We start from the raw sequence: 69,858 nt of genomic DNA on the forward strand, positions 1-69,858 counted from the left end.
TGGACCATAAAAAGGCTGAGTGCAGAAGAATTGATGCTTTTGAATGGTGCTGCTAGAGAAGACTCTTGAGACTCCCTTGGACAGCAAGGAGATCAAACCAGCCAATCCTAAAGGAAATCAACCCTGAATATTCACTGGAAGGACTAATGCTGAGCTGAAGCTCCAATACATCGGCCACCTGATGGAAAGAGCTGACTCACTGGAAAAGACCCTGATGCTGGGAAAGATGGAAGTCAAAAGGAGGAGGCAGCAGAGGATGCGCTGGTTGGACGGCATCACTGACTCAATGGACACAAATCTCAGCAAACCCTGGGAGACAGTGAAGGACGGGGAGCCTGGCATGCTGCTGCCCATGGGGTCACAGAGTCAGACACGACTTAGCAACCCAACAACAGCTTTTGTAAATGCTGGGCAATGAACACATTGTCATGATCAGGGGGAAAGAGTGCTCTCATGTTTAAATCACCTAGTGAGCCCTTCCCCTTCCAGGCAGAGCTGCCTCCCCCTGGCTACTGTGGCCACTGAATCTCCATTCCTGTTGCCCCATCAGCAAGGTGACCTCAAGGTACACTGACAGGGCTCCTCCCCAGAGAGGAGAGGAGAGCGTCCAATCAGCGGTGGCTGCGCACCAGGGTCTGGGCAGCCCAGAAGCATCAGGGACCCTGCAGGGAGCTGTGGCGGCCACGTGGCTCAGCCAGACTGGTGGAGCCCACCTCCTCCCTGACTCTGAGAGGCCACTGCAGGTGTTACACCCTGAGGACCCAGTTATTCAATGCATGTCGGTGGCGGGGCCAGAGCCAGACCTACCTCTCCTTCCCTGAAGCAGCAACAAGCACCCCAGTTCATAAGCACTTCCATAAGTAAAATGTTATACTATTTTGAAGAAAATAAAAAAACATTCAGATGAAGGGAAAGGCATATCTGGGTGTTGGTTGAGGAAGGATTAATACTGAAAATGTGATTCTTTCAAAAAAGGAAGTGTAAAGACAAATAATTCCCAAGAGCACTGAAGGCTGGGGCAGCTTGGGACAAAATAAGCAGATGGTGGAGGAATGCAGCCATTTCAGAAAGCAAACATCATGCTTCCGGTGACTCCATCCGAAAGAGAACTATTAATGGGTCAAGAATTTTAGTCTTACATTTCAAAACTTAGAAATGTCTAAAACATGAAAGTTCCCTGGTCTCTAGTGATAAGGATTTTGCACTTTGAGTGCTGCGGCCTGGGTCCAGTCGCTAGCTGAGGAATTGAGATCCCACATGCCAGCTTGGCTGAAGACATTCTGGACCTGAGAGTGAAAGGACTGTGAGGTGAATGCTGACATCTGGACTGCAGGAGCCCCAGGGAGATCACTGCAAATGAAGAGGAAGGATGTGCACTTCCTGGAGTTTAGAAAAAAGAAGAAAAGAAAATGCAAGATTTCGGTTTGAAAGGGGATTTAGGCACTAGGGTGAGGAAGTAAGTAAAACACTCCCCTCCCCTAACGAAAGACTTCCCAGGTGGCTCAGTGGTAGAGAGTCTGTCTGACAAAGCAGGAGATGCAGGAGGCACGAGTTCAATGCCTGGGTCAGGAAGATCCGCGGGCCGAGGAAATGGCAAACCACTCCAGTGTTCTTGCCTGGAGAATCCCATGGACAGAAGAGCCTGGTGGGCTACAGTCCACGGGGTCGCAAAACACCAGACACGACTTAGCAACTGAGCACAGCACAGCACTCCTACCCAAAGACAAGAGGAAATGTTTAAATCTTCCCCAAAAGGATGATGGACCCAGGAATGAGAACAATCGGATTCTTCCTCAGCTGCTCTGGATAGAAGACTACCCTGGACCAGGGCTTTTGAAATATCGAGGAAACGAGAAGCCAGGAATCTAGGGCTGTGAACCCAGCCTCAAAGCTCACAAACACAAAGCCCTGTTTAAACACACTCTTAGGCCCCTGAGCCCTTGGAGTGTCTGCACCCCGAGACCTGCCCCTAAGTGGGGGTGCCAAGTGTCTGAGATGCCAGCAGACATGTGTTCACGAACGTGGTCCCATGCCTCAGGGAAGCTGCTCACCCAGAATGAGAGAATAGAAATCTACCCGTGTCAGCACAGGGTGGGTGAGGGCTGCTCCACAAGGATCCATAATCGGATGCATGGAAAGAGGACTCACCTATCAGAGGCTGTCAGGCTGGATGAAAGTCTAGAGAGCTTCTACTTACAAGAGATGCACCTACCATGTAGACACAAAGGGCTGAAAGTAAAAGTCTTTAAAATGACCTACCATGAAGAGTCTAACAAGAGACAGTGTTGCTGTACCCATCAGACAAAAGAGACTAAGAGAAATTGGATGGTTAGGGTGGAGCGGGTCACTGTCTGATGACAGAGGCTCAGTTTACCAAGAAGGTCCAGTAAGTCTCCTACATACGAACCTTCCAAATGAGCGCTTTCAAAAATGCTAACGTGTGTTCACGTGTCCATTCACGGAAGTTGATTCACATGTCTGGCGTGCATTGTCATAAGCAAGCATCCTCTGCGAGCAGCTCTACTGTCCTATATAGAGCACAGTATCTTTATTTCAGGCGAAGACCTGAACACAGAACTGTACGTAACATTTGCAGCAGCCCTTCAAAGCACAGTCCAGTGTCACCAAGTCATCAATCTAGTGTCCAGACATCACTGATTTGTTTTTCAAGAGGATAGATTGAATTGAATTCGGTGAGAAACTGGAACCTACGCCCATGGGTCATGAATGAAGTTGCAGCTTGCCCTCCGTCTCCCATTGCTGATCACCCTTCATCGCTACCATCTCCCACCTCCTCTCCCTCCTTTTCCAGTTAGTAACTCTTCTTGCCTGTTCACTTGATGCCAGACCCTGTGTGCCAGTACTGTACTCCTGCACTTTTCAGCAGACTGTACTGTGAGATTTAAATGTTTCACTTTTTGTGTTTGTTGGTTTGTTATGTATTATTTGTGTCAAAAGTACTATAAACCGATTGGTCTTCAAGGGTGGCGCTACTGGTAAAGAACCCGGCTCCCAGTGCAGCCGATATAAGAGATGTGGGCTCAGTCCCTGGGTGGCGAAGATCCCTCGGAGGAGGGCATGGCAACCCACTCCAGTATTCTTGCCTGGAGAATCCCATGGACAGAGGAGCCTGGCAGGCTACAGTCCATAGTGTTGCCCAGAGTCAGACACAACTGAAGCAACTTAGCTCGCATGCACTACAAACCGATTGCAGTATAGTAGTACTACAAAGCCTTTGTGTTGGTTGGGTACCGAGGCTAGCTTTGTTGGACTCACAAAGTGGACTTGTGAATGTGCTCTCAAGACACATGCGTAGGGTTCATATGTAGGGGACTCTCTGTATAACACTTTAAATATTTTTGCATCTCATAGAATAGCTTCCAAATATATGATAAAAGATTGCTAGAACTACAGGGAGAAATGGATGATCCTCCGTCTTCTGAGCAATTCCAACCCACCTCTCCCAACCATTGACAAATCAGCTCAAGCTGAAAACATTTGGCAAGTACATAAAAGATCACATTACCCCACCGACCACCTTGATGGGAGGGACCCCAGAAGATACAGGGATGTCTCAAGGACCTGAGGCATTTACAAAAGTTGTGTGTGTGTGTGTGTGTGTGTGTGTGTGTGTGTGTGTGGCAACTGAGACACAAAATGGCAAAATGTCCCAGGGAGGGAGCCCAGAGAATGAGGACAGAAGTTAGAAAGAAGTCACAAGTTGCTAACAAAAAGATAAGCATGCCACCACGTCTGGAATATGAAGAATGTGCTGAATGATTGTTTCTAGTTAGACAGGGAATCAGAACTAAAATCGACAAATTCCTAGAACCAAGAGAAAACGAAACTCTACCCTTTACATGACGTAGCAGTTGCTATGATCTGAGGGTGAAATTTTCAGGAGAAGTAAAGGGACGATGCTGAGGAGCCCAGTGCCCTTCAAAGACAGGGTCCCAAGTTGCACAGGAAAAGAGGCACACCTTCGACAAGCCTGAGTGTTTGTACAGACACAAGAGCTGTCTAGCAAGCTCTAAGAGGAAGTGTCCACAAATGTTACCTTTGGGAAGTAAACAGGAGTCCCAGTGAGATACAGCAAGCTCATTTATCTTATCTTCTTAGGACATTTGAGTGGTTTCAGTTCAGTTCAGTCGCTCAGTCATATCCGACTCTTTGCGACTCCATGAACCACAGCACACCAGGCCTTCCTGTCCATCACCAACTCCCTGAGTCCACCCTAATCCATGTCTATCAAGTCGGTGATGCCATTCAACCATCTCATCCTCTGTTGTCCCCTTCTCCTCCTGCCCTCAATCTTTCCCAGCATCAGGGTCTTTTCAAATGAGTCAGCTCCTCGCATCAGGTGGCCAAAGTATTGGAGTTTCAGCTTCCACATCAGTCCTTCCAATGAACACCCAGGACTGATCTCCTTCAGAATGGACTGGTTGGATCTCCTTGCAGTCCAAGGGACTCTCAAGAGTTTTCTCCAACACCACAGTTCAAAAGCATCAATTCTTCTGTGCTCAGCTTTTATAGTCAGTCCAACTCTCACATCCATACTGGCCGCTGGAAAAACCATTGCCTTGACTAGACGGACCTTTGTTGGCAAGGTAATGTCTCTGCTTTTGAATGTGCTGTCTAAGTTGGTCATAACTTTCCTTCCAAGGAGTGAGTGTTTTTCAATTTCCTTGCCGCAATCACCATCTGCAGTGCTTCACTTTCAACACAAACAGTTTCATTTTCAAATGCTTCATCAGGATACCCATTTTCATCAAGGTCCCAGGAGATCTCATTCTGTAGGTACAAGACTCTAAGTGTTCAGCCGATGCTCAAGGTCCGTCAGTGTGTGGGACTCTCCTCTCCTCCTGGTGCAACAGCCCCTTCCCAGGAGCCCCCAGGAGCTGAGAGACCCTAGGCAAGGCTGGATGTGAGGGGAAGCAAGGACTGATTTGGAAGGTGGCCTTGGGACTAGACCCTCCTTCCAGCACAGAGGGGAATGGTGGGCAAGCATCAAACACGCCGTGTGGCAATTTGGTCCCCAGGCTGGATCATATGTGAGGCCCTTCTCTGCTGTCTTGATGGCCCTTGGGATGGGGCCAGGGACCCAGGCCTCCGTGCCTCTTGTGGGGAGGATGAATTTCACACTGACTTTCATGCACCTTCCTGTGAGGACAACTGACTCGGAGGTTTATTTATCCACCAGGCAAAGGTTACTCCTTTGGCACAGCCAGGACTTTGCCCTGTTCAACCCACTACAGACACCAAGTTGTTGGTCAACGTTCAGGCCCTGAGTCCAGCTGGAGAATGGCCCTTCTTGCCCTTGATCTCCTTGAAGATCTAGAGGCTCCCCTTGTGGGACAGCTGGAATGTTCTGTCCTGTCCAGTCTGGGCCCTTCCTCTGCCGCCCTCAAAATTCATGGATCCCCCAGAACTAGGTTCTGCATTTTCCTTTCCTTACATGAAAGCCGGGCATCACCCACACCAGCAACTCTCTGCCCACCTGACGAGTACTTGCCCAGCCTGAGTCCACAGCCCCTCCCCTGGTGGCCAGAGACACCTCTTTGCCCCTTACTCTGCTCTACACCCTGAGGCAGGTCACTTTGAGTTCTGGTGGAAGGGGACAGTCCACACGGCACTCACTTGGCACTGCGGGCCTCTGGGCTTCCTTACCTCACCTCCAAACTACCGATAACTGTGGGGTCTCCCTGCTCCATACACCTTCGAGGCTTCTGCACCCTCATGGAAGGACCTTCAGATTCACTGCTCCCACCGCTCTCCTTCCTTCCAGGGGGCTTTTTTGAAAGTGCAGGTCTAATGAGGGATGTCTTACACTGAACAGAAACAAACTCTTTCTCCTGCCCCCAACCCCCGCCACAGAGTCCCTGCAGGGTCTCTCTCTCCAAGCCTCTCTCCTGGGGGTGAGGAGGCAGAGCCAGGCCCAGCCCTGCACGGGCCCCTTTGTCTCTAGTCACTCTTGGCTCCTGACCGCTGCCCCAGGTGTGAGCTCCCAGCACACACGATGCCCTCAGCTGAGGCTGCACACCTGCCCCTCTGCCACAAGGAAGACAGAACTGGGAGGCTGCACGCAGGAGGCTAGGCAGCTGGAGTGAGGACAGCTCCTCTCTTCTGGTCTGTAGGAAATCTGGGCGCTGCTGGTGAGAGCCCGGAAGCTAGCGAGGCTGGATGTGGACCAAGGACTCTGGGTTCAAGTCAACACAGCTGCTTGCCTCAAGCAATTTGAAAACAACAGAGGCTGGAGTCAAAGAATGATTCAAACACCGCTGTCCTTCCCCACCCTTCTGACTCTCACACATTCCCCTTCTTCCCCACTTTCAGAGTCTCAAAAAGAGACTTCTGTCTTAGTGATTTTTATAAGCACCAAAAGCATTTGTACATGAGAAATGTACACACCCCTGCAAGGAAACTGCCGGCTTCCAGCACCTCTCTGAAGTCAGCACCTATTGGACTCCACCCTCTGGGAATGAAGGGTATGCCTTGGGGACACCTGTTTTGGCCACAGAGTGTCCACTCACCCAGCCGTCTAGGACCTTCCATGGGGAGGGAGCCGGGAAGAGGGCTCCTTCTGCTCAAGGGCTAGTGAAGGACAATTTATAGTTCAAACTCTTTACCACTTGCTCCTATTCACTCTCGCTCCATATCCCTGCCTGTGTTCCCAGCATGACTTCTTTCTGGGTGGACCCAACTTGCATTTCTGAAAGTTGGAATCAGGCTCTGAGGATTCTCAATGGGCAGGCTCTGCCCAGTGTCTGTGTGTGGGGGTTTTGTACACAGCAGAGGACTGGCAGGTCCCAGATCCACACAGAGGGGTGAACACAGCCAGCTCCCCAAAGGAGGATCTGTCCAGACTGAGCTTGAAAGTGGAGAACTCCAGGAACTGGTTCTCCTGGAAAACTGCCACCTACCATTTTCTTTAGAATAATCATCTAATGCCGTGCGTCTAATACAAATATAATAAGGAATTGACTGTCAAAAAAAAAAATCTTTTCCCCTGAACTCAGGGCAGTTCCTGAAACTTGAGTCACTTCCCATAACATGAGGTTTCCTTCCTGAATGTGGACCTGGGTGTCAGACCTCACGTGCATGGATTCTGAAACCTCCTTTCAGCTGCCTGCTCCTTGCCTGGCTCCACCCTGGAATGATCACTGGGGTTTAGTCAGGCCACACAGACCAGACCAGCCACAGACAGGCTGAAGCTGAGGACCGGCTTGGCAGGTGGAGTTCAGGAGCCTCGGGCGTGGAGGAGCTGGGGTACGGGGCGCAGGTGAGAGCTTGAGGGATGGTGGCCGGGGCTCCTGGTGTTGGACCACTCTGTGCACTCAAATAGAGGCTGGGTTGATGGAGATGGGGCGCTAAGCTCTCAGGCTCTGCGCTCTGCGCCTCCGCTGAGGGAGAGAAAAAGACAAAGACTTCGCAGTCCTGGTGGGGAACTGAGGGGCAGGCTAGGCTCTGCCCCTCTCTGGAGGGTCGGAGAGTGGGCATCTAGAGCTCCGAGAGGTCCACCCATCCACACAGAGCCTCTGCTGTCCCGGACCATATCTGAGGCGAAACACTTTCACATCCAAGCCAACACTGCGGCTCTCATACTTGACCCACTGCTCACTTTCGTGCACATACACACTTGCGTGCACTCACAAGGGTCACACATGCACACTCAGCTCATTCACTCACAAACACTGACTAAAACAGAGCGAAACCTCCGAGGCTTCCCCTAAGGTCACGGGAGAGGGGCAGTCCACCGCCTCTTTCTACGCTCTCCTTTCATTTTTGGTTAAGCTGCAGCAGCAATCTAAATTCAATTCACCACCAACTACTGGTGAATGATCTGCAATTTGAAAGCCGCTTTCCACTCCCAGTGCGTGGGGAACCAGAGCCTCTGGAAGGCTCTCATCCCCTGAGACTAAAATAGTGAAGGTGGTGGGGAGGTACAGGCTACACCCCTCCCCCGGCCACCTAGGGTGCAATCAGCTGGTGCAAGGAGGGGGAGGGTTCTCAGAGGAAGCACCTTGTGAAAGAGAGTGAGAAGTAGCCCAGCTGATAGGCTGGCAGGTACTGATGGCCCAAGAGAGCCGCAATGGTTTACAGACTCAGCTCTAAAGCCTGCAGGAACTTCTTACTGCCAGTAGGGATCCCTCCTGGCCATGGCAGCAGGGACAGGACACAGCAAAGGCTCCCCGGACTGGGGCATCTCTTCCCTCTGAGCCGGGGTGGGGGCTCTGTTTCAGCTCTATTCTGAAGGTGGTTGGTCGCCTCCCTCCACACTCTTGGTGAAAGGCCTGCCTGGACAGCAGGGTGCTCACCTTCCCATGTAGATATCCAGGTACATACAAGTTACCACTGAGCCTTTGTGTGGGAAACCTGGTCCAGCTTCTCCTAGCTGCTGCAGGAATGGGGATCCCTGCTGACCGAGAATCCCTGAGCCCCTGGTCAGCTGATGAGCCTCGAGCCACATACCTGCTGCCTCAGTTTCCCCAAGGTCCTGTGGCAGGACAAAGTGCTGGCAACGGCATGCACTTTCCAAGGTGTTCCACTGACTCCCAAATGCGATCAGGTCCCCAGCGACAGCACAAATCCCAGCTGTGTGCCCCAGCTTAATATATGTAGAGACCAGCAGCTGTGACAGTGATCTGAGAGAAGGATGAATTGTGGCCTCGCTTTTCCCAACTCCAGAAGCCTCAGGGCCCCTCCAGGTCTTGCCCCATGCATGCAGGCTTCCTATAGCACCCCGACCCTCTCCTTCTCACCGCTCTCTTCCCCTGTTGTGCCCTGGCCTCTCTCTCTCCCATTTTCCTGTCCTTTGCAGCATCAGAGATAATAGGAGAGACTCAGGTAGAGAGCTGTTGTCCAGCTTCAGCAGCCTTGGACAACATGACAGAAAATGGCCAGGGGTCCCCTGTGCACAGGCCACACTCCCCCAGGAGGACTCAAGTGGTGGTAGAGAGTCTGTGACACTTCCTGCTTTCATAGTCTTCTGGTCATTTCAGTATCTGCGAGAACATTCCTATAAGTAGCACATCTAGTGACTACAAATGGGCATTTAAGGTGAAGCTAAAACAGATACTAATGTTTAACAATTGAGTCAATATGAAACAATTTTTAGGACATAGGGGTATGTGAAAAGTGAAAGTGTTAGTCGCTCCGTCGTGCCTGACTCTTTGTGACCCCATGGACTGTAACCCACTAGGCTCTTGCATCCATGGGATTCTCCAGGCAAGAATACTGAAGTGGGTTGCCATGCCCTCCACCAGGGGATCTTCCAGACCCAGGGATCAAACCCAGGTCTCCCGCACTGCAGGCAGATTCTTTACCATCTGAGCCACCAGAGAAGCCCAAGAATACAGGTAGCCTATCCCTTCCCCAGGGGATCTTCCCAACCCAGGAATTGAACGGGGGTCTCCTGCATTGCAGGCGACTTCTTTACCAGCTGAGCTACCAGGGAAGAACTAATTTTTAGGACATAGGGATATGTAGTGTTGTGAAAAGCACAGAGGTTGGGGCGGGGAGGCTGGCAGGGTGGGGAGGCTGGTGAGACAGGCTCTCTGGGGTGTTTCCCTGGCAGGTAGACAAAATATGAGAGATTGAGAGCAGAGGGTGGTTTGGTGGGCCTGACGTAGGCTCAAGGGACCCCACACACCTTTCTCAGGGGCCAAGCCCTCACTGCTGGAAGACACCAGCTGCCCTCCCACCTGGCCTCTGGACTTGAAATTGTTTCGTACTTTTGCTTTCCTTTTACTTGTCAACACACGCACTCCCTCCCAGAGTCCTGTCGGGCAGGTCAGCGTGTGGTCTCCATGTCACCTGGTCCAGGTGTAGACTAAGGTTGACCTTTGATTCATTCACGTCTGCCGGACACCTGCCCAGAGCTCATTGGAGGGGACTGACTGCACCCTTTGTGTGGCATCGGCCTTGCAGGGAATTCTGAGCAGGTCAGTCGGGATTGAGCACCTATTGTAGGCAGAGCATGTGGGGGCGCTAGGGACCCTCCCCCCAGCACTGTGTGTGCATGTGTGTGTGTGTCTGTGTGTCTCTGTGTGTGTGTCTGTGTGTGTGTGTGTCTGTGTCTGTGTCTGTGTGTGTGTTTCTGTGTACTGTGTGCAGTGACAGGGTGTTCTCCTAGGGAGTGGGAGTAGGATTCTGGAAGCTTCTGCAAAGGGGGTGGCTTCGCCAGGCTAGCTTGTCCTGGCTCCCCATGGAGTGAGACCCTGCGTAGTTCAGGATTGTGAATGAACCCACTCATTCATTTATTTTTAATCAACATCCTGGTGGCTCAGAGAATCTGCCTCCAAGGTGGGAGACTCAGGTTCCATCTCTGGGTCAGGAAAATCCCCTGGAGAAGGGAAGGGCAACCTACTGCAGTATTCTTGTCTGGAAAATCCCATGGACAGAGGACCCTGGCAGACTACAGTCATTGGGGTCACAAACAGTCCAACAGGACTGAGTGACTTTCATTTTCACTTTTCACTCAACATCCCAGAAAGTGTACTAGGAACTTGAAACACGACTCGTAAATTTATGGAAAGGATGAAAGCTGGACCTCGGTCAGGAAAAGGTGATGAGGAAAGGTTTTGAGGGGGCGAGCTTCCTTCTGGATACTATAGACCCCTGGCTGTCTCCCTCCCAGAGAGAGCACACCTGCCCTTCCCACTGTCTCCTGGTTGCACTGGGCATTCGGTGATGATGCCAGGTCTCCAGCAGGAGGCTCCCCCTCTCACCCAGTGAGGGATCACTGCTCTCAGAGCACAGGCTGAGGTGGCATTCCTCCTTTGGTTCCCTGGGGGGTGAGCCGTCCATGTGACCCTGAGGACACCTGCCTGCTCCAGCCTTGGGGCCAGTGAGCAGGCCTCCCGGGAAACATATTCTTCGGTGTGGGGAGACTTGGTCTGCCTCCCATTGGATAGGACACTCAGGCCCATGTTCGAAGGGGAACAGGGAGGCAAAGGCTGTTCCGAGGTCAGTGGAAGCAGCAGAGTGGCTGGGGTCCGAGGGGAGACCTTGAGGAGACTGGAAACGCTGGGGGTCCTGCCCAAGGCTTCCTCCAGGACGGGTCAGTGGCCAGAGATGAGCACACAAGATCAATCTCCTGCCTGCTCAGGCAGGCTCAGGGTAGGACATCCCTGGGCAAGGGTCTCCCTCCAGGCAGCCCCAAAGGTTCTGGCTAGGAGGCCAGGAGTCACTGTCCACAACCAGCAAGGATGCCTTTGGGCCGTATGGGTCGCTGGGCACCATTCTGTGTATGAGAACCCTCCAATTTAAGAAAAGTTATTTTGTGAAAAATACTCAGGAAAAGAATTGAGCAGATTTTATCTGAGGTGCGAGGAAAAGCCTCAGCACAGGAAGTTACAACACCTCTTTCTAGAACCTTTAGTGATGAGCTATTTATTCCCTCTCCCGGTAACTGATGAAAGGCAGGTACTGGATTCTCACCACATGTGAAATCTCAGCCTCTCGTGTATTATGCTGATAAGGTTAGGGCAGGATCAGGGCAGCTGTCTCTCTTCACTCAATCACCAAACTCTCGGTTAAAAAAAAAAAGAAAGTCATTGATTAAAACTATGTTAATATTCTTATGAAAAACTAATTTCCAAGGAGAGATAAACAGCCCTAGAGAGAGCCTGCCTTCCAGGGGTGAAAACGCATGATGGACAGCATAGTGGCTTGTGCCCCACGGCTGGCAGGGCCTGGAGAGCCCCACGTGGGGCCAGTGCCTTGGCCAGGGTGACAGGGTGCTTCACTCTTCCGTGCCTCAGGCACCACTGGTCCTCCTGGAAAGGAAGCAAGATTAGACCTGTGACATGCCACTTGCAAACACACCTTGAGGAATATTCAAGATCTGAACGTAAAAATAGACAAAATTTGACCGTGATGGGTATTCCACCATCTGGGAAGCCTTTTCAAACGGATACTCTAAACAAACAAACAAAAACTACTTCAAAACAAAACCCTGAAGCCTTCAAGGAAAAGAAAGACGGGACGACATAAACACATGGAGTCTTTATTTCAGAGACGATCTGGAGAGACATGATGATGGAAAGCTACTCACCCTGGAAGGCAGTTTGTTTCTTTAAGGGGTGAAAGTCTTAGAAAGCTGTAAGGAGAAGACAGACACTCCCAGGAGGAGGAGCAAAGGCTTTGCAAAGGCAGTGACCATGTGGAAATCCGAAGGGCCAGAAACAGGAGGAGCTGGTCAGCCCTCCACAGCAGCAGGTGTCACCAGGAAGAGGCGGAGCTAGAAGCCAAGGGGACCGGGCTGCTCACAAGCTAAGACAAAGGGACTCCTTGCAGCCACGGAAGTCAGGCTTCAGGATCCAGGGAGGCAGACCTCACCAGCAGCATACTCACTACACAGTGAGAGCCAGACAGAGAAGTGGACAGAACATGACCCAGAATGCTCCCTCCAGTGTCTGTGGTTTGTGCCTGATATTTCCAGTGAGGGGAAAGCTGAGGTCTGGGGAAAGAGGGGGCCAGTGTGAGTGTCCTGGGGCAGCCGTGACCAAGGACCCCAAACAAGGGATCAAAAGAAGCAAGTTTGCCCTCCTCCAGGTTGGAGGCCGGAAGTCCACATCAAGGCGTCAGCAGGACCGCAGGGAAATACCTTCTTTGTCGCTTCCAGCTTCTGGTGGCCCTGGTGGCCCCTCACTTGTGGCCACATCCCTCCAGTCTGTGCCTCAGTCAGCTCTGGGCTGCTCCCTTGTCTGTTTCTGACAAATTTCTCTCTTCTTACAAGAAACCAGGCACCTTACACAGGGGCCCACACGGCTCTAACACGACCTCCTCTTTATTTGTGGCTGCAAAGGCTCTATTTCCAAGGAAGGTCACCTTCACATGTTCCGGGTGGACGTGTATTTTGGGGCCACCTTTCACCCTTCCCTGATGGATCAGTGGGAAAGAAAGTGCCTGCCGATGCAGGAGAGGCGAGTTTGATCCCTGAGTCGGGAAGATCCCCTAGAGAAGGCAATGGCAACCCACTCCAACATTCCTGCAAGAGAAATCCCATGGACAGAAGAGCCTGGTGGGCTGCAGTACATGGGGTTGCAAAGAATCAGACACGGTTTAGCGACTAAAGAACAACATTCACCCCAGTACATACAGTACAGAGGGCGAGAAGAGAGAGACAGGAGTGGGCTGTCTAAGCTGATTCCACGTATGTAAAATCACATCCGTGTGTGTGGACAGAACACGTGTCTCTCCAGTGACTTCTTTCTTCCTCAACTACAAATGCTGTACTCATTGAGAAAAGAAGGCTGTCCTTCTGACGGTAAGTTAGAATAGAAGCAAGTATAGAAAATCAAGGGAAGCAGGAGACAGCACCATCACAGGGATCTGGGGGCTGAGACTGTCCCTCACCATTTCATTCTCCTTGTTTGACCCAGAGTCTCCTGGAGTCAGGACTGGGGCTGGTCACCAATGGCCCCAGCTCCTGGAAGCGATTCCATCCACACTTTCCTTTGCTCCTGGCCCTTCTGTCCAGTCCCCCAAAAGTGGAAAAAAGAAAAGAGAGACACGGAATTCAAAACCAAAGGGTACCAACTCCATGGCATTCTGGAAAAGGCAAAACTCTGGACACAGTAAAAAGATCAATGGTTGTCAGGAGTTGGGGGGAAGGATGGATGAATGGGTGGAACACAGAGGATTTTTCAGGCAGTGAAGCTACTTTTTGTTGTTGTTCAGTTGCTAAGTCACATCCGATTCTTTGTAACTCCATGGATTGTAACCCGCCAGGCTCCTGTGTCCTCCACTATCTCCTGAGTTTGCTCAAACTCATGTCCATTGAGCTGGTGATACTATCTAACCATCTCATCCTCTGTGTAGTACCTAGTGGTTGCTACATGTCATTATGAAAAGCGAAAGTGTTAGTCGCTCAGTCATGTCTGAGTCTGTCCATGGAATGTTCCAGGAAAGACTCCTGGAGGTGGTTGCCATTTCCGGCTCCAGAGGATCTCCCTGACCCAGGGATTGAATATCCATCTCTTGTGTCTCCTGCATTGGCAGGCAGATTCTTTACCACTGTGCCATCTGGGAAGCCCAAATGCTTGAGATGCCAAAGCTTGAGATGAGCATTTGTTTCAGAGGAAGTGAAAGTTCAGCTTTCCGGACTGTAACTCACAAGTTCCACAGGAAGACTTTTTTGTTGATAAAAGCCAATCTGGAGAGTGGACCAAGTGTCCCAAATGCCAATCCTCAGAATGCAAGAGCGGAAGAGGGGCAGGGGGCATCCAAGGTGGTCTCAGGCTGGTGTCAGGTTCAAGCGGCCACACGAGATTCTGTGTGTCACGACCCGTGTATACAGGACACATGGGTCAAGGCGTTTTGCGTATTTTCTATAAAATTCAAGATAACCCCAGCAATATAATTGGACTTGTCTCCCAGGGACCCATTTCCTGTCTCATCTGTGTTTCTCATCTGTCTGACAGTGGTCCCAATGCACACATTATAAAGGTGTCGAGAAAGGTCATGACACAGTTGGGTCAGGGAGGAGCTTGGGGACCCTCGCCCATCCTGGCCAGGGTGCAGCCCCTCTCACTGGCTTCCAAAGGAGCCTAAGGGAACTCTGACTCATCAGCTTTCCTTCCTCCAGGGAATGTCCCCAAAAGCAGTAAGGAGGACAAGGGACCCCTTAAAACTCATCCACGTCCTGCTGGCCATGCTGACGTCAGCATCCCCTCTCCTCGCTCCCAGGATGCTCTGGGTCCTCTGGCTCGTGGTCGCCTTCAGGAGTGCTCAGAGTGGAAGTAAGTCTCATGGTCCCAACTCTGCCAGGTGGGGCCCCAGCAGGGGCAAGCCGGCTGTGGGAGGAGAGACCAAGATCAGGCCAGGAGGAGCCCAGGTTCCAGGTAGTGCCAGTGACCCCAGGAAGGGCAGTCAGTGGATGTCCTGAGGTCCAGCCATGACCCACACACGTGACTTTCCCCCACACAGCCTGGGACAACCCCAACTGCACCCAGGGTGTGGTTTCTGTGTTGAGGGGCCAGCCAGCCACGATGAGCTGCAGCATCTCCAGTGCCTTCTCCCACATCGACATCTCCCTGAAAGCGAACCCCGCTGCACCCTGGAAGCTCATCTTCAATGTAAAGGCCCCAGGAAACTTCTGCCAGGATGGATGGCAGCTCTGGATTTGGGAGGGTGAGGCGTACCTAGTAACTGAAGAAGCCCTGGACACCCAGGCAGGGCAGTACAAGTGGAGTCTGAAGGGGCGCCAGAGACACATCAAAACCACTACCCTGAACGTCTCAGGTGAGCAGGGTGGGGTTGAGGGTTGATTCCAGGAGCTTCTCTGTTTGGCTGAGGGGGGTGGGAAGCAACTCGGGAGGAGTGACTCCTGCCCATCTGAGGTGCCCAGAGCCACAGGAATGAGGCCTGAAGAGGACTTCCACCCTGCCCCACCCATGATGCAGAGGTGCCCTCTCTGAGCTTCTCAGGGCAGTCCCAGCAAGTGTGCTGCTCACTGTCCCGGTCTGCTCAGGGAGCTGGCGCCTTCCCTCCCTAAACACGGCCTGTCCCCCCACCCCGACCCCTTGATTTGCTGCAAGCTCCCCAAGTCACCATTGCTCCCTCCCCCCGCTTCGCCTGTCATACGCAGTCAGAGTCACCCGGAGCGCTGAGGACAGGAAACAAGGGTCCAGCTTTGCCCTGGACCACAAACAGTGGGAAGGGCTGAGAAGGCACCCCTCAGCCTAGCTGAGCCCTTGGTGGGGAACCCAGTGAGGCCTTCATGAACTCCTGTATCCAGGGCTCATCTGATACCCAGGGTGGAGGGGCTGTGTCAGGGCAGGCCCTGGGCAGGCCCCCACCAACCTGCCCTCTGTCTCTTTGGCAGACCCGCAAGACCTGCTCCTCACACCTTCCGCAGGTAGGTGTTCCTGTCTTCATCCCGAGCTACAGGAGGGGAGCCCCCAGAAAGCCCCCTCGGGTCTTCCCTTCACAGACACCCTCACCCTCTGTGCCGGGAGCCCTGCCCAGCCCATGCACCCATCCCCCTGCCACTCTCCCACCCATGGGCTTCCCAACCACAGGCAATGTCTCCTCGAGGGTGCCCCCAAAGGACGAAGGTCCCGCCCACTCCCCACAGGCCTGGAGAAATCGACACCCTGTTTCGATGTTAAACCTGAACACAAGAGGCAGATCCTGGTAATATTCCCCATCCTTGCCCTGGTCGTCCTCCTCAGCCTGCTGATCTGCACACTGGCTTGGTCCCAAAGGTGTGGCTCCCTGAACTTCAAGCTACATAAGGTATTGGCCACTGAGCCTCGTCTGTGGGCTTGGGTGGGGTGGGGTCATCTCAGACGCGGCATAGACTCGCTGCTCCATGGTCTCATACCCGCCGAGACTAGTGAGAGAGTGGGGAGCATTTGAGGTCCCCGAGAGCCAGAACCCCTGCCCCACCGGACTCCAGCCAGCAAATGCAGTCCCAGTTCCAGAACACAGATGCCCCACCGCAGACAGGCCACGGAGTCCACACCATCCCTAGGACCCCCTGGGGGATGGCATGGGCGCTTCCTGTTCCTTCCAGGAGACCTAAGATGTGCGGGTGGGGGATGTTCCTACAGGAAGCGCTTACAGGCAAAGGCGTCTGCGCGTGGCTTTCATCCCTCCCATCCTACCCCCTTCTCCAGGTAAGGAGGCTCTGAGCCTGGGCTGGGGAGCTGTGTGCACTGGACTCTTTAGAGGGGATGTGCGGGGAAGAGCAGGCTGAGGACCAGGAAGCTTGGCAACTTCCTGGCCTCTTCCTGATGCACATGCCAGGGAGGGCTCCTTAGCAGGTTCTGGGGCCCAAAGTGCAAAAATCTCACATTCCATAGCACTTGACCTAACAGGACCCGCCCCCTCCACCACCCCACCCAGGCCTGGGCTCCTCCCCAGGGCAGGAGAGCCATGATGCGGTCACCTGGGAGACGCCCCAGTCTGGGGTGTCCTCAACTGATCATGGACACTCTCTTGTCTTAGAACATGAGGAAGAACCAGTTTGAGGGACCTTCCACGAAGCATTGTGGGACCAAAATGAGGATATCAGTGGCCTGAGATGATGCATGAGGCCTCCTCCACCACCCTCAAAGCGTAGAGCAGCCCCTCTGGATGGGAAGCCGGAGAGGTGGCTGCTGGTGGAATCTGTGTCCAACCTCCCTGGTCTTCCCCAGCCCTGGGGCTCCCCTCTCCGCCACCTGCCCCACGTGTACAACCCCACTGAGTGTATTCTTTGTTGCTGTTTTTTTGGAGGTGGGGTGGGACGTCTTTTTTTCTTCCTTTCCTCTTTTGTTCTCTTATGATTTGATGACTTTAGTGCTGCACTTGAATTCCTTTTTCTTCTGTGTGTATATCTATGATAACAGACTTTTGGTTTGTTGTGACCGTGAGACTCTGATACAGCAGTCTACACTTACGTGCATGATTGTGTTAAGTTGCTGATCTCTCCTTTCCAGTGCATTTCAAATATCCTACGTGTGTACTCTCCTCCTCTCGTGATTACTGCTTTTGCTGTCTTGTCTGTGTGTGTGGATGGTTTCCTTCTTTTACTGTATATTTGCCTTTACGTGTGAGCCCCCTTATTTCATCCTTTGCCTGTTTCTCGTTGTGGCCTTTTCTTTTCAGTGTAGAGAAGTTCCTTTAAAGATAGAGCTGGTTGGAGGTTCATTGAATATGTTCGTAAAAGGTACATATAATGTGATAAAAAGAAGGATTTTCTAGAAGCGCTACCTTCAGTGCATTGCGAAACGTCCGCATTGCTAATCCTCAGGATGAGTACACTAAACCGACTAGCAAATCATCAAGTGAGCTGAGAAATATATCTTTAAGTGAAGAAAATAAAACCTGAAAGGAGCTGCTGTGAGTCTTACAAGCTAAAAAGTCCCAACCAGGGCTTCCCTGGTGGTCCAGTGGTTGAGACTTTGCCTTGCAATGCAGGGGATGCGGGGTCAATCCCTGGTGAGGGAATTAAGATCCCAAGTTCTGTAGGGCAGTTAAGCTTACATGCCACAACTAGAGAGCCCATGAGACCTGACACAGCCAAATAAATACATATTAAAAAAAAAAAAAAAGGAGTCCAAATACATTCAGAAGGCCAGATATCTGGGAGTCCTCACTCACCATGAAGCATCTCGGATGGGACACGATGCACGGTGCCTGGCGACTGTCCCCACAGGAGGGTAACGACCACACACAGCTTCGCTGGTACCCAGAGTCCAGGTCTAGAACTGACTGTATTTGCATCTCCCAAATTAAGGAAAGGTTCATGCCAGAAATGCTGGGTTTGTTCCACCCCCGTGGGCCAGGCCACTAAAACACAGTGGGAACAGCACGGGAACCACCATGCTTTGGGGGCCGTGGAAATCTGTTCCATTTTGCCTAAAACAGACCAAAGGTATTTTGAAGTCATTCAAAGGTCATTTTCATATTGCTATCACGGTGGGACAGGCTCACATTGTCATTCAGCCCCTGCACACCCAAGGCAGGAAGCCTAGAAAGAAATACTGTGTCTGGGTCTTTGACTAATTTTAATCTTTGAATTGTTGCTAATCGGTACATTCAAGGATTTCTCTAAAGGAGTTTAGCTCTGAGTCCTTGCAGTGCCCTAGAGACCCTTCCCCCCAGGCCCATCTTGCCCCTCTTCAGCCACACGGGCCCTCTTGCAGGCCCTCAGAAACCCCAGGCACTCTCTGGCCTTGGGGACCATGCGTGTGCTGATGCCTCTGCTTGCAACCCTGTTCCCAGATTCGCCACTGACCCTCTCCCCTCCTCAGTCCTCTACTCCTGTGGCCCCTGAGGTTCGGCGCCCCTCCCACCAGGTGCTGTGTGTCCTGCCGCAGGTCTGCTCATCCATCCCTGGAGTCGTCTCCAGGCCACGAGGCTCTCGTCCGTCTCACCCACTGCCCTTGGCACTGACGCTGGCACGTGCGGGCAGGCACCCAGGGAGTGCTGGTGATGAACAAAGGCAGGATGAGGTTGGAATGGGGCCTGTTTGACAAGTCAGACACATTTATTGCTTCCTGCCTACAATTTTGCTAGGATCCTCAGGGCCTTTGGCAAGATTCTGCCCCTGAAATAGATACCCCCTCACACAAGAAGTGTCTGTAGATAGGTAGATAGCCCCTGCCAGGAGCGGTCACCCAGCAAACCTAATCCGCCCCCACCCCAAACCCCACCCAGGACCCCGAACCTTCAGCACAGGAGCATCCAGCCAGAGGAGGGGCTCTCCCGGGAGGATATCTCTTACGGCTGTCTGGCCACGCATTAGCCACGTGCACACACCTGGCACACGCACATGTGGCTTTGGGCCAACACTGGATGCTTGGCCTTCTAGCCCAAGGCTTCCAGGACAGAGAAATGTCTTCCTTTTCCTGGTTGCCCAGAGTCTGTCTCCTCTTCAAGGACCTCCAAGCCCTTGGGCTCAGGGTCCAGGCATGGGTCTCCCTCTGCCCTGGGGGCTGCTCACCAGGACCCTGGTGCACCAACATACTGGATGGTAGCCCAGCTGAGCGGTCTCCAGCCCTTGCACCCACAGGAACGAGAATCGTGAGCCACTCGGGTAGCCACAACCTGGGCACATGCCCCGGGCCTTTCCCTATGACCACACCCAGCCCCCAGGCTACAGTGGTGACTGACTTGATACTCCAAGTTTCTGGACATAAATCAGGTTCCAGCAGAAAGTGAACCAGAAGACTGGGGCATCTGGAAGCTGACCCCCATCCCCACCTGGGGACCCCCTTGTCTTTCTCCTGGTCCTGCCCCTGCCCATTCTTGCCCTCCTTTCTCCTCTCCCTGGTGTGCAAGTGGGGCAGAGGGGCAGGATCACGGGGCTACCAGTGTTATCCTAACTAGACAACTTGTGAGAAAGTCAGCGTTGAGCTTCTGAGGGGGGCAGGGGCAGCTTGTGAGTTATCTTGGATGATCTGCAGGGGTTTCTGACAGGGACTCAACCTGAAGGCAATATGGCCAGCCCTCAGCTCCTCCCCAGGCTCGCCCTAGAGTGTGGCAGGAAGGCTCACTCCAACCTGGAGCTCATGCACATCAAGAGAGGTTCTCTAAGGAAATTAACACAAAATCACCAGTACAAGTCCTGGGACAGACACAAATGCTTATTTGGAACGAGAAAAGAAATCACAAATTTTGTAAAGCATCCAAAATATCCAGGAAGTAACAATATTTTAAAAAAACTGACACCACAGACCAATCTTGGTTTGTGTGTTTTTTTTTTTTTTTTGGCTGCATAATTTCACTGCCTCCTCTTTGGTGGCCTCTTCAGATGACCACAAAAGAGCACAGAGAACTATCATTTTTATGAAAGAACAAGCCTGACTGGAACAAGATGTTTATGATGGACCAGGATGTGCTTGGTCGGCTGGGGATGTGAAACAAGTGTCTTGGCTCCCTACAAACTCAGGAATATCAGAAAATTCTATTTTTCAAGTCTCACACAAAATGAAAGAAGGGTAACTGGGTAGCAGCGTGGGGCGGGATGGGGGGTGTGCAGTTATAATTGTGTCTGACTGCATCGTGGAGAGCAGTCCTGGAAGTGACATGTGTGTGACCAGCATGGACGAGTGCCACGGCCTCTGCCAACAATCTCCCGGTTTATACACCTCACCTGACGCTGCCAGGCACCGAAGGACACGGGTCCCTCTCATCCACCCCTTTATCCGCACACCTCACACCTTCCTGTGCTGAAGCCAGAGAGCCTGCCCAGAGCAAGGGCCGTGCAAGGATGAAATCTGTACCTGGAGGCCAGATTGAATTGTAAATTTAGTGGTTTAAAACAACAGCAATTAATTTTTTCACCGTTCTGGAGGCCAGAAGTTCAAAACCGAGGTAGGGCTGGTTCCTCCTGGAGGCTCCGGGGAGAATCTGCCCCAGGCTTCTTCTGGCTGCTGGTGGCGCCAGCGGTGAGTGCTTCCTGGGCTTGTGGCTGCATCCCTACACCCTCTGCCACTGTCACCACACGGCCTCCTCCCAGCATCCAAAATCGTCTCTTCTTAAAGGACATCAGTCGTATCCGGATTAAGGCCAGACAGGATGGTTTGGTCTTGACTACATCTGCAAAGACCCTGTGTCCCAATAAGGTTCCATTCACAGGTCCGGGTGGATATGAATTTGGGGGAGTACCATTCACCCTTGAGCTTCCCTGGTGGCTCAGCTCTAAAGAAACTGCCTGCAACGCAGGAGCCGCAGGAGACGTGAGTTCGATCCCTGGGTCAGGAAAATCCCCTGGAGGAGAGCATGGCAACCCACTCCAGTAATCTTGCCTGAAGAATCCGATGGACAGAGGAACCTGGTGGGCTACAGTCCATGGGGTCACAAAGAGTCAGACATGACTGAAGTGACTGAGCACATACGTCTTCAACCTCAGCACACCATTCCTGTCCCAGATAGACAGCAAAAGCTTCATCGATCTTAGAGCCACTGGCATACCTATCAATAGACCTATTAAATCAACTAAATCTATCATCAGGTCAATTTCCTCTTAGCCAGGCCTCAGAGATGCTCTGGGCCAGACTGAGGCTGCCTGACGCGCACGCAGTCTGGAGCCACACGGGGTCTGGGTCACTGCGGTTACACATCTGCACCCAGCTTCACATCATACGCAACGCTGCTCCAGGACTTGGGAGCATCTGAGGCCTGATTGTCAGACCACATAGGAAAACCACCAGGGCCCAGTGGATAGGAGGTTTCCAGGAGATGGTGTCCACCCTGTGTTCCAGCTCAAACCACCTACACACAACTTCTAGACACCATAGAGTGGGTGGCTATTCATATACAGCAGGTGCGATGGGGCCCAGATCCTTACAGGGCAGCACAGATCCCAGGTCAAAGACCCACCTCAGCCCCACATCCTGAAGCTTCCCCTAGAGTCTGCTGCGGGTCTCTCGACCATCAGAGCTGAGATCACCCCAAGCCTCTACCCCACAGTGAGACTTTCCAGCCCTGCCTCATACCACATGGCTGTGGGGTCAGCTCTGGGCTGTACAAGGAGGGCACACTCAGTTCAGGGTCAGTGGGTGCTCAGCCTGAAGAACACTCTGGGCCGTGCCCTGCAGATACCTGATTGATGTAACCTCGTTAAGATCCAAAGACTCACAGACACCCCAGCTCAGTCCTGCTTAAGAGGAGATTCACCATCCTCTTTTATTCACCCTGGGCCAAGAGGAAGGCAGGGGAGGGGGACTCAGCCTCTAGACCACAGTCCTCCACCCAAGGATGGGATGCGGGCACCAGTGGGCCCAGAACGCCTGGGGAGAGCCTGGCTGCTGTGGGAGCCTCGGCCCTGGGAGAGCTGCCACGCTTCCAGCCCCTCAACCCAGGGTCCCAAAACTATGGACTGAGGCCCAGGTGGCCACCATTGTCCTGGCCTCCCTACAACACCAGAGGCTGGGAGGGACTGACGTCTCCACACAGCCCCGGTAGCCATTAACAATGAATGAGGTCTTGGGTCTGGAGAGGAAGAATGCTGAGTGGCCCAGAGACTGAGAAATGGGGCCACCTGCAGCATCAGGGGAAAGGGACACAAATACCTATAAGTGGGAGGGAAGTTTCTGTCAGATGAATTCTTTACCATCTGAGCTTCCAGGGGAGCCACAGAGTGACCCTCAAAAAAGACTTTGCATCTGGCTGATCCTCCTCCAGCATTTGGGGTTCCGAGCCACATCCCATGGCCACACAGACCAGCTGGGTTTAACGCATTCATTTCCCTGGAATGTAGCAATATTGGTGTGGTTTTTTTTCTTTCATAAAGTTTATGTGGGCAGCTAGCAGCTGAAACCAGATATAGCAAAATGTCCATCTACCCATCATGCCTGAAAGCCACCTATTCTTGCAAAGGGTTCTGGTTTCACAACCTGCCCTCCCAGTTCATGGTGAGCGTGCCCATCTCCCCATGTAGGAAGAGAGTGGCTGTGGGTTCACGCCCCTTGTCTCATGGGTGCCTCAGGCAGGCAGGGTCACTGCAGGCTGGGTGCGGGTGGCTAGTGAGGGTGCGGAAGGGACTGGGCGCCTGTCAGCACTGTCGCTGAGAGTTGCTTGCCATCGATGGCTCCCTGCTCCCACCATCGGCAGAAAGCTCAGTCTTGTCCCTTCCAGCAAGAGTCAGGCCGTTACCTCTGGACCAGCCCACTGTGCCCCTGGGCATGGCCCTGTCGGCGCTCCCCGCCCTGCTGCCTAGAGACACGTGGGAGTCGGGGTGCCTTTGGAGTTGGGGCCACAGGCTCCCCTGCTGGAAGGTTCCCAAGGAGGCAAGGCCGCAGCACGCCTCTGCTCAGATTCCCTCTGACTGGCGCCCGCTGCCTCCCCAGTGCGCAGGGGCTGGGGGAGGCTCACCTTCCACCCTGGTTTCAGGTCTCCTGTGTCCCCCTGCCCCCACCTGCAGGAACGGATGCTGCCCTGTGAGCCAGGCTGGGGCTCCCCTGGTTCCCGTGAGGCACAGAGAGGGCCTGAGGCCTGTGACCTGGGTCCAGCTACCCACCCCTGCCTACCAGGCCACCGAGGGGACTTAGGATTCACGCTTCTGGGGTGCACGGATTAAGGAAAGTCTCTGATCCTAAAGGCCTGAGTGATGCTGATCCGGTGAAGCCGCCCACCCTGGCCCCACCTGTGAAATGGAGAGGCGGCCCTGCGGACACAGAGCCCGTCAGCCCCAGACCTTCACTCAAACACGCCAGACACCACAGGCGCAAACCTGGGACGCTGCTGGGAGAATTTCCTTTTTCTCTCACCACCTCGTAAAAATAGCATCTCCTTCAAAACACACTTTCTAGGAGGCTAGGACAAAATGCTGAGGATTAAACGTTCTGGGCAAACCATAGCAATGCGGCCTCAGTGACTGGCCGCCGGCCCTCGTGGAGACCGGGCTCCTCACCGTCTCTCATCTGAGTGAATGGCTGAGGCGCTCCATGAATAACACATTTGTCAGTTAATAACTGTCTCTAAGATTTATTTCAGTTTAATTTATTTGTTTTGAGGTCAGAGAAAACCCAAGCTTGCTCGGAGAATGAGCTGGGAGGTGCAGCCCGGGACGCAGGCGCAGGTCGCACGCACTCCGCTTCCGCTCCGGGCCGGCCCTGCCCGCGGGCTGTGGACCCGCCTGCGCTGGAGGATCCGCGGGGCGCAGGAGGGCCGCTCTCGTCACCGCCACCGACCCCGCTGCTGCACACGGTGCGGGACGCCATGAGGGGACGTCCCGAAGGCCATCATGAGGGGACCCAAAGAGGAGACACTCCGAAGGGAGAAGCGTGAGAGGAGGCCGCAAGGGGACACCATGAGGGGAACATCATCCGGGGATGTCACGAGAGGACACCATGAGGGCACCCGTGAAGGGAACCTCGAGAGGAGACGCCATGGGGGAAACCACTGGGCACACTACGAGGGGAACAGGCTCAGGGGACGCCACGAGGGGTAATAAGGAGGAGACCCCGCGAGGAAGGAAACGTCATCCGGGGAAGCCAGGAGGGAACATCCTGAGGAGATGCCGTGAGGAGAGTATCAAGGGAACAGCCATGGGCGGAACTTGAGGGGAACCGTGAGAGGACTCTGTGAGGGGATATCAGGGAGCTGTGCCCTGAGGGGACATTGACAGGCACACAAAGTGCCCAACAGAGGCATAGCCACGCCTCCTGCTTTACCTAATGCCTCAGCTCCCAGCTCCATGTGGGAAGAATATGCCCACCCCTGGCCGAATGAGGACCTCGCCTGGAAGCAGGAGCATAGATATGGCGAGGACCCTGCTCAGGTGCCCAGTTCCTACTGTGCCTTGCACTTTTGTTTAAAGACCCACAACTAGACAAAACCAAAACGTAAACACAAGACTGAATCACAGCCGTAAGTCTTTGGGTGGTGAAGGATTATGGAAACTGGGGGCTTCCAGGAGCCCTTGCCCTGCCCCGCTGGCCTGTGCAGGCCCCTCAGGTTCCTGGGGATCCCAACGACTCTGGGGCGCAGCCCTGGGGCGGCAGCTTCTGCGCCCAGGCCTGCTCCTCTGGTGCTGACTCACTGTTTCCCGATGGCGCCCCCTGGCGGTGACTTCAGGCTGCATGGCCTGTGTGTCCCCACCCCAAACCGCAGCCTCCAGGAAGGAGCCCCAGCCCAGTGCCGGCCTGGCTCTCATCAGAACCAAAACTAAGAGCCTGTCCTTGAAAACGTCCGAGCACTCCCGACTCTGAACTCTCTGGCCTCTATTCCGTGGTCTGTGGAGTCAGGGGGAGGCACCCTCAGGGTCCTTTGCTGTCTCCCGGCAGAGCCCTGTCTGAGGGGCTGGAGGCATGTGGAAGCCATCCCCAGTCCAGCTCTGCTGCCACCCCACCCCACAGACCTGCTGTGAGCGTGAGCTGGCCATGTGTGTGCGTGCAGGTGTGCAGTGTCTGAGTGTGCCTGCATGCGCCCCTGGTGTTGGGTCTGTTCCCAGGGCCTTGGAGCAGGTACCTTGGTTCCTAGGTCCTTCCTGCCTCGGGCAGGTCTAGTGAATTAAAGTCAATAGAAGACTTGACTAATAACCCCAGGACCCTGAGGTGCAGAGGCTGGACCCCAAGGCAGGAACCACAACCTTAGAGGACTGAGAACCAGATGTTGGCCAAGGCCACTTTGGGGAAGGATTTTCTGCTTATCTGCCTTTTCCAAGGCTTCTAAAATGAACATGAAGTACTGTGCAAATAATAAACACACAGCGGTTACATTCTCACCCGGTCTGTAGCCTATGTCCACAGTCTGGGTGAAGCAGAGACACAGAGAAGCATCAAGAAGAACAAAGGGGCAGCCCATCCAGCCTTCTCCTGCAGATGGAAACTCAGTCTATGCAGAGCCTGTGAGTGGGGTGCGGGGTTGAGGGTGTTATGTCACTGAGCTGGGTTGAACAGCAAATGGGCAGGGGGCAGTGTTAGGAAATTAAAATCGAGGAAGTCTTGTTCAGGTTTCAGCCACTGGAGAGAAGGTGTCAGACTGACTTCTGATCCTGCCTGGATTATGTGTCTACTTGCAAACACACAAATTGTTACCAGCAAGTCAAGTGGCACTTTGGATAAGAAAGGGAATGGGGCTTGGATTTTCTTGAGCCCCTGGAGTTCTGGCCAACTCCCAGCGGTCTGGAAAATCTCGTGAGTCAAAGGTGAAACAAACAACATTGTAAAAGTTAAAGGAAAACCAGAGCTGCATTTTTGCACACCCACGAATGATGATATCAGCTGGCATCCTGGGGTTATAAGCGGGAGCCTCCAAAAGTGCAATTTGAGGTCTCACCTGCGTGATGCAGACCTTTTCCCAGTTGGGACTCCAAATGGCTGTGGTCGAGGGACTTCCCAGCTCTGTCTAAGCCTGGATGTTGGTCGGCCCCCTGTGGTGATGTAAGTGCTGTTACTTTTCTCTATTGTTTCTATTTCTCTTCTTTTACTGGCTGAATATCGAAATTAAGCCAAATAATCTTCTAGTAAATATTGAAATTGTTTATTCTGTGACAAGTGGTTTCTTTTGTTAATGAATCCTTCGAACCAAAAACAAAAGTAAAACTTCCAGTAAAATGGTGAGGGGAGGGGGTGGCCCCGAGGTCACCCAGCCAGATGTGATTCGGTGCCAGGGACCAGCCCCGGTGCATCCAGGGTGATTCGAAGGTGAGGACGGAGTCGGCATCCTTGGAAAAATACATATTTAATTACAGATATATAGAGAGATTAGAAATGGATAGTGTAGTAGGAAGATTAGTGGAGAAAAAGAGGCTGAATAACTTGGATTACATGGAATAGCATCCATGCTCCCGATGGGAATTCAGCCAGAAAAACGAGGAGCAAGAAAGAACGATTGGGGGTATCAGTCTTTCTGGAAACTGATCCGATTTCTTTATTTTGGGGTTTGCTTATATACCTTTTGTTACATATAGGGATGAATACAGAGTCTTGCGGGGGTCAGCAGTCCTGACCTTTATCAAAATCAGGTGCTTCACATAAAAAGGTCTTAGGGATTTCACATCAACTTCTGGCCATGAGACCTGCTGACATTTTATGATCCTTTCTTTCTGATAACAAAAAAACTTATTTTTCTGCACCCCTTTTTCCTGGCCAGCAGGTGGGGGCCCGTTCCTCCAGCTCTGGTTTCCTTTTGTGTGTCCTGAGGCTCCAGTATCTTCCATCCCTCCAACCACTGGGACTCAGAACTGAAATAGAAACCCAAGTCCCACTTTTCCACCATGAGGACAGGTTAACCTGAAACCCCTCAAAGGAAACAGGAATCAAAAAGTCAGAGGCTTTAGCGCTAATGAAAGAAAAGCGCGAGTCTTTGGGCGTCTCTGGCCTTGATCCGCCCAGCGCTGTGCCGTGATCTCCCTGACTCGTGACCTGCAGGGGGACAGAGAGAGCTCTGGCCATGATCAGCCCCTGAAGCTGGGACCCCTCTCCCTCTGGGCTCCAGCCACAGGGGAAGTTTTGCCCCTGGGCGGGCTGGCCACAGGGCCTGCCTGTGGAGCGGGGTTGACCCACCTGAGACAAATCTGTGGCCACCAGGTTTGTGAGGTGTGGGCCCGCGTGTGGCATGGCTCCTGGACACTCCCCGCCGTGTGTTCCAGGAGCAGCCGCAGCTAGTGAGTAGCACACAGCATCGCAGCTGGCCAGACCTGCAGAACCAAAGCCACATGTGACCAGGTGCTCCAGAGACGCACAGGCAGGAGACAGGGTCGATCACACCAGCACGGTCCTGAGATCTGATGTGGTCTCTCCTATTCAGCATGCTTAAATCTAAAATTAAACTCTAAAGTTCTCCTGACAGTTTTAACTCTGAACCTGTCTCGGAGCTTAATTCATTGTCTGACTCCGGGACAGCAGAGATCGCTCCCAGCCCCGTGGCTCCATGGCTTGCACCATGTGAGCATACGTGAGCCCGTGTTTGTGAGAGCACCCGGCTGTGGGTCAAGTCGAGCCCGAGGGCAGTGGCCGCGGTCACAGGGCAGGTGGCCTGTCGGAAGTGCACAGTGAGCCCAGCAGGACCGCACCGGGTGCTTGGGGGCAACTCCTGTGGCTTGAGGGGCTCCAGCCACACTGAGCTCCAAGGTCAAGTCACTCTGCAGAGTCTCAAAGCTGTCTAAGTAAAGATTAAACAAAAGGCAAAAAGAAAAAGATACCTGCACGCTGTGTCGAAGTCTGTTTTGAGAAAAAGGTGTAGATCTGGGTTGGAAGGAGACACATGCAAAAGTGACCCAGGGCGCTCCCTGCCCTCCGTGACCTGCCCTGCAACATGACCGCGACACACGCAGCCAGGGCAGGCCCAAGTGCGCTGCTGATGGTGTCGCCAGGTGGAGGGGCCGCTGGCTGCCTGGAGCCCTGAATGACCGTGTGGCACAGGCCCCCTGCACAGGCTCCCAGGGTGTGGGTGGAGGCCCTGTATCCACAGATCCCCCACCGCAGACCATCACCAGGAGGCCCCTGTTCCAACAGAGGGCACGGGCAGCCACGGGGAGACCAGGGCAGGTGCATGTGTGCACAGGGGATCACCAGCACGCAAGGCTCCCTCACCGTGAGCAGACCCTCAGACCAGGCCTCCAGGCATGCTGACTCAGACCTGCCAACAAAGGGCCCAGTTCAGAATCGGATTCCAACCCGCTCTCTGCCCGACAGCAGCTGCCTAGAAGGCCTGTCCAGTTAAAGCCAGACATTAAACAACAGACGGGTTCCTTATTTGGAAAGGAGTACGTCAAGGCTGTATAGTGTCACCCTGCTTATTTAACTTATATGCAGAGTACATTGTGCAAAATGCTGAGCTGGTTGAAGCACAAGCCAGAATCAAGATTGCCAGGATGAATATCAATAATCTCAGCTATGCAGATGACAGCACCCTTATGGCAGAAAGTGAAGGGGAACTAAAGAGCCTCTTGATGAAAGTGAAAAAGAGAGTGAAAAAGCACGACATACAAAAAACTAAGATCTCACCTGCCTCCCAGACGTCTCAGCTTTCTGGCAGGATAGGCCTCAGGGCACACGGAGGCAGGAGGCTGGGCTGCTCTGCGGGCTGGCCGTTCTGTCAAGGCCTCTGCCTAGTCCCTAGTCTGGTTTCTGAGACAGGATGACCTCCCCCTCCCGACAAGGGCTTTCCCCACCTACCTCCCCTCCCCTCAGCAGAGTGCAAGCCTGTGATGTGCAGAAATGATGAGTATTCCAGGCCCACCATTCTTCTCTGCCCATGGAGTTCTCCAGGCAAGAATACTGGAGTGGGGTGCCATTCCCTCTTCCAGGGGTTCTTCCTGACCCAGGGATGGAAACTGAGTCTCCTACATTGCAGGCAGATTCTTTACCATCTGAGCCACCAGGGAATCCCATCTGCTCCTTTAGTAGCAAACAACCCCATATTCTTTTAGCCTCTGAATCCTTTGTCGAACCCCTTATCAGCTGAGCCAGTGAAAATCCAACGGAAAAATGGAAATGGGTGGCCGATACTCCACGTAAGAAAACGATGGAGTGAGGGAGTGTGGGGCCTCCATTCAGATGCCGCCAGTCAGGTCCCGAGATTTGGGCCAAATGGCAACAAACCGGGTTTTGTGAACAGTTTGCATATTTTGTGAAGCAGGTGGGACTCCGAGTTCTCCGAAAACCATACTCACCTCCTTTATTTAGCAGTCTGCCTCCAATAGCTTCCCAGGTGACTCAGAGATAAAGAATCTGTCTACCCAGCAGGAGAGGCAAGTTTGGTCCCTGGGTGGGGAAGACCCCTGGAGAAGGGAATGGCAACACACTCCAGTACCCTTGCCTGGGAAATCTCGGGGACAGAGGAGCCCGATGGCCTACAGTCCATGGGATGGGAAAAGAGCTGGCCGCAACTCAGCAAATGAAGCAGCAGCAGCCACCTCCAAAGTGGGGAGGGGCTGGGGGGCCGGCTCTGTAAACACATGTTCCTCCATCCCAGGAACACCCCTGGCTGCTGAGCAGCCTTCACGGAGAACCCACTGTGTTCGGAATGGCTGGCCTTCACCCCGCTGGAAGAGCAGGGACCTTGTCAGAGCAAAACACCCTTGTTTGCTGATCCCTCGAAGAAGGGAACTTCGCGCTCTCTCTCTCCCTCACCCCTACCCCAGGAGGCCCAGCCTCAGTGTGGACAGTCCCCTGGGGTTCCCATGAAGCCTGAGCAGCTGGCTGGACTCAGCTCTCAGCCTGTGGACCTCCCCCTCAGGCTGACTCTGGCACATTCTGGAAGGCGGGGACCTGAACCCTCAAGCGTGTGCTGACCAGCTGAGGCCCGGGCACCTGGACATGTCCCCAGGGCACCTGCCCTCAGCCTCCAGCTCACAGCCCTCCTCGGGGCCCCTTGTGGGAAAACACCCAATTTTAAACTTTGACCCTTAGTCACTCTCAGACCTGGTGGTGTCTGGCCTGTATATTCTAGCCCTGGGCCCTGAAGCCTCTACCAGGAGGGGAGGTCAGAGTTCAAATGAGGATACAGAGGAAGAAAGAACTGCCCCAGGATTGGGGTGAGGAGCGGGAGGACAGGAGGGGCATCTTTGTTCCTGGAGTGTCCTGGAGCTGAGGGCCAATCTTCTCAGAGCAGGAGGACGGCAAGACCCTTGAACCTTCTGACACCTACTCAAGGCTGAGGGAGCCTATGAACAGGGTGGTGTTGGGGGAGTGTTTTGGGGGGATGCAGTTGACTAAAAGAAAACCACACAGTGAGAGAGCTATGATGGAGTGAGAGAATCCGTCCCAAGAGAGGGGAGAGGCCAGTTCGTGGGGCTTCTGGCCAGGAGTACAGGTGGACGTTCCCGGTGGCACTAGTGGTAAAGAACCCGCCCCCCAATGCAGGAGCCGCAAGAGACCTGGGTTCCATCTCTGGGTTAGCAAGATCCCCTGGAGGAGGGCGTGGCAACCCACCCCAGTATCCTTGCCTGGGGAATCCCATGGCTACAGGCCATAGAGTCGCAGAGTCTGACACGACTGAAATGACTTGGCACGCATGCACAGATGGTGAAGGATACATCTGGGCAAAGGTGGCTCTACTGCTTGCCACAAAGAACAGATATATCTCAAGTTAAGGGTGTCGGTGCTTTTCTTTGTGTGGGAAAATGCAAACAGCCGGGGTCATAAACATTCTGCATGAATCACGCATCTAACCATCTAAGGGGCTGCTTGTCCAGATACACAGAGTCTGTTAACGTCTCTAATTCCTGTCTGAGCACAGACGTGCCCTGTGGGTCAGCAGCTGCAGAGGATCAACCTTTGCAGAGTGAGCAAGACACTCTTTGCTGCTCTTTTGTGTGCAGGGTCAAGCCCAGCAGGCTGCAACCCTCAGCTGAGTCACTCAGGGATGGCCCCTCGGCCTTGGTGACCGTCCAGGCACCCCTGGGAGCTCCCCCTCTTCTCCACATGGTCTTGGGGTGATAGTCCTTCCAGGAAAGGCAGCATGGTGGTGCCAGGGTCCCACAGCCCCTCCCCTGGGAAAGGCCGGGGTGCGTCAGAAGGGGGAGATGATGGCTTTCAAAGAACCCATGGTTTTGCGCTGACAGCCCTTGGGCATTTCCGAGTGGAAACAGCCCTTCCACCCACCACCCCGGGCCTTGGGGAAGCCTGAGATAGCCAAGGGGGGTCATCCTACTGTCCTTCTCCTCCCATCAACCCCACTCTCTTTAATAAAAATTGTTGTTTTTTCTTAAAGAACACAGTATTCTCTGATTACTTGGGCACAGGATCATTGTAGAAATTCTGCAGGAAAAAAAGTTGAAGAAACTGTAAAAACCTGTAGTTGCCAGACTCAGACTTACTTCCTGATGACATTTTATGTTCGTCTAGCTTTTCTGGAAGTATATGTTTCTATGGATTCAAAAGGAAGGGGCTTCCCAGGTGGCACTAGAACCTGCCTGCCAATTCAGGAGCTATAAGCACATGCAGGCTCGATCCCCGGATCGGATCAGGAAGATCTTCTGGAGGATTGCACGAAACCCACTTCAGAATCCTTGCCTGGGAAATCCCATGGACAGAGGAGCATGGCAGGTTGCCCTCCAGTGGGTCCCAAAGTGTCAGACGCCATGGAATCGACTTAGCATGCAGGCAGGTACGCATTCAAAGGGAAATTGGGAGGATGCTGTCTGCACAGTTGGGGGTTTAGGCTGCCTGGTTCTGCTCATGCCCCAACAGTACTGTCAGACCTGCCCAGGCTTCAGCACAGCGCCTCAGTCCACACCAGACACGTCCACACACAGGAGCTGTGTATGGAGCCTGTAACTGATGCAGCTACTGTCACAGGACGGCCCCAACCAGATCCTCTGCTTCCCCGCAGACCCTCAGGTGGTCCCAGGAGCACTGGCTCCTCCAGGTCAGCGGCACTTACAGGAGCAGGGCCCCTCTCTGCCACACGACATACCCTGGGGCCCACCCCCTTGATGAGCATTTCAAGCAGCCCCTGAAGAAAGGCTTTGCCAGCTCCTGCCTCCCCCAGGAACAGCTGAGGAGTCTCCCTCTGTCTGCAGCGCTCTTTCTGAGATGCCTCTCTGAAACTCCCACGGAGGGAGGGCGTCTACCGGGATCAGAATAGCCATGTCCTGGGCTCTCGTTGGTCTGTGGTTAGAGTGTTCCCAGAGAAGGGTCCTGATTCTCGGGGAAATCTGGGAATGGAGGCAGAAAGTTGAAAGGAGAGAGCAGACTCTGTGTGTGAAGGTTCCTCCACCACCTTCTCTGGGGGTCACGCGGGGGGACTGGGGCAAGAGAAAGCCGGAAGCCAGGGCGTGTGGGCCACTCTCAGGCTCAGTGGGATGAAGGGAAGCCTCTTTGAAGGGTTCTAACTTTTATGTATGTTTTTGTAACTGCACTGTCCCTCCCTGGCCTGCTGGTCAGGGAATTCCCGGGATTGGGGCATAAGCCTCACCCTTCCTGGCACTGGTTCCCACTCATCCCTGCACAAATGTTTGTTGAATAAACAAGAGTTGATTTGGGAATGAATTCACATTGTTAGAACAGAGTACTTTAAACAAATCAATAAATAACAACACAAAATCAACCAATCAACACAAAAATGGACTTATCCTGCCCCCAAAATTCCCTTCCTAGGGATGCCTACCACCTTCCAGATGAGGATTCTGTGGGGAGCAGGTTTGAACACCGCAAGTCATCTGGCACCATGGCAGTTTCTGAGGGTGCTCCCCCAGGGCCCAGAGTAACCAAGCCAGTCCCCCAGGAAGGTCTGAGTCGGCTCAGGGACTCACGTCTGGGATCCCCAGCTCCTGTGCCTGCAGCCCCACCAGTGACTTGCCTGCCACGCCCCAGCTGATGCCAGGGAGCTCTTCACGCTTGCGCAGGACTTGCCTTCAAAGGTAAACACCTTACTGGGCCCCACCTGGGGCAGGACACCCACTCTCAGCTCAGAAGCACTAGAACAAAGGGGAACTAGCTGTTTGGGGACCAGCGGGAAGCGCAGGTGGTAAGCCTGTGTGGAGGCAGGGGGACAGTAGCAGGATGGTGTTTAACTGAGGAAAGCAGGCAGGCGGTGGCTCACTCACGGCCATGGAGGAATGGGGTCCCCAACCCCCCTCACTGCACTGTGCATCGTGTACGTACCCGCAGCGCTTGTGAGCACACCAGGGGATCCCTCTAGGGACACCACCCCAGGAGACTTACTTTCCATTTACCTCTTATTCCACTTCTATGTAGAGTAAATTAAGTAACATGCCAGGCCGGATGAAGCACAAGCTGGAATCAAGGCTGCTGGGAGAAATACCAACAACCTCATAGTTGCAGGGGACACCACTCTAAATGGCAGAAAGTGAAGAGGAACCAAAGAGCCTCCTGATGAGGGTGACAGAGGAGAGTGAAAAAGCTGGCTTAAAACTCAACATTCCTGAAACTAACATCATAGTGTCTGAACCCATCTCTTCATGGCAAAGAAAGGGGGAAAATGGAGGCAATGGCAGATTTTCTGATCTTGGGCTCCAGAATCACTGTGGACGTGACTGCAGCCATGAAATTAAAAGACACTTGCTTCTTTCCAAAGGAAGGACAGCTGTGCCCAACCTAGACAGCATGTTAAAAAGCAGAGACATCACTTGCTGACAAAGTTCCCTATAGTCAAAGCTATGGTTTTCTCAGTAGTCATGGACAGATGTGAGTTGGACCATAAAAAGGCTGAGTGTAGAAGAATTGGTACTTTTGAACGGTGGTGCTGGAGAAGACTCTTGAGAGTCCCTTGGACAGCAAGGAGATCAAACCAGCCAATCCTAAAGGAAATCAACCCTGAATATTCACTGGAAGGACTGATGCTGAGCTGAAGCTCCAATACATCGGCCACCTGATGGGAAGAGCTGACTCACTGGAAAAGACCCTGATGCTGGGAAAGATGGAAGTCAAAAGGAGGAGGCAGCAGAAGATGTGCTAGTTGGACGGCATCCCTGACTCAATGGACACAAATCTGAGCAAACTCTGTGAGACAGTGAAGGACGGGGAGCCTGGCATGCTGCTGCCCATGGGTTCACAGAGTCAGACACAGTTTAGCAACCCAACAACAACAGCTTTTGTAAATACTGGGCAATGAGCACGTTGTCATGATCAGGGGGAAACAGTGCTCTCATGTTTAAATCACCTAGTGAGCCCTTCCCCTTCCAGGCAGAGCTGCCTCCCCCTGGCTACTGTGGCCACTGAATCTCCATTCCTGTTGCCCCATCAGCAAGGTGACCTCAAGGTACACTGACAGGGCTCCTCCCCAGAGAGGAGAGGAGAGCGTCCAATCAGCGGTGGCTGCGCACCAGGGTCTGGGCAGCCCGGAAGCATAAGAGACCCTGCAGGGAGCTGTGGCGGCCACGTGGCTCAGCCAGACTGGCGGAGCCCGCCTCCTCCCTGACTCTGAGAGGCCACTGCAGGTGTTACACCCTGAGGACCCAGCTACTCAATGCACATCGGGGGCGGGGCCAGAGCCAGACCTACCTCACCTTCCCTGAAGCAGCAACAAGCACCCCAGTTCATAAGCACTTCCATAAGTAAAACGTTATACTATTTTGAAGAAAATAAAAAAACATTCAGATGAAGGGAAAGGCATATCTGGGTGTTGGTTGAGGAAGGATTAATACTGAAAATGTGATTCTTTCAAAAAAGGAAGTGTAAAGACAAATAATTCCCAAGAGCACTGAAGGCTGGGGCAGCTTGGGACAAAATAACCAGATGGTGGAGGAATGCAGCCATTTCAGAAAGCAAACATCATGCTTCCGGTGACTCCATCCGAAAGAGAACTATTAATGGGTCAAGAATTTTAGTCTTACATTTCAAAACTTAGAAATGTCTAAAACATGAAAGTTCCCTGGTCTCTAGTGATAAAGATTTTGCACTTTGAGTGCTGCGGCCTGGGTCCAGTCGCTAGCTGAGGAATTGAGATCCCACATGCCAGCTTGGCTGAAGACATTCTGGACCTGAGAGTGAAAGGACTGTGAGGTGAATGCTGACATCTGGACTGCAGGAGCCCCAGGGAGATCACTGCAAATGAAGAGGAAGGATGTGCACTTCCTGGAGTTTAGAAAAAAGAAGAAAAGAAAATGCAAGATTTCGGTTTGAAAGGGGATTTAGGCACTAGGGTGAGGAAGTAAGTAAAACACTCCCCTCCCCTAACGACAGGCTTCCCAGGTGGCTCAGTGGTAGAGTCTGCCTGACGAAGCAGGAGATGCAGGAGGCACGGGTTCAATGCCTGGGTCAGGAAGATCCGCGGGCCGAGGAAATGGCAAACCACTCCAGTGTTCTTGCCTGGAGAATCCCATGGACAGAGGAGCCTGGCAGGCTACAGTCCATAGTGTTGCCCAGAGTCGGACTCAACTGAAGCAACTTAGCTCGCATGCATTACAAACCGATTGCAGTATAGTAGCACTACAAAGCCATTGTGTTGGTTGGGTACCGAGGCTAGCTTTGTTGGACTCACAAAGAGGACTTGTGACTGTGCTCTCAAAACACATATGTAGGGTTCATATGTAGGGGACTCGCTGTATACACTTTAAATATTTTTGCATCTAATAGAATGGCTTCCAAATATATGATAAAAGATGGCTGGACTACAGGGAGAAATGGATGATCCTCCGTCATCTGAGCAATTCCAACCCACCTCTCCCAACCATTGACAAATCAGCTCAAGCTGAAAACATTTGGCAAGTACATAAAAGATCTCCATTACCACACCAACCACCTTGATGGGAGGGACCCCAGAAGATACAGGGATGTCTCAAGGACCTGAGGCATTTACAAAAATTGTGTGTGTGTGTGTGTATGTGTGTGTGTGTGTGTGGCAACTGAGACGCAAAATGGCAAAATGTCCCAGTGAGGGAGCCCAGAGAATGAGGACAGAAGTTAGAAAGAAGTCACAAGTTGCTAACAAAAAGATAAGCATGTCACCACGTCTGGAATATGAAGAATGTGCTGAATGTTTGTTTGTAGTTAGACAGGAAATCAGAACTAAAATCGACAAATTCCTAGAACCAAGAGAAAACGAAACTCTACCCTTCACGTGATGTAGCTGTTGCTATGATCTGAAGGTGAAACTTTCAGGAGAAGTAAAGGGACGACACTGAGGGAGCCCGGTGCCCTTCAAAGACAGGGTCCCAAGTTGCACAGGAAAAGAGGCACGCCTTCGACAAGACTGAGTGTTTGTATAGACACAACAGATGTCTAGCAAGCTCTAAGAGGAAGTGTCCACAAATGTTACCTTTGGGAAGTAAACAAAAGTCCCAGTGAGATACAGCAAGTTCATTTATCTTATCTTCTCAGGACATTTGAGTGGTTTCAGTTCAGTTCAGTCGCTCAGTCATATCCGACTCTTTGCGACTCCATGAACCACAGCACACCAGGCCTTCCTGTCCATCACCAACTCCCTGAGTCCACCCTAATCCATGTCTATCAAGTCGGTGATGCCATGCAACCATCTCATCCTCTGTCGTCCCCTTCTCCTCCTGCCCTCAATCTTTCCCAGCATCAGGGTCTTTTCAAATGAGTCAGCTCCTCGCATCAGGTGGCCAAAGTATTGGAGTTTCAGCTTCCACATCAGTCCCTCCAATGAACACCCAGGACTGATCTCCTTCAGAATGGACTGGCTGGATCTCCTTGCAGTCTAAGGGACTCTCAAGAGTTTTCTCCAACACCACAGTTCAAAAGCATCAATTCTTCTGTGCTCAGCTTTTATAGTCCAAGTCTCACATCCATACTGGCCACTGGAAAAACCATAGCCTTGACTAGATGGACCTTTGTTGGCAAAGTAATGTCTCTGCTTTTGAATGTGCTGTCTAAGTTGGTCATAACTTTCCTTCCAAGGAGTAAGTGTTTTTCAATTTCATTTCCACAATCACCATCTGCAGTGCTTCACTTTCAACACAAACAGTTTCATTTTCAAATGCTTCATCAGGATACCCATTTTCATCAAGGTCCCAGGAGATCTCATTCTGTAGGTACAAGACTCTAAGTGTTCAGCGATGCTCAAGGTCTGTCAGTGTGTGGGACTCTCCTCTCCTCCTGGTGCAACAGCCCCTTCCCAGGAGCCCCCAGGAGCTGAGAGACCCTAGGCAAAGCTGGATGTGAGGGGAAGCAAGGACTGATTTGGAAGGTGGCCTTGGGACTAGACCCTCCTTCCAGCACAGAGGGGAATGGTGGGCAAGCATCAAACACGAACTGTGGCAATTTGGTCCCCAGGCTGGATCATATGTGAGGCCCTTCTCTACTGTCTTGATGGCCCTTGGGATGGGGCCAGGGACCCAGGCCTCCGTGCCTCTTGTGGGGAGGATGAATTTCACACTGACTTTCATGCACCTTCCTGTGAGGACAACTGACTCTCAAGTTTATTTATCCACCAGGCAAAGGTTACTCCTTTGGCACAGCCAGGGCTTTGCCCTGTTCAACCCACTACAGACACCAAGTTGTTGGTCAACGTTCAGGCCCTGAGTCTAGCTGGAGAATGGCCCTTCTTGCCCTTGATCTCCTTGAAGATCTAGACGCTCCCCTTGTGGGGCAGCTGGAATGTTCTGTCCTGTCCTGTCCAGTCTGGGCCCTTCCTCTGCCACAAAATTCATGGATCCCCCAGAACTTGGTTCTGCATTTTCCTTTCCTTACATGAAAGCCGGGCATCACCCACACCAGCAACTCTCTGCTCACCTGACAAGTACTTGCCCAGCCTGAGTCCACAGCCCCTCCCCTGGTGGCCAGAGACACCTCTTTGCCCCTTACTCTGCTCTACACCCTGAGGCAGGTCACTTTGAGTTCTGGTGGAAGGGGACAGTCCGCACGGCACTCACTTGGCACTGCGGACCTCTGGGCTTTCTTACCCCACCTCCAAACCACCGATAACTTTGGGGTCTCCCTTCTCCATATTCCTTCGAGGCTTCTGCACCCTCATGGAAGGACCTTCAGACTCACTGCCCTCACCCCACTCCTGCCTTCCAGGGGCTTTATTGGAAGTACAGGTCTGATGAGGGATGTCTTACACTGAATAGAAACAAACTCTTTCTCCTGCCCCCAACCCCTGCCACACCATCCCTGCATGGTCTCTCTCTCCAAGCCTCTCTCCTAGCGGTGAGGGGGCAGAGCCAGGCCCACCCCTGCACGGGACCCTTTGTCTCAGGTCATCCTTGGCTCCTGACTCCGCTGCCCCAGGTGTGAGCTCCCAGCACACACGATGCCCTCAGCTGAGGCTGCACACCTGCCCCTCTGCCACAAGGAAGACGGAACTGGGAGGCTGCACGCAGGAGGCTAGGCAGCAGGAGTGAGGACAGCAGCCCTCCTCCTGGTCTGCAGGAAATCTGGGCGCTGCTGGTGAGAGCCCAGAAGCTAGTGAGGCTGGATGTGGACCAAGCACTCCGGGTTCAAGTCAAGAGCAGCCGCTTGCCTCCAGCAATTTGAAGAAAAAACAGAGCCTGGAGTCAAACAAAGAATGATTCAAACACCTCTGTCCTTCCGCACCCTTGTGACTCTCACACATTCCCCTTATTCCCCACTTTCAGAGTCTCAAAGAGACTTCTGTCTTAGTGATTTTTATAAGCACCTAAACTGTTTGTACATGAGAAACGTTCACACCCCTGCAAGGAAACTCCTGGCTTCCAGCACTTCTCTGAGGTCAGCACCTATTGGACCCCACCCTCTGGGAATGAGGGCACTCCCGGCCTGCTAAGACCTTCCGTGGGGAGGGAGCCAGGAAGAGGGGCTCCTTCTGCTCAAGGGCTAGTGAAGGACAATTTATAGTTCAAACTCTTTACCACTTGCTCCTATTCACTCTCGCTCCATATCCCTGCCTGTGTCCCCAGCATGACTTCTATCTGGGTGGGCCCAGTTTGCAATTCTGAAACTTGGAATCAGGCTCTGAGGAGTCTCAGTGGGCAGACTCTGCCCAGTGTCTTTGTGCGGGGTGATGTACACAGCAGGGGACTGGCAGGTCCCAGATCCACACAGCGGGGTGAACACAGCCAGCTCCCCAAAGGAGGATCTGTTCAGACAGAGCTTGAAAGTGGAGAACTCCAGGAACTGGCTCTCCTGGAAAACTGCCACCTACCGTTTTCTTTAGAATGATCATCTAATGCCCCGCGGCTAATAAAAATATAAGGAATTCACTATCAAGAAACTCATCTTTTTCCCCTGAACTCAGGGCAGTTCCTGAAACTTGAGTGACTTCCCATAACTTGAAGTTTCCTTCCTGAATGTTGGACCTGGGTGTCGGACCTCACGTGCATGGATTCTGAATCTTCCCGCCTCCTCCTTGCTTGGCTCCGCCCTGGAATCATCCTTCGCTTTGGGTTTAGTCCAGCCGCGCAAACCAGCGCACAGACAGGCTGAAGCTGTGGACCGGCTGGGCAGGCAGAGCGCAGGAGCCGCGGGAGTGGAGGAGCCGGGGCGCCGGGGCGCAGGTGAGAGCTGGAGGGGCTGTGGCCGGGGCTCCTGGTGTCAGACTGCAGTGCACTCACCTGGGGGCTGGGTTGATGGAGATGGGGCGCTGAGCTCTGCGCTGTACACCTCCCCTGAGGGAGAGAAAATGACAAAGACTTCGCAGTCCTGATGGGGAACTGCGTCTCTGCAAGGCAGCCCCAGGCTTGGCTCTGGCCCTCTGTGGAAGGGCAGAGAGTTGGCATCTCGAGCTCCTAGACGTCCACCCATCCAAACAGAGCCCCTGCTGCCCGGGACCACATCTGGGGCGAAACACTTTCACATCCAAACCAACACTGCAGCTCTCGTACTTGCCCACACGCTCACTATCATGCACATATACAATTGTGTGCACTCACAAGGATCACACATGCACACTCAGCACTCACAAGCACTCATTAAAACAGAGTGAAACCTCCGAGACTTCCCCTAAGGTTGAGGGAGAGGGGCACTCCACCGCCTCTTTCTACACTCTCCTTTCATTTTTGGTTAAGCTGCAGCAGCAATCTAATTTCAATTCACCACCCACTACTGGTTAATGATCTGCTATTTGAAAGCCACTTTCCATCCCCAGTGCCTGAGGAACCAGAGCCCCTGGGAGGCCCTCATCCCCTGGGACTAAATAGTGAAGGTGGTGGGGAGGTACAGGCCCCCCTCACCTCCCCGGCCCCTGGGGGGTGCAACCCCCTGGTGCAAGGAGGGGGAGGAATCTCAGAGGAAGTGCCTTGTGAAAGAGAGTGAGAAGCAGCCCAGCTGATGGGCTGGCCTGTACTGAGGCTGTGAGCCCACAAGGGTTTACAGACTCAACCCCCAGAACTGCAGGAACTTATTACTGCCCATGAGGGATCCTTCCTGGCCATAGCAGCAGGGACAGGACACAGCAAAGGCTCCCCGGACTGGGGCATCTCTTCCCTCTGAGCCGGGGTTGGGGCTCTGTTTCAGCTCTATTCTGAAGGTGGTTGGTCGCCTCCCTCCACACTCTTGGTGAAAGGCCTGCCTGGACAGCAGGGTGCTCACCTTCCCATGTAGATATCCAGGTACATACAAGTTACCACTGAGCCTTTGTGTGGGAAACCTGGTCCAGCTTCTCCTAGCTGCTGCAGGAATGGGGATCCCTGCTGACCGAGAACCCCTTGCCCTTGGTCAGCTGATAAGCCTCGAGCCACATACCTGCTGCCTCAGTTTCCCCAAGGTCCTGTGGCAGGACAAAGTGCTGGCAACGGCATGCACTTTCCAAGGTGTTCCACTGCCTCCCAAATGCGATCAGGGACAGCACAAATCCCAGCTGTGCGCCCCAGCTTAATATATGTAGAGACCAGCAGCTGTGACAGTGATCTGAGAGAAGGATGAATTGTTGCCTCGCTTTTCCCAACTCCAGAAGCCTCAGGGCCCCTCCAGGTCTTGCCCCATGCATGCAGGCTTCCTATAGCACCCCCGACCCTCTGCCTTCTCACCGGTCTCTTCCCCTGTTGTGCCCTGGCCTTTCTGTCTCCAATTTTCCTGTCCTTTGCAGCATCAGAGACAAGAGGAGAGACTCAGACAGAGGAATGGAAATGCCAAACTTAAAAACCCATCTGAATTTCAGATAATGAATCACTTTGAAATGTAAATATGTGGCAAATATTACAAAAAGTATACCTATATTTAAAACTAAGACAACAGTGAAACCCCAGACTGATAAGGGTGGCAAAGGTGCCTGAGGATACGGAGAGCTCCTCCCATCCCCAGTCCAGCTCGTCCATCCTCAGACTAGCCCCTCCATCCCAGCCCAGCTCCTCCATCCCCAGTCCAGCTCTTTGCAGACAGCCCTTCTGCACTCTATAATGTGGAAAAGTCTGTGTCTCCATTGTACAGATTTGGTTTAATTGAGACTGGTCTATGGTTTTGAGGATCAGCCGAAACCTGGAGTTCTTCCAGCTCCTAGGCTGTATCGTCTGACGATCAGGAGTCAGGCCCACGGTGGTTGGAGTTTGGGGGCAGAGACTGGTGGGAAGGGACCCTGGCATCCTTGTCCACATTCTGGAACCCTCCAGAGCCTTTCCCAGTGAGGAGAACTTCAGGGAGTGCATGAACTTGGACTAAGAGGCTCGTGTGTGTGAGGGCAGAGCCCCGCCATGGCCTGGGGAAGGCTCAGGGAAGACTGGAGGTTTGGGGGCAGCGGGAAGAGCGGCAGGAAGTCCTAACCAGTGCCCATCTGGGAGCCCACAGCTTCAGCAGCCTTGGACAACATGACAGAAGATGGCCAGGGGTCCCCTGTGCACAGGCCACACTCCCTCAGGAGGACTCAGGTGGTGGTAGAGAGTCTGTGACACTTCCTGCTTTCATGGTCTTCTGGTCATCTCAGTATCTGCGAGAACATTCCTATAAATAGCACATCTAGTGACTACAAATGGGCATTTAAGGTGAAGCTAAAACAGATACTAATGTTTAAAAATTGAGTCAATGTAAAATAATTTCTAGGACACAGGGGTATGTGAAAAGTGAAAGTGTTAGTCGCTCCGTCGTGTCTGACTCTTTGTGACCCCATGGACTGTAACCCACCAGGCTCTTGCATCCATGGGATTCTCCAGGCAAGAATACTGAAGTGGGTTGCCATGCCCTCCTCCAGGGGATCTTCCAGACCCAGGGATCAAACCCAGGTCTCCCGCGCTACAGGCAGATTCTTTACCATCTGAGCCACCAGAGGAGCCCAAGAATACAGGGAGCCCATCCCTTCTCCAGGGGATCTTCCCAACCCAGGAATTGAACGGGAGTCTCCTGCATTGCAGGCGAATTCTTTACCAGCTGAGCTACCAGGGAAGAACTAATTTTTAGGACATAGGGATATGTAGTGTTGTGAAAAGCACAGAGGTTGGGGCGGGGAGGCTGGCAGGGTGCGGAGGCTGGCGAGACAGGCTCTCTGGGGTGTTTCCCTGGCAGGTAGACAAAATATGAGAGATTGAGAGCAGAGGGTGGTTCGGTGGGCCTGACATAGGCTCAAGGGACCCCACACACCTTTCTCAGGGGGCCATGCCCTCACTGCTGGAAGACACCAGCTGCCCTCCCACCTGGCCTCTGGACTTTAACCTGCTGCTATTTTGCTTTCCTTTTACTTGTCAACACACACACTCCCTCCCAGAGTCCAGTCGGGTAGATCAGCGAGTGTTACAAAAACACTGTTTCACTGTATCACCCCCTCTCCATGTCACCTGGTCCAGGTGTAGACTAAGGTTGTTGGAGGGGACTAACTGCACCCTCCATGTGGCATCAGCCCTGCCGTGACTTCTGAGCAGGTCTGCAGGGATTGAGCACCTGTTGTAGGCAGGGCATGTCGGGGCCCTAGGGGCCCTCCCCCAGCACTGTGTGTGTGTGTGTGTGTGTGTCTGTGTGTGTGTGTTTATGTGCTGTGTTTGTGTGTCTGTGTGTGTGCGTATGCTATGTGTGCCTCTGTGCACGTGACAGGCTGTTCTCCCAGGGAGTGGGAGTAGGATTCTGGTAGCTTCTGAAGAGGGGTTGGCTTCTCCAGGCTAGCTTGTCCTGGCTCCCCATGGAGTGAGACCCTGTGTGGTTCAGGATTGTCAATGAACCCACTCATTCATCTATTTTCAATCAACGTCCTGGTGGCTCAGAGAATCTGCCTCCAAGGCACGAGACTCAGGTTCGATCTCTGGGTCGAGAAAATCCCCTGAGGAAGGGAAGGGCAACTTAATCCAGTACTCTTGTCTGAAAAATCCCATGGACAGAGGACCCTGGCAGACTACAGTCCATGGGGTCACAAACAGTTGAACAGGACTGAGTGACATTCATTTTCACTTTTCAGTCAACATCCCAGAAAGTGTACTAGGAACTTGCAACACGACTCCTAAATTTATGGAAACAATGAAAGCTGGACAATGAAACGATGAAAGCCAGGAAAAGGTGATGAGGAAAGGTTTTGAGGGGGTGAGTTTCCTTCTGGATACTATAGACCCCTGGCTGTCTCCCTCCCAGAGAGAGCACACCTGCCCTTCCCACCAAGTCTCCTGGTTGCACTGGGCATTCGGTGATGATGCCAGGTCTCCAGCAGGAGGCTCCCCCTCTCACCCAGTGAGGGATCACTGCTCTCAGAGCACAGGCTGAGGTGGCATTCCTCCTTTGATTCCCTGGGGGGTGAGCCCTCCATGTGACCCTGAGAACACCTGCTTGCTCCAGCCTTGGGGCCAGTGAGCAGGCCTACCTGGAAATGTATTTTCAGCCTGGGGAGACTTGGTCTGCCTCCCTGTCGATGGGACACCCAGGCCCACGTTCGATGGGGAACAGGGGTACAAAGGCTGTTCCGAGGTCAGTGGAAGCAGCTGAGTGGCTGGGGTCCGAGGGGAGACCTTGAGGAGACTGGAAACACTGGGGGTCCTGCCCAAGGCTTCCTCCAGGATGGATCAGTGACCAGAGATGAGCACACAAGATCAATCTCTTGCTTGCTCAGGTAGGCTCAGGGTAGGACATCCCTGGGCAAGGGTCTCCCTCCAGGCAGCCCCGAGGGCTCTGGCTAGGGGGCCAGGAGTCACTGTCCACCACCAGCAAGGATGCCTTTGGGCCCTATGGGTCGCTGGGCACCATTCTGTGTATGAGAACTTTCCAACTGAAGAAAAGTTATTTTGTAAAAAACACTCAGGAAAAGAATTGAGCAGATCTTATCTGAGGTGCCAGGAAAAGCCCCAGCACAGGAAGTTGCAACACCTCTTTCTAGAACCTTCCATCACATGAGATTCTCAGCAGCAAATAATAATGATGAGCTATTTATGCCCCATCCTGGCAATTGCTGAAAGGCAGCTACTGGATTGTGTCCACCTGTGAAATCTCAGCCTCTCTTGTATTATGCTGAGCAGGTTGGGGCAGGATCAGGGCAGCTGATTTCTTCACTTATTCACCAGATTCTTGGTTCTAAAAAAAAAATGATTATAACCGAGTTAATGTTCTTGTGAAAAATGAATGTCCAAGGAGAGATAAACAGCCCTAGAGAGAGCCTGCCTTCCTGGGGTGAAAACGCATGATGGACAGCATAGTGGCTTGTGCCCCGCGGCTGGCAGGGCCTGGAGAGCCCCACGTGGTACGGGTGCCTTGGCCAGGGCGACAGGGTGCTCACTCTTCCGTGCCTCAGGCACCACTGGTCCTCCTGGAAAGGAAGCAAAATGAGACCTGTGACATGCCACTTGCAAACACACCTTGAGGAATATTCAAGATCTGAGCGTAAAAATGGACAAAATTTGACCGTGATGGATATTGCACCATCTGGGAAGCCTTTTTAAAAGGATACTCTACACAAACAAACGAAGACTGCTTTAAAACAAAACCCTGAAGCTTTGAAGGAAAGACAGACAGGACGACATGAACACGTGTGGTCTTCATTCCAAAGATCATCTGGGGAGAACTGATGATGGAAAGCTACTCACCCTGGAAGGCAGTTTGTTTCTTTAAGGGGTGAAAGTCTTAGAAAGCTGTAAGGAGAAGACAGACACTCCCAGGAGGAGGAGCAAAGGCTTTGCAAAGGCAGTGACCATGTGGAAATCCGAAGGGCCAGAAACAGGAGGAGCTGGTCAGCCCTCCACAGCAGCAGGTGTCAACAGGAAGAGGCGGAGCTAGAAGCCAAGGGGACCGGGCTGCTCACAAGCTAAGACAAAGGGACTCCTTGCAGCCACGGAAGTCAGGCTTCAGGATCCAGGGAGGCAGACCTCACCAGCAGCACACTCACTACACAGTGAGAGCCAGACAGAGAAGTGGACAGAACATGACCCAGAATGCTCCCTCCAGTGTCTGTGGTTTGTGCCTGATATTTCCAGTGAGGGGAAAGCTGAGGTGTGGGGAAAGAGGGGGGCCAGTGTGAGTGTCCTGGGGCAGCCGTGACCAAGGACCACAAACAAGGGATCAAAAGAAGCAAGTTTGCCCTCCTCCAGTTTGGAGGCCGGAAATCCAAAATCAAGGTGTCAGCAGGACCGCAGGGAAATACCTTCTTTGTCTCTTCCAGCTTCTGGCGGCCCTGGCGGCCCCTCACTTGTGGCCACATCCCTCCAGTCTGTGCCTCAGTCAGCTCTGGGCCGCTCCCTTGTCTGTTTCTGACAAATTTCTCTCTTCTTACAAGAAACCAGGCACCTTATACAGGGGCCCACGCTGCTCTAACACGACCTCCTCTTTATTTGTGGCTGCAAAGGCTCTATTTCCAAGGAAGGTCACCTTCACAGATTCTGGGTGGACGTGTGTTTTGGGGCCACCTTTCACCTTTCCCTGATGGATCAGTGGTAAAGAAAGTGCCTGCCAATGCAGGAGAGGCGAGTTTGATCCCTGAGTTGGGAAGATCCCCTAGAGAAGGCAATGGCAGCCTACTCCAATATTCTTGCAAGGGAAGTACCATGGACAGAAGAGCCTGGTGGGCTGCAGTACATGGGGTTGCAGAGAATCAGACATGGTTTAGCGACTAAAGAACAACAACATTCACCCCAGTACATACAGTACAGAGGGCGAGAAGAGAGAGACAGCAGTGGGCTCTCTAACCTGATTCCACTTATGTAAAATCACATCCATGTATGTGCACAGAACACCCGTCTCTCCAGTGACTTCTTTCTTCCTCAACTACAAGTGCTGTACTCATGTGAGAAAAGAAGACTGTCCTTCTGACGGTAAATTAGAATAGAAGCAAGTTCAGAAAAGCAAGGGAAGCGGGAGACAGCAGCACCAGTCAAAGGCATCTGGGGGCTGAGACTGTCCCTTGCCATTTCATTCTCCTTGTTTGACCCAGAGTCTCCTGGAGTCAGGACTGGAGCTGGTCACCAATGGCCCCCAGTTCCTGGAAGCAATTCCATCCTCACTTTCCTTTGCTCCTGGCGCTTCTGCCCACTTCCACGCAAAACGGAAAAAAGAAATCAGAGACACGGAATTCAAAACCAAAGGGTACCAACACCATGGCCTTCTGGAAAAGGCAAAACTCTGGACACAGTAAGAAGATCAATGGTTGTCAGGACCTGGGGGGAAGGATGGATGAATGGATGGAACACAGGATTTTTCGGGCAGTGAAGCTACTTTTTGTTGTCGTTCAGTTGCTGAGTCACATCCCATTCTTTGTAACTCCATGGATTGTAACCCGCCAGGCTCCTGTGTCCTCCACTATCTCCTGAGTTTGCTCAAATTCATGTCCCTTGAGTTGGTGATACTATCTAACCATCTCATCCTCTGTGTAGTACCTAATGGTTGCTACATGTCATTATGAAAAGCGAAAGTGTTAGTCGCTCAGTCATGTCTGAGTCTGTCCATGGAATGTCCCAGGAAAGACTCCTGGAGTTGGTTGCCATTTCCTGCTCCAGAGGATCTCCCTGAGCCAGGGACTGAACCCTCCTCTCTTGTGTCTCCTGCATTGGCAGGCAGATTCTTTACCACTGTGCCATCTGGGAAGCCCAAATGTCAGTTTTACTGGATGCCAAAGCTTGAGATGAGCATTTGTCTCAGAGGAAGTGAAAGTTCAGCTCTCCGGACTGTAACTCACGAGTTCCACAGGGAGACTCTTTTTGTTGATAAAAGCCAATCTGGAGAGTGGACCAAGTGTCCCAAATGCCAATCCTCAGAATGCAAGAGCCGAAGAGGGGCAGGGGGCATCCAAGGTGGTCTCAGGCTGGTGTCAGGTGCAAGTGGCCACATGAGATTCTGTGTGTCATGACCTGTCTCTACAGGACACATGGTTCAGGGTGTTTTGCGTGTTTCATATAAAATTCAAGATAACCCCAGCAATATAATTGGACTTGTCTCCCAGGGACCTGTTTCCTGTCTCATCTGTGTTTTTCATCTGTCTTACTGTGGTCCCAATGCACACATTTTAAGGTAGAAAGAACGGTCAAGACACAGTGGTCAGGGAGGAACTTGGGGACCCTTACCCACCCTGGCCAGGGTGCAGCCCCTCTCCCTGGCTTCCAAAGGAGCCTAAGGGAACTCTGACTCATCAGCTTTCCTTCCTCCAGGGAGTGTCCCAGAAACCAATTAGGAGGACGAGGGACCCCTTAAAACTCCTCCACGTCCTGCTGGCCATGCTGACCTCAGCATCCCCTCTCCTCACTCCCAGGATCTTCTGGGTCCTCTTGTTGTTGGCCGCCTTCAGGAGTGCTCAGAGTGGAAGTAAGTCTCATGGTCCCAACTCTGCCAGGGTGACCCCAGCAGGGGCAAGTTGGGTGTGGGAGGAGAGAGCTAGATCAGGCCAGGAGGGGCCCAGGTTCCAGGTAGTGCCAGTGAACTCAGGAAGGGCAGTCAGTGGATGTCCTGAGGTCCAGCCATGACCCACACATGTGACTTTCCCCCGCACAGCCTGGGACAACCCCAACTGCACCAGCAGTGTGGTTTCTGTGTTGAGGGGCCAGCCAGCCACGATGAGCTGCAACATCTCCAACGCCTTCTCCCACATCAACATCTCCCTGAAAGCGAACCCCGCTGCACCCTGGAAGCTCATCTTCAATGTAAAGGCCCCAGGAAACTTCTGCCAGGATGGATGGCAGCTCCGGATTTGGGAGGGAGAGGCGTACCTAGTAACTGAAGAAGCCCTGGACACCCAGGCAGGGCAGTACAAGTGGAGTCTGAAGGGGCGCCAGAGACACATCAGAATCACTACCCTGAACGTCTCAGGTGAGCAGGGCGGGGTGGGGTGGGGGGTTGATCCCCAAGAGCTTCTCTTTTTGGTGGGCAGGAGTGCAGAGCAACTCGGGAGGAGTGATTTCTGCCCACCTGAGGTGACCAGAGCCACGGAAATGAGGCCTGAAGAGGACTTTCACCCTGCCCCACCCATGCTGTGGCTGTACCCTCTCTGAGCTTCTCAGAGCAGCCCCGGCATGTGTGCCTGCTCACTGTCCCTATCTGCTCAGGGAGCTGGCGCCTTCTCTCCCTAAACACGGCCTATCCCCCCACCCCACTCCTTGCTTTGCTGCAAACTCCGCAAGTCACCATCGATTCCTCCCCACCACCCTTCGCCTGTCTGTTGCAGCCAGAAGCACCCTGAGCTCTGCGGACAGGAAGCAGGGGTCCAGCTTTGCCCCAGACCAGGAACAGTGGGAGGGGCTGAGAAGGCACCCCTCAGCCTAGCCGGGCCCTGTGTAGGGAACCCAGTGAGGCCTTCATGAACTCCTGTATCCAGGGCTCATCTGATACCTGGGGCGGAGGGGCTGTGTCAGGGTAGGCCCTGGCCAGGGCCAACCTGCCCTGTCTCTCTTTGGCAGACCCGCAAGACCTGTTCCTCACACCTGCTGCAGGTAGGTGTTCCTGTCTTCATCCTGGGCTATAGGAGGGGAGCCCCCAGAAAGCCCCTTTGGGTCTTCCCTCCGTAGGCACCCTCACTCTCTGTGCCTGGAGCCCTGCCCATCCCATGCACCCATCCCCCTGCCACACTCCCACCCATGGGCTTCCCAACCACAGGCAATGTCCCCCTCGAGGGTGCCCCCAAGGAGGTCGGGGCTCCTGCACAGGTGAACAAAGGAGGGCGGGCCCAACCCCTCCCCACAGGCCTGGAGAGGAAGCTGCACAGTCACCAGACTGAATCCCAGGACAAGAGCCAGACACAGGTGGTCTTCCCCATCCTCGCCCTGGTCGTCATCCTCGCCCTCGCACTGATCTGCATGCTGGCCTGGCGACAGAGGCGTGGTTCCCCACTCTCCAGGCTCCAGCAGGTATGGACCACTGTGCCTTGTCCGTGGGCCAGGGAGGGCATCTTGTGTGGGGTCATCTCAGACCTGGCATAGACACTCTGCCCCATTGCCTTGTACCCATCAAGACTAGTGAGAGAGTGGGGAGCGTTTGAGGTCCCAGGGAGCCAGAACCCCTCCCAAGGAGGACCCCACCCAGCAAATGCAGTCCCAGTCCCAGAACGCAGATGCCCCACCCCAGACAGGCCGCTGAGTCCACACCGTCCCTAGGACCCCCTGGGGGATGGCATGGGGGCTTCCTGCTCCTTCCAGGAGACCTAAGATGTGTGGGTGGTGGATGTGTCTGCAGATGCACCTGCAGAAAGAGTGGTGTCAGCATGTGCCCTTCATCTCCCTCCCTCCCTCCTCTCTCCCCAGGTAAGGAGGCTCTGAGCCCGGAGTACCCAGTGCACTACGCTTCGCAGAGCCATGGGGAAGTGCCATGGGGAAAACCAGGCAGAGGACTAGGAAGCTTGGCAAGATTCTGGCCTCTCCCTAACACATACGCCAAGGAGGGGTCCTTAGTAGGTCCTGGGCCCAAAGTACAAAAATCTCAAGTTCCAAAGCATTTGACCTAACAGGACCCTCCCCCTCCTCCACCCCACCCAGGCCTGCGCTCCTCCCCAGGGCAGGAGTGCCATGCTGCGGTCACCTGGGAGATGCCCCAGTTTGGGGTCGTCAGCCAATCATGTCTTTGGACCATGAATAAGACCCTATTGGACCCTCTTTCTTTGGACCATGAATAAGAACCAGTTTGAGGGACCTTCCAGGAAGCACTTGTGGAACCGAAATGAGGATATCAGTGGCCTGAGAGGATGCATGAGGCCTCCTCCACCACCCCCAAAGGGAGGCCAGACAGGTGGCTGCTGGTGGAATCTGTGTCCAACCTCCCCAGTCTCCCCCAGCCCTGGGGCTCCCCTCTTTGCCACCTGGCCTACCTCCTGCCCCTTCCTGTTCCCAAATGTATATCAAACCGTATCCTAAACTGTATATGCCACATGTCTTTACAAGAGAAACTGTATAACTCCTGTGAGTGTGTCCATTCGGTTTTTTTTTTTTTTTTTTGGAGGGGTGGGTGGCAGTAGGTCTTTTTTTTCTTCCTTTCCTCTTTTGTTCCCTTATGATTTGATGACTTTAGTGCCGCACTTGAATTCCTTTTTCTTCTGTGTGTATATCTATGATAACAGACTTTCGGTTTGTTGTGACCATGAGACTCTGATACAGCAGTCTACACATACGTGCATGATTGTTTTAAGTTGCTGATCTCTCCTTTCCAGTGCATTTCAAATATCCTGCGTGTGTACTCTCCTCCTCTCGTGATTACTGCTTTTGCTGTCTTGTCTGTGTGTGTGGATGGTTTCCTACTTTTACTCTATGTTTGCGTTTACGTGTGAGCCCCCTTATTTCATCCTTTGCCAGTTTCTCGCTGTGGCCTTTTCTTTTCAGTGTAGAGAAGTTCCTTTAAAGATAGAGCTGGTTGGTGGTTCATTGAATATGTTTGTAAAAGGTACATATAATGTGATAAAAAGAAGGATTTTCTAGAAGCGCTACCTTCAGTGCTTTGCGAAACGTCCACATTGCTAATCCTCAGGATGAGTACACTAAACCGACTAGCAAATCATCGAGTGAGCTGAGAAATGTATCTTTAAGTGAAGAAAATAAAACCTGAAAGGAGCTGCTGTGAGTCTTACAAGCTACAAAGTCCCACCGAGGGCTTCTCTGGTGGTCCAGTGGTTGAGACTTTGCCTTGCAATGCAGGGGACACGGGTTCATTCCCTGGTGAGGGAATTAAGATCCCAAGTGCCGTGGGGCAGCTAAGCCTATATGCCACAACTAGAGAGCCCATGAGACCCAACACAGCCAAATAAATAAATATTTTTTTAAAAAAAGGAGTCCAAATACACGCAGAAGGCCAGATATCTGGGAGTCCTCACTGACCGTGAAGCATCTCAGATGGGACACGATGCACGGTGCCTGGCGACCGTCCCCACAGGTGGGTAACGACCCCGACAGCTTCGCTGGCCGCCAGAGTCCAGGTCTAGAACTGACTGTATTTGCCTCTCCCAGGTTAAAGAAAGGTTCATGCCAGAAATGCTGGGTTTGTTCCACCCCCTGGGCCAGGCCCCTAAGACACAGTGGGAACGGCATGCGGGACCGCCATGCTTTGGGGGCCGTGGAAATCTGTTCCATTTTGCCTGAAACAAACCAAAGGTGTTGATGCTTTGAAAGTCATTCAAAGGCCATTTAATATTGCTATTACGGTGGGATGGGCTCACATTAAGTCATTCAGCCCCTGCACACCCAAGGCAGGAAGCCTAGAAAGAAATACTGTGTCTGGGTCTTTGACTGATTTTAATTTTTAGCTTGTTGCTTATCTGGACATTCAAGGATTTCTCTTAAGGAAGTTTAGCTCTGAGTCCTTGCAGTGCCCTAGAGACCCTTCCCCCCAGGCCCATCTTGCCCCTCTTCAGCCACACGGGCCCTCTTGCAGGCCCTCAGAAACCCCAGGCACTCTCTGGCCTTGGGGACCATGTGTGTGCTGATGCCTCTGCTTGCAACCCTGTTCCCAGATACGCCACTGACCCTCTCCCCTCCTCAGTCCTCTACTCCTGTGGCCCCTGAGGTTCGGCGCCCCTCCCACCAGGTGCTGTGTGTCCTGCCGCAGGTCTGCTCGTCTATCCCTGGAGTCGTCTCCAGGCTACGAGGCTCTCATCTGTCTCACCCTCTGCCCTTGGCACTGGCGCTGGCACGTGCGGGCGCCCAGGGAGTGCTGGTGATGAACAAAGGCAGGACGAGGTTGGAATGGGGCGTGTTTCACAAGCCCGATGCTTTTATTGCTTCCTGCCTACAATTTTGCTAGGATCCTCTGGAACTTTGGCAAGATTCTGCCCCTGAAATAGATACCCCTCACGCAAGAAGTGTCTGTAGGTAGGTGGACAGCCCCTGCCAGTGGAGGTCACCCAGCAAACCTAATCCATCCCCACCCCAAACCCCATCCAGGACCCCGAACCATCAGCACAGGAGCATCCAGCCAGAGGAGGGGCTCTCCAGGGAGGAAATCTCTTAAGGCTGTCTGGCCACGCGTGAGCCACGTTCACACACCTGGCACACGCACGTGTGGCTTTGGGCCAACACTGGAAGATTGGCCCTCTAGCCCAAGGCTTCCAGGACAGAGAAATGTCTTCTTCCTGGTTGCCCAGAGTCTGTCTCCTCTTCAAGGACCTCCAAGCCCTTGGGCTCAGGGTCCAGGCATGGGTCTCCCTCTGCCCTGGGGGTTGCTTACCAGGACCCTGGTGCACCAACATACTGGATGGTAGCCCAGCTGAGCACTCTCCAGCCCTTGCTCCCACAGGAAGGAGAATCGTGAGCCACTCAGGCAGCCACAACCTGGGCACATGCCCTGGGCATTTCCCTATGACCACACCCAGCCCCCAGGCTGCAGTGGTGACTGACTTGATACTCCAAGTTTCTGGACATAAATCAGGTCCCAGCAGAAAGTGAACCAGAAGACTGGGGCATCTGGAAGCTGACCCCCATCCCCACCTGATGACCCCCGTGTCTTTCTCCCGGTCCTGCCCCTGCCCATTCTTGCCCTCCTTTCTCCTCTCCCTGGTGTGCAAGTGGGGCAGAGGGGCAGGATCACAGATCTACATGTAAGCGCTCAGACTTAAGAGTTGGGGAGGAGCGCTGCCCCTCCCAGCCTCGCGTACAGCACGTCCCCTCGCTCATGGTACCACCTCCAGCAAGCCTTCCTGGAGCGCTCAACCGTCCATCGCTGTGTGCAGCCCCCCTGCCTACCTCCTGGTCCATCTTGCTCCCACCGCGCCTGAAAGTAGCACCTGGGAGGTGGTGGTGGCACGCAGTTGGGCGCTACAGACAGGAAGAACCGTGGCAGCCCAGTGAGAGGGGCCCTGCTCTTCCTCCTGCAGTGATCATGGTTGGGCTCCTGGGGCTCCTGCTGTTCCCCTTGCTCCAGGCCAACCGAGGTAAGGCCTCCCGGCTCTCCATTACCCCATCCCCCACCGCACCCCCCCCCCCCCCGCAGGCTTAGCGCTTCCACTCAGCCGCATTGCAGCCCTCCCCTCCCCACCTCAGACTCCCGTTCCGGGGAAGGGGGTGATCTCTGGTGACTGTGAGGGAGACCTTCCCTTGGGGCCCCAGCAGTCCCTGCCGGGGGTCAGGTCCAGCCTTGGACACTTGGACCCAAAACCATGGGTGTCAAGATGTGGCTGATGTCTGGGTGCAGAGTCTCTGTGGTTGAAACTCTTCTTTCTCTTTATCTGAATTTTCTCCTACAACCATCAAGGCTGTCTTTGTCCTGAGAAAACATCGTCCTTCTGCTTGCCTTTTGCGCAAAGTTCTGCAGTGAGAAAGAGAACTTAGTCCCACAAAGTGGGGATGGGGAACTTGGCAGGCGCAATTCTTGTGCCCCCTCCCCCCAAAAAGAGCTGCAGAATTTAGTTTCTGGAGAAGTCCATGTTTGGATTATGTTTGCACCTGGAAGCTGGCCCTGCTGGACTCAGCTAGGCAGACGAGGGAAATTTGGGGGTGTCTCAGGGACAAGCCAGGATGTGCCCACCCCATGGAGCTACTGGCTTCAGGTGCCTGGAAATGGTGGGGAAACTGAGCAGTTGGTGTTAAAAGAAACAGGGAGAGAAGACAGTGCCCATGGCTCTTGCGGGAACTGCCATTTAAGAGGGGGAGAAGGTGTAGAACCGGAAAGAGTGGTTGGAGGTCTGAGTGCTTTGGAAGGAAGAGGCCCCACCTCCGACTTCCCCTGACCCTCGGGGTGGGGAGAGGTCACAGGTGGCCTGGCCCTCTGGGATCCCTCTGGAACTTGAGGACAGCCCAGGGTGCTGGCATCACGTGTCGCTTGCTCCAAGGCTTCCAAAAGTTGCCTCATCCTTGGTGACATGTCAACAGTGGACTGTCCCTGGGCACCTCTGCCCTGCCACCGTCCCCTGCACAGAGATGGGTCCCTGCCCTTCTGACCAGGCCAGTGGTGATGGTGGTGTGTCCTCCTTGCAGAGGTGTGTCAGTCCCCCCTCAGAACGATTGCTTTAGAGGGGGACTCCGTCAACATCACCTGCTCCACCCCGGGGACCCTGCGTGGCATCTACCTGAAACAAACGTGGCCAAGCATCAGCGATGTGATTTACTATGAAGATGGGTTGGAGCCCACCGTGGACCCGCGGTTCCAGGGCCGCATTGCCTACTCAGGGCTGCAAAGCAACCTGACCATCAGCTTGTACCACCTGCAGTTGGCCGACACCGGTGGCTATACCTGCGTGGCCATCATGGATGATGAGATCTTTGGTCCTGGCACCTTGGTCATGGTGACAGGTAGGGAGTGTGCCAGCCCTAGGACCTCTGCACCTGCCACTCGCCAGCCTGGGCTCCATCTGCCCCTGTGTGGGAAACTTCCCTCTAAGTTTGCTTGAGTTACTCCTTCCAACATGAGCCCAACTCCTCTAGGAAGCCTCCTGGATTCCCCCCCAACCCCTCATACACACTCCAAAGCCCCACCCTGCCCTGAACCGCAGAGGTTCCCAGGGACTCCCTCACTTGCCGAATGCCTCTTTCCATTCCTTCTTCCCAGACCAACTGCCCCAGGCAGTGAACACATGCCAGGAGTCTTGGCTGATACACTTTGCCTTCCCCACGGCCCTGGCTGTGGGCTTCTTCCTCGTCGGGCTGGGACTGGGAGCAGTGTGCATGCTGAAAAGAACACAGGTCAGTATGGACCCTCAGGTGTCACCAGTGTCCCTAGAAGCCCACTCCTCTCAGAGAGCATGACGGGAAAGAGAATGGGTAAGCCTCAGGGATCTGGTCACATGGGAAACCCCAGCACCCACTGACTCCTTCTGTCAGGGGCCCTGGGAGCTTAGAGGGTTTGGATGGTGAGGCCCAAGGTGAGACGAAGCCCAAGAACTGGAACCACCTGCAGGGAGGATCGTGGTGCCAGGAACACAGGTCCTGGTCAGCTATTTAAGGGGGATTAGCGAGGTTCAGGGTGGCTCAGAGGGTAAAGAATCCGCCTGCAGTGTAGCAGACCCGAGTTTGAGCCCTGGATCAGGAAGATCCCCCAGAGAAAGGAATGGCTACTCACTCCAGTGTTCTGGCCTGGAGAATCCACATGGACAGTGGAGCCTGGTGGGCTACAGTCCCTATGGTTGCAAAGAGGTGGACACGACTGAGTGACTAATACTTTTCACAGAGGGTTCCAGAGAGATCCTTTCAGAGAACATGGGCATGCTGCATGTGACTGTGAAAGTGTGCACACATATACATATGTGTGCATGTGTGCATGAGTGAGGCCTGTGAGCTTGTGAAAACCACGTGCAATCGTGTGCTGGAGACGGGAGAGGAGGGGCCAACCGAAACGGGGGCCAGGAAGTGGTCAGCTCATCCCTGGTCCTCCAGCTTTTGCCCCCGCCTTCGCCCAGCACCTCCAGCTCTGCATCCCCAGAGAGCCAGGCCCCTGTCCAGGGCCAGGGTGCAAGGTCAATTCCACCTTCCACATCCCCACCGCTGCCCCCGGGGCCCTGACTCTGCCCACCTCACCCAGGCCTGGGCAGTGCTGGAGATCCGAGGGGCTGGCTGAGGACCCTCCTGGAACGGCTTCATGCAAGCCCCCAAATCTATTATAAAAGCTTCCTGAGGGGAAATGCCTTGAAGACAGAGGGTGCTCCTGAGAGAGCTGTCCCAGTGGGAAACAGCAGGCTTTCTTTCAGATCCAGAAACTCTGCTGTGCAAAGGATAAGAGCCCAGTGTACGTGATCTATGAGGACATGTCCCACAGCCGCTGTAACACCATGTCCATCCCCAACCAGTACCAGTGAGCCCGGCGGGGCCCCAGGCCTCCCTCTGCCCAGCAGAGCTCTGGGCCGACCATCCACCCAGAACAAACACACAGGAAGCTCCCACAGCAGTCAGGCTCCCACAGCCTCCTCCAGGAAGCCCTCCTTGCCTGCCTCCTACCCTTGAGGCTGCTCCTGGCACCTTGGAACCACTGGGAAGGAAACTTCTCTGTCCCACAGCTACCCTGGCCTTTGCATGGCAGAAGAGGCTGCTCTGCAGGATGGACTTGCCTTGGGGCAGTGGCCAACTGGGGGGCTGGGAGCTGAACTCTGACTCCCAGTCAAGACTTGCCAGAAATAAAGGACTTCTCTTCTCCCCTTTTCGACTCCAGTGTCTATTTCTCAGCGAGTTCAGAGTCGAGGCGGGGAGGCTTGCCTAACACCTTCTCTGGAGGCACTGAGGATTTCCGCAGCCTAGAGGATTCTGTGTGAGATTTTCAGAAAGGAGGGAGGGGCCAGGGGACCCAAACTCACTCCAGTTCCTGTTATGGCTGCTGCTGCTGCTGCTGCTAAGTCGCTTCAGTCGTGACTGACTCTGTGCGACCCCATAGACGGCAGCCCACCAGGCTCCCCCGTCCCTGGGATTCTCCAGGCAAGAACACTGGAGTGGGTTGCCATTTCCTTCTCCAATGCATGAAAGAGAAAAGTGAAAGTGAAGTTGCTCAGTCGTGTCTGACTCATAGTGACCCCATGGACTGCATCCTACCAGGCTCCTCCATCCATGGGATTTTCCAGGCCAGAGTACTGGAGTGGGGTGCCATTGCCTTCTCCGTGTTATGGCTGAGAAGGTGCAAATCAACCGGAGCCCTCCCAGCCTCAATGGCCTCCACCACAGGGTGAGTTGCGGACTGAGGAAGGGGAGCAGTGATCTGAGAGTCTTAACAGAGCAGCTGAGCTCTTAACTGGGCTGCTCCCAGTGTGAGCTCATGTTGCGGTGAGATGGGAATTGGGGAACCGACCTTGGGGAAACAAATGCACCCAGTATGGGTGTGAACTGTAGCTGCATTCTCCTGGACCTGGGGCCAAGAACTGGTAGACCATGCTGCCCACCAACTGAAATGAGAAAGCCCTTCATCCACTAGGTTTGCAAAGATTAAAATGCCTTTAAGTAATGACATTCCTTTTAGCTGGAATTGAGTCTTGGGGACATGATCTTTGGTCACAGAAACAAGATTACAGTGATAACCATGGCAGCGCTGCTTTCAGTAACAAAACCAGCCACTGAGAAACTCCCTAGATGTCCAAATAAGAGAACCGCTCTACCAATTCTGGTGCGCACACACTGCAAGCGCTAAAAAGACCCCTTGAAGAGCGAAACCTCATGCTAGGACCTTTGTGAGATGCCATAAGGATACAAGCTGGTGCAGAGTATATGTGTGACCCCACATTTATAAAGTACAGATGGGTGTGTGTGGTTGTTTAAACGCCTGACAGCACCATTATGTCTACATGGATGAAATAATGGAAGCAGAGAAGAGGTGGTTCTGTCTGGCTGTGGGGTGTATGTCACTGGGGCAGGGAGTCACTGGGACACACTGGGTTTGGGATGCACAGCTTGGGATGTGATCTCAACAGCTCTTGTGGAGGGTACCAGGACCTGCAGCTGGGACCCAGATGGGGAGGCAGAGACAAGGAACACAGCACCCCCGTCTCCCACGGGCCCAAGGAAAGGCAGGCCGCCCTACTGAGCCAAGTGCAGCAAGTGTTCACCTGTTACCTGCTGACTTCTGGTCCCCGCTCCTGACCACTCAGCAGCATGTCACTGGGCAAGTCCTGCACCTCTGGGACTCAGTTTTCCCATCTGTAAATTAGGGGAGTGGGTCCATGCTCCCTTCAAGAGCTGGGTTTAGGACTTCCCTAGGGGTCCAGTGGCTAAGACTCTATGCCCCCAATGTAGGAGGCCCAGGTTCAATTCTTGGCCAGGGAACTAGATCCCTAAAGATGCCACATGCCACAAGGAAGATCAAAGATCCTGAGTGCTGCGACTAAGACCTGGCACAGCCAGATAAATAATAACAATAATAATAATTTACAAAGAGCTGGACTCTGTGGTTTCCCAGTCACAGTGAGTGCCCTTTCCACTGCCCTCACCCTCAGCTCTCACCGTAGCTTTAGCTTCTTCCCAGCTCCTGAGACAAAAGCAGACAGCACCATCAGCCCATCAGCCCACCTCCAGAGGCCCTTGTCATCAGACGCATCTCTCCACCCGACTCCACCCCAGTGACCAGTGGTCATGCCCCCTCCATCCTCTGCCCTTCCTTGTGGTCTGTGCTGGGGGTCATGCTGCCCACCATCCTCCCCTCACATGATCACCCTTAGCTGTCTGCTTCTCTGTCTTTCCTAGGGAGGCCAGGGCTGAGTCCCTCCTCCATGTGTCCCCTGCCCCACATCGAGCCCACGCTTGCTGGATGTGTTACATACACGTAACCACATTGGCATTTAAATACTGCTGGCTTTGTTACTGTTATGACAGACAGCCTGAGTGTGCTCTGGGTCTTGGTTCTCCCACATCTACCCCTGGGCCTCGATTTCCTCAGTGTCAAATGGGGGCAGGGAATTCCCTGGCAGTCCAGTGGTTAGAATTTTGTACTTTCACTGCCAAAGGCCCAGGTTCGACCCCTGGTCAGGGAACTAGGATCCCGAGAGCTGCATAGTGTGGCCAGTAAATAAATTGATAAAAAAAGGAGGGCGGGGTCTGCTCTGCCTGGGGGTGGGGAGCCATGAGGACTGAGATATCTCGGGTCAGCCCTCAAAGTAGCCTCTGTACAGCAAACGCTCCACCACCTGTGAAGGTATGGGCTGGGCCCCTGGAAGCTGGAGGCAAAGGCCTCGACTGCCGGCAGCAGCACCCATCCTCAGAAAGAAGCTCTGGGGGTTCCAATGCGGGGCTTTTAGAGTTGGAGAAACAGAGTTCAGCTTGGCCCAGGCTGGCCTAGCACTGGGGATAGCAATGGAAACATGGGCCTCTAAGCATTGGCTCTGCCCCTCTCAGGCCCCCAAAGCCTGAGCATGGCCACTGACCCTCCTGACACAGGGGCTGGCCAGGGACTGCAGCCAGTGGGGAGGTGCTGGCACGGTGGGCAGAGGCATTGGAGTGGAGGGTCTTGGCTGGCCCAGGAGTGCCCTCCTTCCACTCCAGGTTGGCCCGTCCCAAAACCCTGGGCTAAAATCTCAAATTAAAAGAAAGTCTCAAATTGGATTTAAAAGAAAAGATTCAACACTATATTTTCTTCAAAGAGCCACAGGACACCTTGGGGACAAAAAGTATGGAAAACATATAAAGAGCAAGCATGAACTACAAGAAAGCCAGAGTTATCGATTCTACTTTCTGACGAAACAGTACTGCTACAAAGCAGCAACAGAACAAAAGCATAACCAACATGCACCCGTGTATCTAAAATTAGCAAAATAGGTACGAACAGGAAGGACATAACCGCTGGGAGAAATAGATAGATCAACCACTTACGCCTGAGATTTCAAAACGCCCCTTCAGACGTGAATTATGCTGGTAGTTAACGTGAAATCCCACACTCATCAAACAGAAAACCGACATGACGGCACGGCATATGAAAAGCTTTTAAAAACGATCATTTACTGTCAAGAAGAGCTGAGCTAAAACATAACAGAATGAAGTCTGCAGACTCAACGCTGTTGACATGAGCGACAAACATTAACCACACGAAACAGCAACACACGTTTTTTCCTAACTAGACGTTCCCATGAGAAGTCAGCCCTGAGCTTCTGAGGGGCGCAGGGCCAGGTTGTGAGTTATCCTGGATGATCTGGAGGGGCCTCTGACAGGGACCCAGCCTGAAGGCCGTGTGGCCAGCCCCAAGATCCACCCCGGGCTTGCCCCAGAGTGTGGCAGGGAGGCTCGCTCCAAGGTTCAGGCAGCATGTGCAGCTCAGGGGAGCCAGAGCTCACGCACGCCAAGAGGGACTCTCTAAGGAAACCAACATGAAATCACCAGTAAAAAACCAGAGACAGAAGCAAATGCTTATTTGAAACAAGGAAAGGAATCACAAATTTTACAAATCATCCAAAATATCCAGCAAGTAACAATATTTTGAAATTAACTGACACCGCAGACCATTCTATTTTTTTTTTGGCTGCATAATTTCACTGCCTCCTCTTTGGTGGCCTCTTCAAATGACCATGAAAGAACACAGAGAAATATCATCCTTATGAAAGCACGAGGCTGGCCAGGACAAGATGTTCATGAGGGACCAGGATGTGCTTGGCCAGCTGGGGATGTGAAACAAGTGCCTTGGCTCCCTACAAACACGGGAATTTCAGAAAATGCTACTTTTCAAGAGTCTTACATAAAAAGAGAAACAGGTGGGGGCGGGGGCGTGCAGTTATAATTGTGTCTGACTGCATTGTGGAGAGCAGTCCTGGAAGTGACATGTGTGTGACCAGCATGGACGAGTGCCACGGCCTCTGCCAACAATCTCCCGGTTTATACACCTCACCTGACGCTGCCAGGCACCGAAAGACATGGGTCCCTTTCGTCCACCCCTTGATCCACACATCTCACACCTTCCTGTCCTGAAGCCAGAGAGCCTGCCCAGAGCAGGGGGCGTGCAGGGATGAAATCTGTACCAGGAGGCCATAATGAATTACAAATGTGGTTGTTTAAAACAACAGCAATTAATTTTTTCACAATTCAGGAGGCCCTAAATTCAAAACCAAAGTAGGGCTGGTTCCTCCTGGAGGCTCCGAGGGAGAATCTGCCCCAGGCTTCTTCCGGCTCCTGGTGATGCCGGCGATGAGTGCTTCCTGGGCTTGTGGCTGTATTGCTACACCCTCTGCCCCTGTCACCACATGGCCTTCTCCCAGTATTCAAAATTGTCTCTCCTTATAAGGACATCAATCGTACTGGGATTAAGGCCAGAGAGGATGGTCTCATCCTAACTTGACTACATCTACAAAGACCCTATCTCCAAATCAGGTTCCATTCACAGGTCCCTGGTGGACATGAATTTGAGGGAGTACCATTCCCCCTCAGTCGTAAAGAACCTGCCTGCAATGCAGGAGCTGCAGAAGAGGTGGGTTCGATCCCTAGGTCAGGAAGATCCCCTGGAGGAGAGCATGGCAACCCACTCAAGTATTCTTGCCTGGAGAATCCCATGGACAGAAGAACCTGGTGGGCTACAGTCCATGGAGTCACAAACAGTCAGATCCAACTGAATCAACTTAGCACACACGTATTCACCCTCAGTGCTCCATTCCTCTCCCAGATAGATAGCAAAATCTTCATCAATCTTAGAGCCACTGCACACCCACAAATAGACCTCCCAAACCAACTAAATGTATCGTCAGGTCAATTTCCTCTTACCAGGCCTCAAAGATGCTCTGGGCCAGACTGAGGCTGCCGGACACGCAAGCAGTCTGGAAAGAGGCGGGGTCTGGATCACTACAGTCACACATCTGCACCCAGCTTCACATCACACATGACACTCCAGGCCTCGGGAGCATCTGAGGGAGCAAAGCCGCCTGGACCCACAGGCTAGTTTGTTTCCAGGAGATGGTGTCCACCCTGAGTTCTAGCTCAAACCACCTATGCACAACTTCTAGACACATGGTTATTTCTGTATGGCAGGTGAGATGGGGCCCAGATACTTGAAGGGCAGCATGGATCCCAGATCAAAGACCCAACTCAGCCCCACATCCTGAAGCTTCCTTGAGGGTCTGCTGTGGGCCTCTCAACCATCAGGACTGAGACCACCACAAGCCCTTAGCCTACTGTGGAACTTTCCAGCCCTGCCACATACCACATTGCTGTGGGGTCAGCTCTGGGCTCTCTGAGGAAGGGACACCCAATTCAGGGTCAGTGGGTGCTTGGCCTGAAGAACACGCCGGGCTGTGCCTGAGTGATGTACCCACTTTGGGGTCCAAAGGCAGAACCAGGGCAGTTTTTGTTCTTACTGAACAATTCTCATGTCCATGCAACAAGTACTGACCAAGTGGTCATTCTCCACAGGGTGCAGATCTAGGCCCTGTGGGTACACCGGTAAAGCAAGGCCCAACCCCCAAGGAGCCGGTGCTCCCAGGAGCCAGGAGAGCGGTCTGGAAAGAAGCACTTGAGTGCAGGTAAGAGAAACAGCGTGAGGGGCTTCAGGGAGCCGGGGCCGGGGGAGGGCTGCAAAGCTTCACGGAACCAGCTTGGGGACACCCGGGGACCACGCCGCAAGAGGGACAGAAGGGCCTCGGCCTGACACCAGGCTGAGGGTCAGGGTTATAGACAAGTCCATCTGCTGCCCTCACTCTCCCCGTGGAGAACTCAGGTCTCTACGGGCCTGAGCAAGGGGAGGGGGGTAAACACGAGGAGCCGGGCCCAGAGATGTGCAGCCGCTGAAATGTCGGTCTACCCACAGGCACCTGTCAGCCGCATCAGCAGAGGCTGTGGTTGCCACGACAGGGGCTTCTCTCAGGGCCGCAGGAAGGAGAGGCAAGGGCTGCAGTTCCCCTCGCCAAATTCTCACCCCCCACACCACAGGCCTCACATCCGCCCCCAGCCTTCCTCAGTCCTGCAGCCGCCCCCATCCTTCCCCACAAGCCCCCAACCCCCACAAGGGTAACAGCACAAGTGATGCCTGGGACTCGTATCCTGGCAACTATCTTTCACACCTAAACCCAGGAACCTGCGACTAGTAAAATGAGCCCTGCCCCCGCCACCCTGGCAAATGAAAACCCACAGCCTCAGCGTGGTCCAGGGACCCTCGGGCACCCTGTCCTGTCCCCCTGCTCCCACCCAGCTACTGGTGCAGCCACAGTCCTGGTGGGCCCAGGCCCGACCCCCATGCCCGCCTCACTGGGTCCTGCCCCACCTCCTCTGGAGCCCTGGGCCAGCCCTCCCCACCTGTCTTGGCTTCTGGGTGCTTCTTCACCCTCCTTCCCTCCCCTCTGCCTCCTCCCCTTCCCTCCTCTTCTTGGGTCCTCCTCCTCCCTCCCCTCTTCCTCCTCCTCCGCCTCAGATTCTGACCACTCTGTTCTCTGGTGGATGGTGTCCAGGGCCTCCTGAGCCTCGCTGGTCTCCCCGGGGATGGATGACCGTGGGCCTGTGGCCTGTCTTCTCAGGCTGGGGCTCCCACAGATCCTCAGACCTGCCCCCCAACACACGCATGGCCTCTGCTTCTCTCAGGCTCAAGCCCTGGGCTTCAGGCATTTCAGTTCTCAAAAAGCCACAGTCTGCCTCCCCTCAAGTGACAAAACCAAGTCAAGGCGGGTGACTGGCCCCCCTGAGCCCCCACTTCTGACAGATGGCCCAGGAAGGAGGGCTCCTTGCAGGTTGTTACAAATCTCAGGTTCTGCTGCTCTCCCCTCAAAAGCCAATAATTCAAGAGGCAAGTAGTAGAGAGGAACATTGCTTTACTCACAAAAGCCTGCAATCCGGAGAGAAGGTGGACTTATGTACGGAGACCAACTCTGCAGATTCTGCTCGGAAAAGACAGTTTTTATTTTTTATTATTTTATTTTTATTTCTTTTTAACACCAAAAATATTTTGCACTGGGGTATAGCTGATCAGGGAGAAGGAGATGGCAGCCCACTCCAGTCCTCTTGCCTGGAAAATCCCATGGATGGAGGGGCCTGGTGGGCTGCAGTCCATGGGGTCGCTAAGAGTCAGACACGACTGAGCGACTTCACTTTCACTTTTCACTTTCATGCATTGGAGAAGGAAATGGCAACCCACTCCAGTGTTCTTGCCTGGAGAATCCCAGGGACGGGGAAGCCTGGTGGGCTGCCGTCTATGGGGTCGCACAGAGTCAGTCACGACTGAAGCAACTTAGCAGCATACCCGATCAGCCCTGACAGTTTTTAAAGGGGAGAAAAGGGAAAAAATCTCAGTGAATCACTGAGGCAGGAAGTTGGGTGCCACATCATTCTCCTTTGCGTGCACTGGCTGCCTCTCTCTTTCAGCATTATCTTGCCTTTGTGATCTGCCTGCAGGATTGTGAGAGTTGGTCATTTTTTAACTCCTCAGTTCTTCGTTTTTACTTCTTTTTATCTAGGAAACAAATCAACAGATTAGGCAAGACATGGTGTGCATTCAGCAGAGCATAAGCCAAGAGTTAGTTTAAGTTACCTAGTGATCTTGTTCCTAGAATTGGTCTTTTAAGGTTGGAAGGGAACAGAAATGAGCAAATAGGAAATGAGGCAAAAGAGCTGCTTTCAATTCCCCACTGTCAAATATCATTCCATTTCCATAGAATTACGGATGAAGTTCCATCTTCTGTAACTTCATGCTGATATAAGGCACCATATTCCTAAGAGTGGACAATGTCAACTTGGGCCTATAGCATCTCTTTGCTGACAATTTTAGGATTGCCCACTTACATATATGGGCAGAGCAAGCTACAGTTATTTTGATGCCCACAAAACGTATAGATTATTATGAGAAAAAAATGTTAATCCCATTCTCTTGAGGCCAGTTCTTAGAATTGTGATAGCCATAGATTCAGTGGGTTTCCCTGGTGGCTCAGAGGGTAAAGAATCTGCCTGCAATGTAGGAGACCCAGGTTCAATACCTAGGTTGGGAAGATGCCCTGGAGAAGGGAATGGCAACCCCCTCCAGTATTCTTGCCTGGAGAACCCCATGGACAGAGGAGCCTGGCAGGCTACAGTCCATGGGGTTGCCGAGAAGCGGCCACGACTGAACAGCTAACATACACCCACAGATTCCGTACGGCTCGAGTTGGAGCAGCTTCTTTCTTGGCTGTGGTCTGGTCTTCACACAGTTAGATTTTCCCTCTGGTGATACAGATTTTACAGTATCTGTGAAAACAAGTCAAAAATGTGTTGTCAGATTCTTTGTCTGTGACTCTGTTGTCCTGATCATTAACTGTTTAGTTTTCTATTTGGGGAGGGGGGTCTGCAGGGTTCTGCTTGGTTCCAAGGAGAGACCCCACATCTCCTTGAAGGTAAGGGGTCACCAACAAGTCCTGTGGTTGCATTTCAGGAGTTGCATCAAAACCCCTGCTGCCCCACCCCCACCCCATTCAGACACAGCAGCCCCAGGAAATGAAAGGGAGGGGGCTCTGCTTCACTGAAAGACCTGCAAATGGGGGACTCTCCCCATTCGACATGTGACACGTGGAGACTCAGAAGGCCGAGTGACACAGCATTGGGCCTGAGTACCCCCATACCCCAGTGTGTCCCTTCCCCATAGCTCCATAGCCTGGAACACAGTTCACCCCTCCAGGATCCCTATCCTGTAAGACCCCACCCCTCTGGTAGGATGGGACTTTCTGGCTCTCCTAAAGGCTCAGGCACTCAACAGCCCAAGGCCCTTCCCTACAGCTCCTGGCAGCAGCAGCCTGCACGCCTCTCTGTGCTCACAGCTCAGCATGGTCTTGGGGCTTTCTGAGTCAGAGAAAACCGGCCTAGATACCATGGAGAAAGACCCCAGTAAGCTGAGGGACCCCATCCTGGACTCCTGTCAGTCATCACCATACCCACAGTGGCCACTGGGGTGGTGGAATAGTTTCTATTTCTAAGAGATTGACTCTGAACAAGATGTGGTACCCTGGGTCCCAGGGGTCTTTGAGGAGCCTCCTGGGCTACAGCTGAGTTGAGTCCAAGAGGTACCTGTCCCCTGTGTCATAAGCTCAAAGCCCACCCTGGCCACCCAGCTCTTCCTCACCCACAGATGTGGGAATGCCACTCAGGATCTGGGAACAGCTCCCAGAGGCTAGAGGAGATAGCCCACCTTGTCTGTGAACCTGCCAGGACCTCATGATGGTGGGCCACCACCGGGGGAGCCAGCCCAGACCTATAGCTCCTGCAGGCCAAGTTCACCCAGCAGGGCCTACAGGTTGATGCTGTGGAGGCCAGGCTTCCTGTTTTTCACAGGTGGGCAGGGAGCCCACATCCTGCCTCTCCTGGGGGTGCACTTCTCTGAACATACTCTGCTCCAGGGCAGTGTTCTCTCCATTCCCAACCATTGTCTCCCCTCTCCTGGGGCCTCCACCAGGTGCCTCCATAGCAAGAACACAGTTCTCCCCTCCAGGATCTCCATCCTGTAAGACCCCACCAATCGTGGTGGGATGGGACTCTCCAGCCTGGACCACCCTCCATCATTCCAGGATTCCCACCCTGTAAGACCCCACTCATGGTGGGATGGCACTCTCTGACTCTCCTAAAGGCCCAGGCACCCAACAGCCATCCCCACAGTCAGGCCAGGAGCCTGAGGTCCAGAGGATGTCCCACCTGCTCAAGGCCACCTTGGTCCCCACCGGATAGGTAACCTCAGAAGGAAGATCTCTTCAAGAGGGACCCCAAACCCCATATTTTGTGATTTTACCATATATAATTTGAGTAACAAGGCATGGGACTCTCAGCAGGGACCCTCAGCTCTGCCTCAGGCATGGGTGTGAGTCGTGTGATCTCCAGAAAGAGGGATTCCTGGGGGAAGATCAGAGGGCCAAACCATGGGTGCAGGGTATTCTGGGCAACCCCACTTTCTCTCCTGAACATGGTACATGGCAAGAAGTTCCAGGCTGTACTTGGTACATTCAGAGAATAACCACCTTAACCTCCTTCTACCTACCTTCCCCACACACACACATCTTCTGCCTGAGTCTCTCACTTCACCTAGACTCAAGGCTTTGGCCTTCACATGCCACAGGTAGGCAGTCTCCTGGGGGACCAGCAGAAGCTGGAAAGATCCCCTGCCCACTCTTGCAACTCCTTGGGTCCCGACCTCCCCCTGCCAAGGGGCTGTCACTTATCAAACTACAGGGGTGGAAAACAGTGGTCAACTTCCCAAATTAGCTGTCCTCCTATGATCCTCCAGCCATGGCATCCTGAGGACACACTGATGCCCCTCACTTGGGCCTCATCGGCATCATCAGAAAGGATAGCTGGTGTTGAATGTGACATGGACCATCACATCATCTTGCCTGCAGCCAGGCCACTTAGAAGTGGGACTACCTCTCTCATCCCTTCCCAGGACATTGTATGTCCCCCAGGTCGGCTGGACTCCTGCCTGGACCCTCTTCTCTGTTCCAGGGCCCAGGCTCCCGCCTTCATGTGCTGCCCCTCCCTACTCACCCAGTTCTCTTCTGGTTCCCTGCTGCTGTCACCTCCCCACTCTTCACCCAGAGAGCCTGCTCTGATCTCAGATCTGCCCCCAAGATGCCTCAATTTCTGCCCTCTCGTGTCTGGGCCAAACCCTGATGGCCCCACCCAGTCCATTCTGGGCACTTGTGACTAGGAGGTCCAACTGGGCCCACATGTCATAGCCTCTCCCTTCCCAATATCTCAGCAGGCTATCCTCCCATTGCCCCCAGAACCCCTGGCTGGTTTTGTGGGACTGAAGCCGTCTCCACCCACTTCCTCTGGAGCCACAGGAAAGGTTTGAACAAGGAAAGGGGCCCTGAGGAGTAGCTGTGGCCACGGCACAGCCTGCACACACACAGCCTGCACACGCACGCCCACCCACCTTTTCTTTCCCCTGGCTTGCCTGTGACCCACCCTCTTCTCTCTGCTGGAATCCTCAGACCTGGCCCCTAGCTGCCTTCAGGGGCCCTCAGTGCTCGCAGGTGTTGAGCTCCCAGATGGTGTCCCTGCACCCAGCCTGGTACAGCGTGGTGGCCCGGCAGGATCTGAACCAGATCCCCCAGTCCCTGTGGGTGCTGTGGAGCCCAAGGAGACTTAACCAATTTACATCTGTGCAGCGGCAGCTGCCTCCCGAGTGATGTGAAGCGCAGAGCCTCCTGCCCTCTGGTGGCAGGACCAGGATAAGGCAGGGAGCCGGCCCAGCTAGTGTTCCTGGTTTGACACCTCAGGCCAGAAGGGGAACACCAAGTTCCTGGAGTGCAGCCCCTCATTGACAGGTGGGGAAACTGAGGTCCAGGCACAGCAGGGGCCTCTGACAGGAGACAGAGAACCACCAGCCTCAAGATGACTTTCCCAGTGGGCTAGATGCTGATTATGGACCGGTAAGAGGGTCTCACCAGACTGTCACCTTGTCCCCAAGAAATGAGCATCCTCACAACATTTCTGATGCTTTGGGGGTCTTGGGTTTGGGAACTTTAACAATCAGCCTGTGAGGCTGAGGGCCAGCAGGGCTCACACCCCAAAGTCAAGATTTGGGGAGCAGGAGAGGACAGAGGGCAAGGATCCAATTTTCTTCCTGGGAAAAAGCACTCTGGAAATGGATAAAAATGAGAGGAAGGAGCAGGCAGGTCTCAGACAAGGTAACAGCTGATGTGGATGCACGAAGAAAATGCTCACCCCCAGTTAAAGAAAAGCAATGGGCAGCTGCCAAGTGCAATTTCCTGCAACTGAGCAAAAGTCTCAGAAATCTCAGAAATATAGGATTGGCAATGCTATGAGGATCAGACCCCTCCTCACACACAACGTCTTATTAACAGAGATGAACTCAGCAAAAAACACAGACCAAAGGAGCCCTCAGCTCCCAGCAGCTGAGACCTGTGGCTGTAAATATAGGACCTGTGGCCCCCACTGCCAACCAGGAGAGGCGTGCTGATGCAGCCATACAGGTGGGCGACACCTCACCCCTCAAACTGGCCGGACAATTTGACCTCAGCAGATGTGGAGGTTTGGGTATGTGCCACGCGGGTATGGGGCACAGGCATCACTAATTGTTCATTTAACCGAAATCCTGCAGGGGCCCACGTCAGCCCTAGACCAGGTTTTCTTTTTAAAGAAGAAAAATTGTATTAGAAATTGTAACAAGAATCTAAATACAGCCTCCGTACTTTCATCAAGTGATTTTGAAGCACAGACGTCACTAAAGATGAAAGAATGTTGTCCTAGGTTCTGTCATGCGAGATGGTCCAGGGGCTGGTGGCGAGACACTGGAATCTGCTCCCACCATCGCTGTGGCCTGGTGCTGCTCTGTGCATCTTCTGATGCCCTTACTTCTCACGTCAGGCTTCTCTGCGTTGAGGGCGGCAGATGGGAGATTCCAGACCCTCCACTGCATTCAGTAGAACAAACTGCAGCCACAGAGCGGGTGTCTGCACTTCAGAGGCCACATGGGACACTGAAGGAACCAGCATCATCCTCTCAGGTGACGTCATCACTCTTCTGTTTTCTTGGTCGCTTAGTCATTGTGGGCACAGTTGGCAATAGTTGATGAGTAATGGTGAAATTATTCCTGTAACTGAGCAGAGCAGTTTTACAGACACTAGACCCCCCACCAAAAGGCAGACATTCACGTCCATGAGCCCATAGCCCCCAAGCCTTCTGGAGCCTAAGGATACTGTCAACCCCTGTGACACCTCCCAGTTACCTCACCATCAACCAATCAGAGAACTATGCCCGAGCTGATCTCTGAGGGGCACCCTGGGATGCCCCTCCCCTCACCTGGCCTTTAAAAAGGCTTTCCTGAAACCCATCAGGAGTCTCGGCTCTCCCAGCACTAGCTATCCCAGATTCTGTTTATGGTGTGCGTGCTAATTTGCTTCAGTCACGTCCTACTCTTTGCAACCCTATAGACTGTAGCCCTCCAGGCTCCTCTGTCCATAGGATTCTCCAAGCAAGAACACTGGAGTGGGCTG

The 69,858-nt window shown here is 53.4% G+C and overlaps 2 protein-coding genes and 2 long non-coding RNA genes across 4 annotated transcripts; 3 read left to right on the forward strand and 1 right to left on the reverse strand.

Moving 5' to 3' along the window:
• LOC108638312 (secreted and transmembrane protein 1A-like) lies at positions 7,128-17,693 on the forward strand. The gene is made up of 7 exons (XM_018065406.1): positions 7,128-7,279; positions 14,591-14,744; positions 14,932-15,246; positions 15,830-15,862; positions 16,082-16,242; positions 16,560-16,625; positions 16,957-17,693. The coding sequence occupies exons 2-7, from the start codon at positions 14,594-14,596 to the stop codon at positions 17,029-17,031; spliced, it is 801 nt and encodes a 266-aa protein (XP_017920895.1). The 5' UTR covers positions 7,128-7,279; positions 14,591-14,593; the 3' UTR covers positions 17,032-17,693.
• Positions 25,970-33,656, forward strand: LOC108638313. The gene is made up of 4 exons (XR_001919771.1): positions 25,970-26,324; positions 31,737-31,998; positions 32,991-33,253; positions 33,591-33,656. It is a non-coding gene; the product is annotated as an uncharacterized LOC108638313 (long non-coding RNA).
• Positions 26,927-28,969, reverse strand: LOC108638314. Its single transcript, XR_001919772.1, has 3 exons — positions 28,893-28,969; positions 27,450-27,583; positions 26,927-27,308 (listed from the first exon to the last, which is right to left on the reverse strand). It is a non-coding gene; the product is annotated as an uncharacterized LOC108638314 (long non-coding RNA).
• CD7 (CD7 molecule) lies at positions 39,585-56,650 on the forward strand. Its single transcript, XM_018065405.1, has 10 exons — positions 39,585-39,790; positions 47,765-47,918; positions 48,105-48,419; positions 49,007-49,039; positions 49,290-49,453; positions 51,359-51,461; positions 53,398-53,454; positions 54,497-54,811; positions 55,068-55,201; positions 56,203-56,650. Exons 2-10 carry the CDS (start codon positions 47,831-47,833, stop codon positions 56,308-56,310), a joined length of 1,317 nt encoding a protein of 438 aa, XP_017920894.1. The 5' UTR covers positions 39,585-39,790; positions 47,765-47,830; the 3' UTR covers positions 56,311-56,650.

The sequence above is a fragment of the Capra hircus genome, chromosome 19, assembly GCF_001704415.2.
Source record: "Capra hircus breed San Clemente chromosome 19, ASM170441v1, whole genome shotgun sequence".
In the NCBI taxonomy this organism is placed as follows: Eukaryota; Metazoa; Chordata; class Mammalia; order Artiodactyla; family Bovidae; genus Capra; species Capra hircus.

What these genes read in the sequence shown, in the direction of transcription:
- CD7 (XM_018065405.1), top strand. Translation starts at nt 47,831, where the DNA reads ATGCTGACCTCAGCATCCCCTCTCCTCACTCCCAGGATCTTCTGGGTC. An exon ending in CAGGAGTGCTCAGAGTGGAA is followed by an intron (nt 47,919 to 48,104) that starts GTAAGTCTCATG and finishes TCCCCCGCACAG; the next exon opens with CCTGGGACAACCCCAACTGC. An exon ending in CACCTTGGTCATGGTGACAG is followed by an intron (nt 54,812 to 55,067) that starts GTAGGGAGTGTG and finishes CCTTCTTCCCAG; the next exon opens with ACCAACTGCCCCAGGCAGTG.
- LOC108638312 (XM_018065406.1), top strand. Translation starts at nt 14,594, where the DNA reads ATGTCCCCAAAAGCAGTAAGGAGGACAAGGGACCCCTTAAAACTCATC. An exon ending in GCTCCTCACACCTTCCGCAG is followed by an intron (nt 15,863 to 16,081) that starts GTAGGTGTTCCT and finishes CACTCCCCACAG; the next exon opens with GCCTGGAGAAATCGACACCC. An exon ending in TGAACTTCAAGCTACATAAG is followed by an intron (nt 16,243 to 16,559) that starts GTATTGGCCACT and finishes ATGTTCCTACAG; the next exon opens with GAAGCGCTTACAGGCAAAGG.